This window comes from Gymnoscopelus microlampas, assembly GCF_963454915.1.
Source record: "Gymnoscopelus microlampas genome assembly, chromosome: 11".
In the NCBI taxonomy this organism is placed as follows: Eukaryota; Metazoa; Chordata; class Actinopteri; order Myctophiformes; family Myctophidae; genus Gymnoscopelus; species Gymnoscopelus microlampas.
Window position 1 is genome coordinate 42,603,349 of NC_139948.1, and position 72,089 is coordinate 42,675,437.

The window sequence follows — 72,089 nt, forward strand, 5'->3', positions numbered from 1 at the left end:
TCATCAGCACATCCCTATTAGAAAGCTGCGACCCGATAGCCAAGCGGTTAGGACACAGCATATTGAAAAGGCTAAAATGCACCCAAAAAAGTCTCTCCACTTAAGGCTAAAATGTCAGAAAAAAAACAACTTAAGAGGAAAAGCCAACATTCAAATGTCAAATTTATCGTTACCCCTTTTTGTCCCAATTTACTAATGTAATTAATCCACCCACACATTTATGTGTTTCCACTGTTGTACCGTACTGCCTCACCTGACAGTGATCAGTCCCCACTACGAAGATGTAGCGCCTCCGTCCTATTTGTTATGTTCCAGTTAGATGCATGTCCAAAGGTAAGTTTAGGATCAACTTCATATCATATCTACAAAACTGCACCAGGGGCAGTGGCAGAGCTACGTACAGAAACGATAGCTCTACCATCCAAATCTTAAATTGTTCTGTTAATGCTGCTGTACATAAAGTTTGGAGCATCTAAAGTGAGTTGCGAGCCCCCTTGTTTCACATTATACTTACAAATAACTACATTACTGTATATACCACATACATTCATGTATACTGCTTCAACCATGTCCACTTTTAAGAGGTGTTCATGAAACCTGTCATTTGTGATGAAGCAACAGTGAGTCAGTGGTGGGCATTAAGTACATTTATTCAAGTATGCACAATTTTGAAGTCCTTTTACTCAACATGAGTATACCCATTTGGCTGGGGCCAGGACACTTTGGTAGAGGTTTGGGTTGTGTAGTTACCTTGCCCTGATGTAACTCCAAAGGTGGGCAAGAAATAGAAAATGGTTGCTCATATTGATTAGACATTGATAATTCAAAATATGCTCCTCATTGGCTTGCATTGTATGTTGAAACAGCTCTCAAAGTCATTATTTTAGTGACAAGTTTTGTTCCTAATAAAAGTAAAGTAGGCCTATCATGTTTTTTGATGTATATTGTCTTTGTTTGAGTTCATTTACAGGCTAAAAGAGTGACTTTGAGACCCTTTTATTTTATGTATTGTTGTTATACTTTTCTAAAAAACTAAATCAATTATTATTAGAGTGGAAAATTAAGAGTGTGAAAACCGAAAAGGATAAAGATTGTAAAGCATTAAAAACACAAAACTAACCTCATGCTACCACAGAAGTAAATGAAACAGTTGTAAAACAATGGACATACTTTGCAGGTTTCCATTGTTTTCCCTGTCACTCCGTCGTCAACCACCATCATACATTATAGTAATAGATGACAAACCAAGATGTACACAGAAGAAAGGGTCAGCCAGTGAGGAGACATGACATTGCATTCAGAACCAGTGGTAGTAGCCTACAAGATGAAGAATTTAAACAGTCAGTCAGGACATGCTGAGTGGTTCTGCTGGGGAAAATGCAAAAGGAGGTGTGCATATATGTCTCTTAAGGACAGGAGTTCACTGAGGTGCTGAACACCACAGGACAGTAATATGTAGTATTGATAATTTGTTGTTAACAAGTATTTCATTTAATTTCTCAAAGTGTATGCCACGATTAAAAGACTATTCCAAGCATTATTCTGTGTTTGCTGTAATGTGTTTTGAAGCAGAGGCCTATGAGGTCTGGTTGTTACAATTTCAATGAAAATGGCAAGAAGAGAAACGTTTATTTCTATACTAAAGGCACAAACAGTTGTGGTACAGCGGGGTGCTGAGAAATATTATTTTCCTATAACCCGACACATTGAATCACTCCACATAAATGCACAAAATTATTGTTAAAGCGGCCCTATGTAACTTTTTGTTACTTTTTTGAGTATGTTAATACAATTTAAATTATGCAATTGGGGTGCAAGCAGGTAGGCTCTGTTAGCTCAATGGTAAAAATGTCAGCACTTGTGCAGGAAACCGGGTTCAAATCCGGGGTAGAGGGAAAGTTACAAAATGCTGCTTTATATTAATAATACAATATTTTTCATCTGGTCAAAAGATCAATAAATACAAATAAATCGCCACATTACTGTATGTACAACAACATCATGACAGCGAAGATGATGATGGTTACACTTAGCCCATACTATTCAAGCACCTTTCACAATATAGTTCAGAGCTACATGAAGAATTATGTGTTTGTGTATTGTTATGTGTTTCATCAGGCCAGACGCCAGACCAAGGCTTCCCAGCACATAATAGAGGTTGGCCATGCTGGGAGATGAGGTTGGAGGAGTCCATCATGCATGATGTAATCTCTGTCCATCATGGACAGAGTGCCTTGTGGAGGCACTTAGGCCTATACTCTTTAATTCCATGCCTTATTTGTAAAGTTATATTCTTCAAAAAGTGAAGAATAATCAGTCATTCACATCATCATAGGCCTAGAAGGGCTATACAAGGGGTCTTCTAGCTCTGATTCATACTTTGCTTGTTTACATGTTTTCTATTAATAGCCTATATGTTGTATAGTGATAATGTGTATTTTCAGACATTAATCACTTGAACCGTCGATACTTTTTTCACCTTTTGTCTGCACTACTGCCCCCCCACGAGCTTTTATATGTTGTTGTTATGTTATGTCTGGCAGCTATTAGGATAGGCTACTAAAGTCCCCAAACTTGGAGAAGCGCTATGCTAATGCTGGAATATCACGTGAATTAAAACGAGCGCTCCCTTGTTCCCTCCGCGCGTCCCACAGATGAGTGAGGCTGGGACCGAGGTTACGCGTCCCAGCGGTAGGGGGCGGGTTTGTTTTAGCCCCCCACTTCCAGTGTTGCCATGTCCGCTAATTATAAGACTTTTGGCTTGTTTTTTCTGTATCTTCCAAATATTCCACATTTTATTTCAATATTTGTTTGAAAATAACAGATCTACCAGCTTGTAAAAATCTGCTAGATCAGCTATTTTCAAATAGCCAATTAAAGGTTTGTGCTCTGTTGCTTCTTTTGGGCTTGTTTTCATACACCCCTGGTTGCTTATTTTTCTCACAGAATCTGGCAACACTGGCCCTACACTCACAATGGCAAAGGAGTGATGGACGATAAGCGTGAATCTTTTGTGCTTGCTCAAACGTTGAATCGTTTAATAGGAACATTGTAGGCCTGTTTATTGTGTAGCCTACTGCATCATTATGTGTTTGAACAGTTCGGATAGTGACTGAATTGCGTTTAAACTGAACAAATCCACCCAAACAGACGGACGACGGTGCCGTGTATTTCCTGAAGGGAATGGAATGGAAAACATCTTCTGAGGAGCAGAGTTGTAGCATCTTCAACGTGTCGTGCGCCACCATGTTGAACCCAGTGGTCAAGTTATACAGAATAGGTATGTCTAAGTTTAATTAACGTTACCGTTAGGTTTAGTAGATGTTAAAGTTTGTTTGTTAACACTTACTATGCATAAAGCATTAGGCTACAATCTTAGCCTACTGTACTTATAATGCATTTATAAAGCTGCTTATAACACAACAATGATAATTATTATAACTATAACATAAATACTCATATTAATGATTTATAGCAATAAACATAACACATTCTAAAGAATTTCATGACTTATAGGCCTATACATGATTGTAATCCACTTATAACACTGCAATTACAGTTAAAAGCATGATGCAATCATAATACTCATGATTAATGATTTATAACAATCATAACACATTCTAAAGCATTTCATGACTTTAAATCTGATTGTAATCTGCTTATGACACTGTAATTACAGTTAAAAGCACTCTAAACGTACTCATAATGCAATCATAACACATTAAAAAGCTGTTTATAATGACTTACAAGGTCAAGTATCATTTCACTTCACTGGTCACTGACTCTTTCTTTTGCCCAGGATCCTAGTGCTATATAATGCGAGTTGTGATACATTCTAATCATTTTATAATGTATTATAGTGTTATTATAAATCACTATAAGTGGTCTTTTGGGTGCTTTAAATAATGTAAAAAAAAAAGAAAAGACAATGATGCAGGCAGTGATGTTGAACACTACGTGTCCCAAGTGGTCTCTTTAAAACCACCGGTAACGGGCCAAATGCCAGGCAATAAACGGTTACAAAGAGAAGAAAGTTACCAGAAGAATTGAGGGAGAGTAACAAGTGGTAAACAACAAGAGGAAGAGGGAGAGAATGTTTCACCCACTCAGGTTTAACTGCTGGAGTTGTATATAATGCAGCCTATAGTCAGATGTGTAGATCAATTCCAACCTACAGTTTGCATACAATTAAGTGAAATGGGATAAATTATAAAGTATACTCTCTACAGTTATGTTACAGCAGTGTATAGTAAGCCTTGCCGAGCCATGTGGCCCACATATAGGGCAGGAGCCTATCTCTTGTTTCTGTATTGTGAGGCTGCTTGATGTACGAATACACCCCCTGGACATGATGCCAGTATGTAGGAATTCGAATCCCAACAGGTCACTGAGCTGGGCACAGTAGTGTAGGTCTGCTACAGTCACAATACGACGTGTTGTGATCTTGTAGATCAGCTACAGTATTTTCTATAGTGACCTGTATGCCAAAGTATAAATCAGATTGTAATCTGTTATGATGCACAAGTCTTGAATTCTGCTAAATCAGCCTGCAATATAACTGGTTTGCTGCAGCACAAATGTGCAGCCAATTTATCTCTCCTCCCCTCCTTTCTATTTTATGCTTTAATCATTTTACCTATCTTTTAACTGCAACGCTGATGAGCATGCACAAATAAGAATGTCACCCATCTTATTTCTAATGTGATGTGACGATGAAGATAGATTATGATTGATTTTGTTTCTGATTCTGATATGGTGGGTATGTGCCAGCATAACCCTAATGCTAAGAGTAGCCTAACATTATATTTCTACTGTACCTCCTGAGAATGAAAGGCAAGCAGAAAGTGCATCATAGAAATAATAATACTCATAGCCGATATTTTACCCTCCTGCGATCATAATGGGTGTTTTTTGTTGTTCTTTTTTACAATGACAATGATATTTTAACCTAATAATGAACATTTGCTTCATAGAAATACATAGTAGCTAGTACCTATGGTTGCTTCTTTACACATGATATGGAATAGGTAGAGATATTTTTGTTTTGTTTTTTTGTTTTTGTCTTTCTCTTTATTATTATTATTATCATATTTCGCTGGGCCTGGTACATTACATTACATTACATTACAGTCATTTAGCAGACGCTTTTATCCAAAGCGACTTACAATAAGTGCAATCAACAGAGGTAGGGAACGAAAACTACTAATCACCAAAGGTTATAAGAGCATTTTCTGCAAAAACAAGCAACCAAGAGTATACCTAGCGCTAAGGTAAAAGTGCAATATATCAGCTACCTATTTCCTTAAACAGATGAGACAAAATAGCTAAATCAAATGAGCAGGAGCTAAAACAAATACTTGAATTGACTAAACAAGGTCCAATAAACAATACAACAATAAAACAAGCATTCGTACAACTAGTTAACAACAAGTAGGCCAGGCAAAGAGGAAGGGTAGTGTTTCCTGAAGAGGTGGGTTTTCAGCCTGCGGCGAAAGATGGGCAGTGACTCTGCTGTCATGACATCAGTGGGAAGTTCATTCCACCACTGTGGGGCCAGAACAGAAAAAAGTCCGAAGTGGTCTACTGTACCTGGTAATCTTGAAAAGCCACTGGCCCTCCAAAAGGGCCAGAACAGGAGGGCCAGTAAATCAGAAAACAATCCTAATTGTTACAACCATATTACTCAGAAAATGAAGACTAAGGATCATTATAAAGATGATGGACATTCTTTTGGTGTTTTGTCATGCCCAGGTATCTACAACTCAAGGTTTTAACAACGTTCAATATCGCTTGAAGCTTGGGAATGTATTTTGGGTCACTGCCCTCTCTTTGAAAAACATTTTACACCTTCTGTTCTCTCTTTCTTTTTTGACAACTTTATCTACAACCCATGTAACATAAGTTATTCTATTCCTTCATTTCAGACCAGTCTCTACAGTCCAGCCTGCAGGTGAAGATGAGTCCTCCAGCACCAGCCAGGACTGTTTCTATTAAACAGGAACCTGAAGACTACAAGGACCTCAGTACGTTTCATGCTATAGCTTTCTTTTATAACTTCCTGTTAGGGATGTCACCCTGTCGTCTTTAAACTATAGGGTTATTATGGAAAAAGTATCACAATAATGATGATGTCATGATGATAGGGATGGGCATTTGCAACATTTGTAAACGTGTACACTTGGACAATGGCGGCTGGTCAGTGGAGGGCGCCCCACCTCTCCCAAACCTAGATCTTCATTGAATAAATATTACTTAAAAGAAAGAAAAATATAATCATATTATAATAATCTGTGGCACCTTCTGTTCCCTCTTGTTTGACAGCCTTCATCTATGACCCATGTAACATAACTTATTCTGTACCTTCATCATTTCAGACCAGTCTCTGCAGTCCAGCCTGCAGGTGAAGATGAGTCCTTCTATTAAACAGGAACCTGAAGACTACAAGGACCTCAGTAAGTTTCATGCTGTTTCATTCTGTCATTCTTACATTATTCCTTGCTTTCTGCCCCCCTTACCCTGCCTCTTTTGTGGTTGGTATTCACCAAGATCATAAGATCTCTGTTTAAAACCCGAACAGAATTGAGACAATGTAATTTTTGTCGTTGTTTTTTTTAGTTTTTACCCAAGGTGATATGCATTTCTCACTAGTAAGGGTATGTGTTTGGCTCCATCTGGGACACACGTGACACATATCATGTTTTTTTTTTCCTGTGTTCCAGCCATGGACAGAGAACTGCACCTGCAACAGATCCTCCAAATATTTAAAGAGGAAAGTGATGAGGAGGATTTCCTGGGATTCCCTGCCTCAGGTATGGACGAGGATAGTAGTATTCAAAATAGAACGGAAAGATGGAAAAAAGACCCTTCTTTATTTTAGGGTTGATATTTATTTTTAAAACTCCTTAAACACAAGCATCCGTATTCTTGGGGAAACGGCTGAAGGCTGCTTATCCATGCCCTTTTGTTTTAGTCTCTGGAACAGTCAAGAGACCAGTGCTAGAGAAAATGAGAGATCTGCCAAGCACATATTGCAGATAAATAAGTGGGTGCATTTAGTTATTTAAAAAACAATAAAAGGACCTTAAAATCAATTCTAAAACTAACAGCCAATAGAGGGACTTTAAAAATGGGGGCAATTTGTGCTCTCCGTCTGGTATTTATCATCACGTGTGCTTCTGCGATCATGACAAGTTGCAACCGACAGGAGAGCAATAAAATTGTAGTTGATTTACAGATGTTACAACCAGTGTTGATTTCTTTAACGAAAGCGAAACGAAATATGTTCGTCAACGCACATTTTTCAAAGGACGAAGACGAGACGAGACGAGACCACCACCGACATGAATAAACAATAACTGGGACTAAATCATTATGCAATTTCGTTGACTAATAAAGACGAGACGAAAATCTATGGTCATTTTAGTTCACGAACAAAGACGAGACGAAATATTATATTATATATTTATTAATGATTTTGTCACTCCCTGTCTCCTTTGATGCGCAGCGCCGCGCATGCTGTTCCTCACTCACACACACACCCCCTTTTAAAGTTGCAGCCGCGCACGCACGCGCGCACACACATACACACAGAGTCACACCACCGTCAAATGAATGGCAGGAGGATTCAGATTTCAGAGCGAAACTTTACAAAATAAAACGGTAAAATGGGGGACTTTTAAACCGGCCATGCCCAAAATAGGCTGCTTTACTCGGATACAATTCGCGGAACTGCCCGCCCCTCCTGGTTCTCTGAATTTTTATTTTTAAATAGGCTCTTTCATGATAAATTGACCACATATATGAAGTTAAACAACTAAATTATATCCACACGCTATCTTAAAAGTAAATTCTGTGCCTCAAAAAAGAAGTTTGAGATCGTTTTAAAACCGAAAGTAAAAAGTTACCACGGACGCGCACATGCGTGCGTTAATTTACGTCCCGACAGACATAACATAAACATAAACAGTAGGGAAAATACGGATTTCAGAAAGAGGACTGTGTTTCAATGCAAGAAAACACCCCAGCATCATTATATAGTGGCTGATAGAGGGGAGAAAATGCAAAATATATATATATAAATATTTTTTTTAATTTAGGCTTAATGTTGCCTACAATCCCTTTAACAAAAGGTTTGTTGGTGGTTGTTTACAACCTAACATTAAACGTGGTGTTGCGTGTCGGCTTAATGTTCCAACAAAAACACTAATCCGACCTCAAAGTGCCCAAACTAATGCTCACAAACTTACGTTAGCTTCTTAGCATGTAGCAATAAACTTACACCTGGTGTTTGCACTTCTCCATTTACAGCCCGTACATCTACATAAACGTTCAGATTTCAAATATAAAGTGCTTACCTCATGGCCAGGGATGTTACAATTGTGTTCGGGTAACCCATAAGTACCCATATTTTCCGTATTGTTCAATAAAAAACATTTTAATCCGATCGGTGGCCATTTCCTCCGTATTTTCTCCATGCTTTCAACTACGTGACCCTATCGGTTGGGAGGTGTAATTGCACTCTGATACACTATAACTCAATGAGAAAATGACCGCCAATCGGATTAAAATGCTTTTTATTGAACAATACGGAAGATACGGGTACTTATACCCACCCGAAGTAAATTGTAACATCCGTGGCCACGGAATAAGCACTTTATATTTGAAATCCGAACGTTTATGTAGATGTACGGGCTGTAAATGGAGAAAGTGCAAAAAACAGGTTGAAGTTTCGTCATGACTGTCATGATATGACTATAGTAACTTAAACAACCCAGTGTACTGTGCAGACTGTGCACAAAACACGTGGGCAGCTATACATGGATGCAAACAAGTAATCTTTAGATGACACATTCACAGTTTCCAAAATAACATTAGGACACAAACAAGCCATTTGTTTTTTTAGCTGACCTTGTATTGGAACTGTACTATCGTGTGCTTTGTTTCTGCAAACTTCTAAATACAGTATTCAATCAATCAATCAATCAATCAATCACACTACTAGTGAATGATTTGTGAGTAGTTTATATTTACCCTGGTCTGTCACCTTTTTCATTCTCAATGAGAACCACTTACTGGTAAACTTGACCTGAGTTGGCTCTCGCTGTTGGACTGCTTTTTCCTTCTACTCCAAATCTCTTTGCCAGAAATAGCCGATCTACAAGCTCTATGGCTTATGTTTTCCCCTTAGAATATAGATGGGTTCAACTTCAAGTGGTTAACTCCATGAGGCACTTTATTTTATTTTATTCATTTTTTCATCTGAGATGTATTTTATTTATTTTAATGCAAGCATTGGTGTGTCTGTGAATTGTTATAGTTTAAAATAAATATACAAGTTCAATCAGAACATGTTCCATGTCTGGATGTATTCCTTAAAATTGCGTTTTTCATCAAAAGGATGAGAGGAAATGCTATGTGAAATATTTTTAGATTAGATGGAAATGTTCTATATTATCTGCTGACAAAAAAAGTAAAAGGGAGAATATAATTGTCATGACTAATAAAGTTTTTGTCGAGTAAAACTAGACTAATAAAAATATGTTTTCTTGGACTAAGATAAAGACTAAAATGCTCAACTTTTAGTCGACTAAAACTAGACTAAATAAAAAAAGTTTGACTAAATGTGATAAAAACTAACAACCGTCATTGAAACTGGACTAGGACTAAAAAATTGCTGACGAAATCAACACTGATTACAACAGTAGTAGTTGTTACAACATGCTAGTGATAAAAGCATCCATGAGATTTTCTGTGTCCGTCTGAGAGAGAAAAGAGCGACCTCTGACAATTGTTTATAGAATTATAAGTTCAACCGTGGACTTGTCTCACGCAAAGAAATAGCCGTTGTAAGCTCGACAAATGGAGGATAGAGGACAAAAATGTCTCACTGGCGCCACACACCTGCCAAACTCTCGCGACCCCATTCATAAGATTTATGCATGCAAGGTAAGGGGCTGGGTATCTGAGACGCAGCCAACCAGAGCCTCATTACTGGCAGACAGAGACTTGAGTGTGTGCGGTGTACTGGTGGTGAGTTTAAGTGAGCTGTCAGTGGATGAAACGTCCATTAATTTGGCTGATCGCCACAAAATTGCACCCTCGCTTTTTATATACAAATATTTGGGTTAAATTTGGTCTTACCCGCCTGGGCAGTCCTCATTGGCAGATCCATCAGCTGACAGAAAAGGTTAGGCATGTAATACAATGAATCAATAGAGTACCGAAGTCCTGACGTCACTCGTTCATCCCCTGGGTCACGGAAGTATTTTCTCTTTAGAAAATAATTTTCTCTTTAGAAAATAACATTGGTCATCTTAGAATCGTCTCATATAAGAATTGTAGTCGAAAAATAAACAAACTGTCCCGGCGATATTGTCAGGGAGGTGGCTCTGTATCGTTTACGATAGTCACTCATATTTGATAGTCTGTTTCTGGCAAAAGGTTTATTAATTCGACGACGGTAACATAAGCGTTTTCTCGCCTACAGTTGATGCTTCATATTCGTTTGAGTAATTTCCTTATTTGTGGAACACAGTTCTTATATGCTGCAATATTAGATACATCTATGGGAATTCAGACTGGGGGAAAAAAAGGTAGGATGTGTAAATTATGTCAGACCTTGATGCAAGGAAAAAAGAGCTTAATTTGTTACAAATGACAATATAACTATATGCTATTTTATGTACATTATGTATTAATAATCTGTTGTTTTCTATCTCAGATACCTGTTTTACCCTGCCCCGAGTGAAACCAAAACATCTACGTTTTGACCAGTGCGGAGAAAGCTTCACCACAAAGTCTCTCCTAGAAACACACCAAAGAGTCCACACTACAGAAAAACTCTATTGTTGTGGCCAGTGCGGAAAAGGCTTCACCCAAAAGTCTTACATTAAGATACATCAGAGACTTCACACAGGAGAAAAGCCTTACAGCTGTGACCATTGTGGAAGACGCTTCACCCAAGGGCAGCATCTTAAGTCACACCAGAAAGTGCATTCTAAAGAGAAGCCCTCCTGCTGTAGCCGATGTGGGAAAATCTTCACCACAAAGTTTCATCTTAAAGCACACCAGAGAATTCACACTCGAAAAAAGCCTTACTGCTGTGACCATTGTGGGAAATGCTTCAAACAAGTGTCTCACCTTAAGACACACCAGAAAACCCATTCTGAAGAGAAGCCTAACTGTTGTGGCCAGTGTGGGAAAAGCTTCACCACAAAGTTTCATCTTAAAATTCACCAGAGAATTCACACTGGAGAAAAGCCTTACTGCTGTGACCAATGTGAAAAAAGCTTCAAACAAGTGTCTCAACTTAGGTCACACCAGAAAATACATTCTGAAGAGAAGCCTTTCTGCTGTGAAGAATGTGGGAAGAGTTTTCGTCATAAACCAAGTTTAAAGGGTCATCAGCGCATCCATACTGGAGAGAAACCTTTTAACTGTGACCAATGTGGGAAAGGTTATCGCACTTCAGGTGATTTAAAGTGTCATCTACGCATGCATACTGGAGAGAAGCCTTTCTCCTGTGGCGAATGTGGGAAGAGTTTTCGTCATAAAGCAAGTTTAAAGATTCATCAGCGCCTCCATACAGGAGAGAAACCGTTTTTCTGTGACCAATGTGGTATGAGTTTTCGTCAACGATCAAATTTAAAGACTCATCAGCGCATCCATACTGGAGAGAAGTCATACCATTGTGGCCAGTGTGGAAACAGTTTTGCTCACAAAGAAACATTAAAAAATCATCTGCTCCTCCACGCTGGAGAGAAGCCTTACTGCTGTGAACAGTGTGGGAAGAGTTTTCGTTCTTCAAGTAAATTACATTTTCATAAGCGCATCCATACTGGAGAGAAGCCTTATTGCTGTGGCCAGTGTGGAAAACGCTTCATCCAAAGTAGTAAACTTAAGGAGCACCAGAAAGTACACACTTCAGCAAAGCCTTACTTTTGTCAAGAATGTGGGAAGAGTTTTCGTCATTTATGTGGATTGAAGTATCATAAACGCATCCATACTGGAGAGAAACCTTACTCCTGTGAACAATGTGGGAAGAGTTATCGTAATTCAAGTCAATTAAAGAGTCATCAGCGCATCCATACTGAAGAGAAGTCTTACTACTGTGATCAGTGTAAGAAAAGCTTTAGACACTTGAGTAGTCTTAAGGTACACCATAAATTAAAGCATACTCTTACAGAAGAGTATGCTCTAGAGAAGCCTTACTGGTGTGACCAGTGTGGGAAAAGCTTCAAAACAACTCAAAGTCTCAAAATACACAAGAGAATTCACACTGGAGAGAAGCCTTACTGGTGTAACCACTGTGGAAAAAGCTTCAAAACAACTCAATGTCTCAAAATACACAAGAGAATTCACACTGGAGAGAAGCCTTACTGCTGTGAACAATGTGGGAAGAGTTTTACTCAGTCAGGACATTTAAAACATCATAAGTGCATCCATATTGAAGAGCTTCATTAGGCGATCCAAGCCAAGAGGTTAGGAAGCATCCCACAGCAGGGCCGTGCAGTGACCACTGGAGGGGCAGGTGCTCAAATATATCCAAAAGGACACATCTAACAGTATTTTAAAACACTATACACCAGGATCTGAGGTAGTTCCTGGCAATGCTATTCTAGTGGGATAGTGAACCAAAAAAAACAACCTTTCACTACTGGTGAAAAGCGAAAATGAAACTGACAGATTGAGGCCAGCTCTCATTTTTTCATAATTTGAAATATTAATATAATAGCAAAGTTATTATTTGTCAAAATGTTCTTGACAAGGGCCACAGGTGTTGGGCAAGCCCCCCAGAAAATAAACTTTAAGCATTAGGCTCAACCATAGATAGGCAAAATCTCTGCGTATGTGCATGCAGCTTCATTCAGAATAGGTTATTATTTTTACTCCTTTGTTTTATATCAATTTAGTTGTCGTTGTAAATGAATCCACCCCACACATTTCTGTGTTGCCAATGCTGTTGATTTATCCTACTGCCTCACTTGACACTGGGCAGTCCCCATCAGTCTCTGGCCTCTCCCAGAGTCAGTGTCAAAGTGTGATGATATAAATGCACCATTTATCATTTATTAAATGCATGATGAGTTTAGGATGAACTTGGAAAAACAACTCACCTAAAATGTACCAGGGGCAGTGGTGGAGCTGGCCGTTCCAACAAAATACAGAAATGATAGCCCTACCAAACATGATAGAATTTTCATTCTTACTTTTGCTTGAGATATTCCGTTGATAAAGGCATTGAGACTATTTAACATTTCCCACTGACAGGCTCCGACCCCAGCCCATAGGAGTATGGTGAGCAACACCCTCCCCTTCAGGCTGACAGTGCCGTGGCATTAGTCAGACAGTCTATTGTTCCAAAGTACCATTGTAACTAAGCCTAACCCTAACATTAACCTCAGTTTTAACACCTTTTCATACTTTGTCTATTCAGATATAGCCGATCTGCAAGTTCAATGTGAACTTGCTGATCTACTATTTTTTGTAATTGTGAAAATGTGTTTATTGTGTACATCGTTATGTATTTTAACAGTTAGACGGTGTACTTGATGACGTGATGGTGATGTTGACTGAAGTTTGTGACAATACCAATATTTTATTTTGGTCTCCATCCACTCCCATCATTGTCAAGTAGTCAGCAGCCAGTGTCATCATGGGCAGCTTTCACTATGACCTAAGAGTGGGGAGGCCACTCAAGGGCAGGAGTTCACTGGTGCAGGTGCTGAACACCACAGGACAGTAATATGTAGTATTGATAATGTGTAGTGTTAACAAGTATTTCATTTAATTTCTCAAAGTGTATGCCACGATTAAAATACTATTCCAAGCATTATTCTGTGTTTGCTGTAATGTATTTTGAAGCAGTTTAGTTCTGGTTGTTACAATTTAAAAGAAAAGGCCAAGTAAGAAGAGAAATGTTTATCTCTATACTAAAGGCACAAACAGTTGTGGTACAGCGGGGTACTGCGAAATCTTATTTTCCTATAACCTGACACATTGAATCACTCCACATAAATGCACACAAGTATTGTTAAAGCGGCCCTATGTAACTTTTATTAATGATTAAAATGTAATTTTGTCCAATCTGTATGGTAGAGTATGTTAATACAATATAACTTATACAATGGGTGGTTGTATTTTGTCTCCCTGCTCTTCTATTGAGACATTTCGATCGTGTCAAAGGCCATGTCTCACCTAGACGCAGGATCTGACACGAATTTGACCTGATGGTTAAGTTTCCATTTCTCCCCTGAGCGAGCAGGTAGGCTCAGTTAGCTCAATGGTAAAAATGTCAGCACTTGCGCAGGAATCCGGGGTAGAAGAGGTCAGTTATATAATGCTGCTTTATATTAATAATAAAATATCAGCTGAGTCTGTTTTTTCATCTGGTCAAAAGATCAATAAATAAAAATAAATCACTACATTACTGTATGTACAACATCATCAACATCATGACAGTGAAGATGATGATGGTTACACTTAGCCCATTCTATTCAAGCACCTTTAGGCTGTTGCTGGTTAGAGCTATAGGCTAAAGCCCACACACTTGGAGAAGCACTGGAATAATATAATGCTGGAATATCACGTGAATTAAAACGAGCGCTCCCTCGTTCCCTCCGCGCGTCCTAGCGGTAGGGGAAGGGTTTGTTTTAGCCCCCCACTTCCAGTGTTGCCATGTCCGCTTATTATAAGCGACCTTAGGCTGTATCTTCCAAATATTCCATATTTGATTTCAAGATTTGTTTGAAAATAACAGATCTACCAGCTCGCAAAAAGCTTGTAGATCGGCTATTTTCAAATAGCCAATGTAAAGGTTTGTGCTCTGTTGCTTCCTTTGGGCTTGTTTTCATAGACCCCTGGTTGCTTATTTTTCACACAGAATCTGGCAACACTTGCCCTACACTCACAATGGCAAAGGAGTGATGGACGATAAGCGTGAATCTTTTGTGCTTGCTCAAACGTTGAATCGTTTAATAGGAACATTGTAGGCCTGTTTATTGTGTAGCCCAGTGGTTCTCAACCTGGGGGTCGCGACCCCCAGGGGGGTCGCCAAATAATTTGGGGGGGTCGCCAGATATTTTGGTGAATTTAAAAAAAAAAAAAAGTTTTTTTTTTTTTTTTTTTACAATTTTTTTTTTTATGTTATCATTAATTCATGTTTTATCAGTTAATTTACTCAATTTACCCACTTTTTGCGAAAATGTTTTGATAATAAACAATTATCAAATAGCCTATTATAATTAAATAACCTTCGTGCGCGCGAACGGGACCGCGCGCGTGCACGCGGGGGGTCGCGGGAAATAATATCATTATTTTGGGGGTCGCGGCCTGAAAAGGTTGAGAACCCCTGGTGTAGCCTACTGCATCATTATGTGTTTGAACAGTTCGGATGGTGACTGAATTGCATTTAAACTGAACAAGTCCACCCAAACAGACGGACGACGGTGCCGTGTATTTCCTGAAGGGAATGGAATGGAAAACATCTTCTGAGGAGCAGAGTTGTAGCATCTTCAACGTGTCGTGCGCCACCATGTTGAACCCAGTGGTATACAGAATAGGTATGTCTAAGTTTAATTAACGTTACCGTTAGGTTTAGTAGATGTTAAAGTTTGTCAACACTTAGGCCTACTATGCATAAAGCATCAGGCTACAATCTTAGCCTACTGCACGTATAATGCATTCATAAAGCTGCTTATAACACATCAATAATAATTATTTATAACTCATAAATACTCATATTAATGACTTATAGCAACATAACACATTCTAAAGCATTTCATGACTTAAGTAGGCCTATGCATGATTGTAATCCGCTTATAACACTGTAATTACAGTTAAAAGCACGATGCAATCATAAATATAACTCATACTCATGAATAATGATTTATAACAATCATAAAACATTCCAAAACATTCCATGACTTTAAATCAAGTACAAATGATTGTAATCTGCTTATAACACTGTAATTACAGTTAAAAGCACTCATAACGTACTCATAATGCACTCATAACACATTATAAAGCTGTTTATAATGACTTATAAGGTCAAGTATCATTTCACTACACTGGTCAGTCATCACTCACTGACTTTTTTTGTTGTTGCCCAGGATCCTATAGTGCTATTATATAATGCTCATATGTGATACATTCTAATCATTTTATAATGCATTATAGTGTTCACTATAAGTGGTCATTGAGTGCTTTAAATAATGTTTTTTTTTAAAAGTGATGTTGAACACTACGTGTTCCAAGTGCTCTCTTTAAAACCACCAGTAACGGGTTAAATGCCAGGCAATAAACGGTTACAAAGAGAAGAAAATTACCAGAAGAATTGAGAGAGAGTAACAGGTGGTAAACAACGAGAGGAAGAGGGAGAGAATGTTTCACCCACTCGGGTGTAACTGCTGGAGTATAATGCAGCCTTTTGTCAGATGTGTAGATCAATTCCAACCTACAGCGTGCATACAATTAAGTGAAATGGGAGAAATTATAAAGTATACTCTCTACAGTTATGTTACAGCAGTGTATAGTAAGCCTTGCCGAGCCATGTGGCCCACATATAAGGCAGGAGCCTATCTCTTGTTTCTGTATCGTGAGGCAGCTTGATGTACGACTACACCCCCTGGACATGATGCCAGTATGTCACAGGGATTTACCCCCCAATCCAACCCTTGATACTGAGTGCCAAGCAGGGAGGCACCGGGTCCCATTTTTAGCATCTTTGGTGTATGACCCAGCAAGGGGATCGAATCCCGACAGGCCACTGAGCTAGGCACAGTAGTGTAGGTCTGCTACAGTCACAACAGTTCACAACAGTCACAATGAGACGTGTTGTGATCTTGTAGATCAGCTACAGTATTTTCTATAGTGACCTGTAGGCCAAAGTATAAATCAGATTTTAATCTGTTATGAATGATGCAAAAGTCATGAATTCTGCTAAATCAGCCTGCAATATAACTGGTTAGCTGCAGCACAAATGTGTAGCCTATTTATCTCTCCTCCTTTCTAGTTGATGCTTTAATTATTTTACCTATATTTTAACTGCAGTGCTGATGAGCATGTACAATTTAGAATGTCACCCACCTTATTTGTAAGATTATGATTGATTTTGTTTCTGATTCTGATATGCTGGGTATGTGCCAGCATAACCCTAATGCTAAGAGTAGCCTAACATTATATTTCTACTGTACCTCCTGAGAATGAAAGGCAAGCAGAAAGTGCATCATAAAAATAATAATACTCATAGCCGATATTTTACCCTCCTGCAATCATAATGGGTGTTTTTTTTGTTCTTTTTTACATGATATATGATATTTTAACCTAATAATGAACAATTGCTTCATAGAAATACATAGTAGCTAGTACCTATGGTTCCTTCTTTACACATGATATGGAATAGGTAGGGATATTTTTGTTTTGTTTTTTTGTTTTTGTCTTTCTCTTTATTATTATTATCATATTTCGCTGGGCCCGGTAATCTTGAAAAGCCACTGGCCCTCCAAAAGGGCCTGAACAGGAGGGCCAGTGAATCAGAAAACAAGCCTAATTGTTACAACCATGTTACTCAAAAAATTAAGACTAAGGATCATTATAAATATGATGGACATTCTTTGGTGTTTTATCATGCCCAGGTATCTACAACTCAAGGTTCTACCAACGTTTGATATCGCTTGAAGCTTGGGAATGTATTTTGGGTCACTACCCTCTCTTTGAAAAACGTTTTACACCTTCTGTTCTCTCTTTCTTTTTTGCAACTTTATCTACAACCCATGTAACATAAGTTATTCTATTCCTTCATTTCAGACCAGTCTCTACAGTCCAGCCTGCAGGTGAAGATGAGTCCTCCAGCACCAGCCAGGACTGTTTCTATTAAACAGGAACCTGAAGACTACAAGGACCTCAGTACGTTTCATGCTATAGCTTTCTTTTATAACTTCCTGTTAGGGATGTCACCCTGTCGTCTTTAAACTATAGGGTTATTATGGAAAAAGTATCACAATAATAATAATGATGTCATGATAATAGAGATGGGCATTTGCAACATTTGTAAACGTGTACACTTGGACAATGGCGGCTGGTCAGTGGAGGGCGCTAGGGTGCCGCCCCACCTCTCCCAAACCTAGATCTTCATTGAATAAATATTACTTAAAAGAAAGAAAATAATAATCATTATTATAATCATCTGTGGCACCTTCTGTTCCCTCTTGTTTGACAGTCTTCATCTACGACCCATGTAACATAACTTATTCTGTTCCTTCATTTCAGACCAGTCTCTACAGTCCAGCCTGCAGGTGAAGATGAGTCCTCCAGCACCAGCCTGGACCGTTTCTATTAAACAGGAACCTGAAGACTACAAGGACCTCAGTAAGTTTCATGCTGTTTCATTCTTTCATTCTCACTGTGAGAATGAGCCCTTTTGCGGCTGGAAACAGAACAGAGGCGCTTGTAAAGTGCAACCAAGAGGTGTGTTTATTCACCGACATCAAATTTAGGAGACAAAGGAGCTCCAACACAGGTGGCATGGTGGTGCCTGGCTCTCCTACTACCACTAACTGAATAGGCTTGTTACTGGCAGCATTTTATACTTGCTGAGGCAATTAGGACTCCACCATGTCAAATATACAAATACAGAAATACATATAACATTAACTCTCATAAAATATCTTAAAACCCCATGAACTACATCACTAATGATGCTCATACTACAACATTACACAATATCCCTCACAAGTCCAAATACAAATGTACAACCCCCCCTCTGCCCTTCTGACTTGGTCCAGCCCAATTACACTGGCAAACAGAACAGCCCAACTTGGTACATGTTAAGCTTTCAATCATTACTTAGCATTACCCATATTGCACCTCTCACACATTCCACTTAGTCTCTATTGCACTTTGCCAGATTATCACCAAACATGTTGTCTCCACAGGTGGACTAGTTAGCTGAGTGGCCAGCTCAGCTGGACAGGACACAACTCAAATGTTCAGTTAAATGTAATCAACAATAAAATGACTGCATTCCTTCTGTGCAAACTACGATGTTCAAATTACGCCGTGCAAATACTAAAGTGACCATATGGTATGCAATTAATCAATCCATAAATAAATGTTGCTATGTACATGTGCAAAGTATAAGTAACAGAGGACCTCTCTGTTACACTCACATTATTTCTTGCTTTCTGCCCCCCTTACCCTGCCTCTTTTGTGGTCGGCAGCCACCAAGATCATAAGATCTCCGTTTAAAACCCAAACAGAATTGAGACACTGTAATTATTTTATTTAGTTTTTTAGTTTTTACCCAAGGTGGTATGCATTTCTCACTAATAAGGGTATGTGTTTGGCTCCATCTGGGACACACATGACACATAACATGCTTTGTTTTTCCTGTGTTCCAGGTGAAGCCATAGACAGAGAACTGCACCTGCAACAGATCCTCCAAATATTTAAAGAGGAAAGTGATGAGGAGGATTTCCTGGGATTCCCTGCCTCAGGTATGGACGAGGACAGTAGTATTAAAAATAGAAGGGAAAGATGGAGCCTTCCTTATTTTAGGGTTGATATTTATTTTTAAAAGTCCTTAAACACAAGCATTCGTATTCGGGGGGAAATGGCTGAAGGCTGCTTATCCATGCCCTGTTGTTCTAGTGTCTGGAACAGTCAAGAGACCAGTGCCTGAAGAAATGAGAGATCTGCCAAACACATACCTAAGAAGCATTGCAGATAAATAAGCTTGTGCATTTAGTGATTTTAAAAACCAATAAAAGGACCTTAAAACCAATTCTAAAACTAACAGCCAATAGAGGGACTTTAAAATGGGGGTAATGTGTGCTCTCCGTCTGGTCTTTATGTGTGCTCTCCGTCTGGTCTTTATCATCACGCGTGTTGCTGCGTTCAGGACAAGTTGTAACCGACAGGAGAGAAATACAATTGTAGTTGATGTTACAACAGTTGTAGTTTTTACAAACTGCTAGTAATTAAAGCATCCATGAGCTTTTCTGTGTCCGTCTGAGAGAGAAAAGAGCGAACTACGATTGTTTATAGAATGATAATGATTATAGTTCAACCGTGGACTTGTCTCACGCTAAAAAAAATAGCCGTAGTAAGCTCGACAAATGGTGGATAGAAGACAAGAACGTCTCACTCACCAGGCGCCACACACCTGCCAAACTCCCACGACTCCATTCATAAGATTCATGCATCCAAGGTAAGGGGCTGGGTTATCTGAGACGCCAACCAGAGCCTCATTACTGGCAGACAGAGACTGAGGGTGTGTACGGTGTACTGGTGGTGAGCTAAAGTGAGCGGTCAGTGGAAATGTCCGTTAATTTGGCTGATCGCCAACAACTTGCACCCTCGTTTTCGTGGCAGTATGAAGCTCTGCTTAGGCAGAGATATTCAGAATAGGCAGATAGTGGCGGCTTGCAACTGATAGGAGAAATGAAGAACGAAAAACAAAACAAAATATTTGGGTTAAATTTGGGCTTACCCGCCCGAGACAGATTTTACTTGTCCGTTGGTTTGTCTAACCTGCCCCGGGCAGTCCTTATTGTCAGATCCATCAGCTGACAGAAAAGGTTATGCATGTATGAATGTCACTCGTTCATCCACTGGGTGTGTTTTCTCTTCGGAAAATAACATTGGTCATCATAAGAATTGTAGTCCAAAAATAAACAAACTGTCCCGGCGATATTGTCAGGGAGGTGGCTCTGTATCTTTTACAATAGTCAGTCATATTTGATAGTCTGTTTCAGGTGAAATGTTTATGACGTCAAAGACGTCACGTGGCCTGACGCCCCGTGCGCCACAGGACGTCAAAGACGTCATGAAAAAAAAAAAAAAAAAAAATGTGTTTTTTTTTTCATTTTTGGGGGGGGGGGAAACATGTTCAGAACCCAAGATATGATGATTTGAAGATTTGCTGCTCCATTCACTCTTTGTTTAACTTCTAACTTAAAAAGGCTGTATCTCGGCTCCTGAGCACAGTACAGTGAATTTTGACTGTGGCACTCGGAGCCAAAATTCCATAAATAAGCTTGGCATTGAATGAGTTAATTCGGCGACGGTAACATAAGCGTTTTCTCGCCTACAGTTGATGCTTCATATGCATATGAGTCATTTGCTTATTTTTGGAACACAGTTCTTATATGCTGCGATATTAAACGCATCGATGGGAATTCAGACTGGGGGGAAAAAAACATGACCCAGGTAGGATGTGTTACCTTATGTGTTAAATTATGTCAGACCTCGATGCTATATTGCATAATAGATAAAAGACGGAGAAAAGAGCTTAATTTGTTACAAATTACAATATAATAACTATATGCTATTTTATGTACAGTATGTATGAATAATCTGTTGTTTTCTATCTCAGATACCTGTTCTACCCTGCCCCGAGTGAAACCAAAACATCTCCGTTTTGACCAGTGCGGAGAAAGCTTCACCACAAAGTCTCTCCTAGAAACACACCAAAGAGTTCACACTACAGAAAAACCCTACTGTTGTGACCAGTGCGGCAAAAGCTTCACCCAAAAGTATTATATTAAGATACACCAGAGACTTCACACTGGAGAAAAGCCTTACTGCTGTGACCAATGTGGAAAACGCTTCACCCAAGGGCAGCATCTTAAGAAGCACCAGAAAATGCATTCTAAAGAGAAGCCTTACTGCTGTGGCCGATGTGGGAAAAGCTTCTCCGCAAAGTATCTCCTAGAAACACCAAAGATGCGCATAATCTCTGCCTATGTGCATGCAGCTTCATTCAGAATAGCTTATTATTTTTACTCTTTTGTTTTATATCAATTTAGTTGTCGTTGTAAATGAATCCACCCCACACATTTCTGTGTTGCCAATGCTGTTGATTACCTCACTGCCTCACTTGACACTGGGCAGTCCCCACCAGTCTCTGGACTCTCCCAGAGTTAGTGTCGAAGTGTGATGATATAAATGCACCATTTACCATCATTAAAATGTCATTCTTACTTTTGCTGGAGATATTCCGTTGATAAAGACATTCAGTTTGTCAGACATTCAGAGTCCTGGACATTCCTCTCTCTCTCTCTCTCTCTCTCTCTCTCTCTCTCTCTCTCTCTCTCTCTCTCTCTCTCTCTCTCTCTCTCTCTCTCTCTCTCTCTCTCTCTCTCTCTCTCTCTCTCTCTCTCTCTCTCTCTCTCTCTCTCTCTCTCTCTCTCTGTCTCTCACTGCATGCTGGGAGGCGGGTGTGTGTGAGTGAGTGTGCGTGGGAGACGCGGTTTGAATGAGGCCTTTTGTTGGATTATTAACCCCTGTTTCTTCTCAAACTGTACTGTCCTGCACAATAAGGTAAGAAGAGTAAAGTTTTAAAAGCTGGCGACGGCGGAGATGCCCCCCCCCCGATGCAGGGGGGGGAATGCCGTCCATGTCCATAAAACATGGGGCGAGAATAGCTACAGATGTCCGTTTTTCTGTTGAGGAAGTATTGTTGGCTGTGGGTGAACAAGTGGGACATGAAAGCATATCATATGGATCGCGCATGAATAAAGCTGTCGTTGTTTTTCTAAAAGAAGAACGGCTTGTCCACGCGCTAGTTGAAGCGGGGATAATGCTACATGATAGCCTTGTTTGCGTGACTCCGTTGGCTGTACCGTCTACACGGGTTACAGTGTCAGGGGTCCCCCCTTTTATTCCAAATGAAGCACTGGAAAGTGAGTTGATGAGATTTGGAAAGTTTGCTACGAGCTTTAGGCACATTCGCCTCGGGTGCAGTGATCCTCGATTGCAACACGTTCAGTCTCTGCGGAGGCAGGCGCTTATGCTTTTGAATTGCCCAACGCAAACACTTGATGTGTCTTTTAAAGTGAAATATGAAAGTGGCTACTATACAGTGTATGCAAGCACTGGGAGCATGAAGTGTTTTGAGTGTGGCGATGTGGGCCACAAACGAGCGGGGTGTCCCCACAAAGACAGACCCGACGGCGGAGCTGCGGGAAGCGCTCCGCGCGCCCCGAGTGGCGATGCGGAACGCTCCGCCAGGGAGGGAGGCGAGGCCAGCGCACCGCGCACCAGGGGGGGTGGGGGGGGACCTGGGGATAACATGCCACGCTCCCCTGGGAGCATACTGAGATATGCGAGCGGTGCTTCGCGCACAGTAGAAGACACAATGCATGTTGAAAATGAGAATGTGCAAGAAAGTGTGTCAACTGTCCCTAATGTCTCTGACATGGGGGCGGGGGAGACACAAGCTGAGACTGAGCAGTCTGCAGATCATAATGTGGAGGCCAGTGGGTCAGGAACAAATGATGCACAGGAAGATGGTGAGGTGAGGACAGGGAATGAGAATGGGGAAAGAAGGGAGGGGATGGAAACCACAAGCTCAGAAATGGCCCGTGGTAGGCACACAGAGGAGGGTGAGGATGGTGATGATGAGGAGGATGAGGAAGACGAGGAGGAGGAGGAAGAGATGCCAGAGGAGGAGGAGGAGAACAGTTCACAGTTATATGATTTTGTAAAGCAGAAAGATCCATCTTATTACTCAGTAAAGGAAATAAATCAGTTTTTGGATAGAACGTATGGGAAACATACGGTTGATGTGAGTGAGTATTTCCCGGACATTGAGAAGTTTGTTAGGTCTGTAGCGGCAGCAAGGCAGGAAGCTAGCTTGGACCAACTAAGCAAACAAAAAAGGTACAGGTTAAATAAAGTAATGACCAAAATAAGGAAGGAAAAAGCAAGGAAAGGAAAGGCTGCTCGTCATCTACGAAAATGAAAATAAAAATGGGTGAATCACAAAAGGGTGTCTCTTCTGGGTTTTCTGCCTGTACTGTTATTTCACTACTTTTTCTATTTATTATGGAAAGCCTGAAAATAGGAACATTAAACATAAATGGGGGCAGGGAAAGGAATAGGAGAGGATTAATAAATGAAATGAGTAATGTAAAGCATATAGATGTTTTCTTCTTGCAGGAGACACATAGTACTCATGAAAATGTGGTAGATTGGGGAATGAGTTGGGGAGGGCAGCATTTTCATAGCCATGGTACGAACGTCAGTGCAGGAGTAGCAATATTGGTCTCACCAAGAATAAACATGACAGATATTCACTTCTCCCAGTTGGAGCAGGGAAGGGTCATTATACTTCAGGCCACAATTAGAAATTTGAAATTCACCTTTATAAATGTTTACGCACACAGCTCAGGTACAGAGCGTGTAAGGCTTTTTAATGTATTAAATAATATTATTGGACAGTACATAGGTAACTCTATGGTGGTGATTGGAGGAGATTGGAACTGTACATGTTTTTTTAAAGAGGACAGGATAGGTGAAGAGCCTCATCCCCGGTCAGCATCGTTTCTATCCAGTGCTGTCACACAACATGGACTGAGAGATGCATGGAGAGAACTGCATCCAGTCACAAGACAGTATACGTGGACTAGGATCTCAGAGGGAAGGATCAGTGCTGCCAGGCTTGATAGAATATATGTTAACATAAATTACATTAACAGGGTTAGGAAGGTGATTATAACCCCTGTGGGGTTTTCTGATCACCATTTGGTGATGATAGAAATAGCGCTGAATGTACCAAAAATATGCAGCCCATTCTGGCATTTTAACACAAGGTTAACACAAGACAAACAGTTCTGTGTATTTTTTTCTCGTTTTTGGAATGAATGGAGGGGGAGAAGAAATGATTTTGAAAATGTAGTATCATGGTGGGAGGTTGGAAAGGTACAAATTAAGACTTTTTGTCAGCAATACACTGCACACACTGCAGCGACACAAAAGAACACTATGGACATACTGGAAGAGGAAATAAGGCTAATAGAGAAGGACATGATAAATAGGGGAGACCCCAGCTATGCTACACAGTTGGGAAGGAAAAAGCAATGTCTAGCACTCTACCTACAGCAAAAGGCAAAGGGAGCGTTGATAAGGGCAAGGATTTCCACCCTGAAGGATATGGATGCGCCAACATCTTTCTTCTTCAAGTTGGAAAGGAAGATTAAAAAACAGAACCTAATGCTCCACCTTAAACGTCCTAATGGGGAAATTACAACGGACACAAGAGAGATGAGAAAAATGGCAATGGATTTCTACAAAGAACTTTATAGCGCTGGGGATTGTGACCAGTTTTCAGTGGGTGAGATCCACAAAGACTTACCAAAACTAATGCCTGAGCAAGCAGCACGGCTGGACTCTGACATTAAAGAAGAGGAAGTTTCAGCAGCAGTGCAGGAACTAAACTCTGGGCGCTCACCTGGCATAGACGGTCTACCTGCAGAGTTTTATAAGTGCTTTTGGGAACTGTTTAAAGAGGATTTGTGTGCCGTGTTTAAATGTTGTTTTGAGTCTGGGAAGCTTCCTGTGAGCTGCACGAGAGCAGTCCTTTCTTTGTTACCAAAGAAGGGAGATCTTGGTCAGTTGAAAAATTGGAGGCCGGTCTCATTACTATGTACAGATTACAAAATATTGTCAAAATGTCTTTCTAATAGACTAAAAAAGCACATGGACACAGTTATACATGCAAATCAAACATACTGTGTGCCCGGTCGTACAATAATGGACAATTTGTTCTTAATCCGGGATGTGATTGATCTATCAACGACTCAAGACTTAGACCTGGGACTCCTTTCAATTGACCAAGAAAAAGCTTTCGACAGAGTACATCATGAGTATTTATTCAAAACCCTGGAAGCTTTTGGAATAGGCAGATCTTTTGTATCGTGGGTTAAACTTTTGTATTCAGGAGCGTCTGTTGTGTTAAAGGTGGGAGGTGGACTTAGTTGTCCAGTGAGAGCGTACAGGGGGATACGGCAGGGTTGTCCGCTATCAGGCCAGCTCTACTCGTTAGCTATTGAACCATTTTTACACACACTTAGGAATGGTTTGGGGGGGTTTATGTGTCAAGGTGTAAGGGAACAGAGGGCTGTAGTCCTATCTGCCTACGCAGATGACATAACAGTTTTTGTCCGAAGGCAGGAGGATGTTGAGTGTCTTAGCAGGAGCATGGCATTATATGAACAAGCATCATCAGCAAAGGTGAATTGGGGTAAATGTGAGGGCTATGCTATGGGCCAGTGGCAAGGCAACAGACTACCAATACTGCCGGCAGCTTTACAGTGGAGTACAGAGGGGATGAAATGTCTAGGAGTCTTTCTGGGAAATTCAAATTTTCAGCAGAAAAATTGGGAGGGGATGATAGAGAAGGTGAGTGCCCGATTGTCTCAATGGACGTGGGTCTTGCCACAGTTGTCCTACAGGGGAAGAGTGCTGGTTGCAAACAACCTGATCGCCTCAATGTTCTGGCACCGTTTCACTGTATTGGAGCCACCAGACACACTGTTGAAGGAGATTCAGAAGAGACTGGTGAACTTTTTCTGGGGGGGACAACACTGGATCAGAGCGTCTGTGTTGTTTCTACCGGTGGCCGAGGGAGGTCAGGGTCTAATTGACTTACGTAGCCGTGTTACAGCCTTCAGACTACAAACAGCACAGCGTCTCCTCTACAGGAAAGATGTAGTATGGACAGACACAGCATGCGTGCTTCTAAGGAAAATACAGGGTCTAGGCTATGATAGGCACCTGTTTATGTTGGAGTTGGACAAGATGGACTTAACAGGCACCACTGTGTTTTACCAAACAGTTCTGCGAGCATGGAACAAAGTTCTGAAAGCTCGGAGGGATGGAACACAGACTTATGATCGAGCAGGGCAGGAACCACTGTTTTACAACCCACTTATCCAGAGCAGGATGTTGAATTCTGCATCTGTGGAGAGAATGCTAACAAGAGCAGGAATTGTGAAGCTAACTGATCTGAGATCAGAAAGAGGTTGGAAAACAGCAGAAAACCTCAGTGAGCAGACTGGCTTGAAGTCTGTTCGGTTCCTGCAGCGTCTGTTGAGAGAGGTGGTATGTTCACTGCCTGGGGCAACCAGATAGACTTTGGGAAGAGAGCCTGATGGCGAACAGGATGGAAGGGTCTTGGACTTCCCAGTTCTAGAGGTCTCTGCCGCAGTGGAGGAAGGGGAGGAAGAAGAGGGTCAAATCCTCTCCTTTAAAACGCCACAACTGGGAGACGTACGTGGACTGTCGAGTAAGACCTTATACGCAGTGAGTGTCAAGGTCATCAACAAAGACACACTGAGGGGAGTACAAGAGTCAAGGTGGTCGGGAGTACTTGCACCAGGCTCTTCTCCAAGGGGCAGCTGGAGGTCCCTGTACAAAACTCCAGTGGAGAAACGCACTGCAGATCTCCAGTGGAGGATAGTGCATGGGGCCGTGGCTACAAACAGACATGTGGCTCACATCAACTCTGGGGCTAGTAAAAGTTGTCCTTTCTGCCTGGAGGAGGAGACACTTGAACATCTATGGTTAAGGTGCCCAAGGCTTGGTAGTCTGATTGCGCTGCTACAGGGATGGTTTAATAGGTTTAATGAAGAGCTAAGTGATGAAATGTTTATTTTTGGGCCACGGTACAAAGCGTCACAAAAGAGACGGTTGGGACTGCTTAATTTTCTGGCCGGGCAGGTAAAAATGAGTATCTGGCTTTCGAGAAGGAACAAGATCCAGGGAGCGGGTTCAGTTGAAGCTGAACCCATGGCAAAAGGACTGGTAGCAGCTCGTATCAGAATAGAGTTTGCCTATTATAAAATGATTTCTTGTCTGGAGGACTTTGTTGAGATGTGGGGGCAAGGGGACGTCTTGTGTAGCATTGAGCAGGAATCACTGGTTTTGTTTATTTAAGAGAGAAAAAAAAAGAAAGAAAAAAAAAAGAAAAAAAAGTAAATTACACAAATGTAATTTTTAAATGAAATGGAGGGTGTCAAAAGAACGTGTACTTTTTAGAGTGTCCTCTCTTGAAGGAGTAGGAATGTTCTGATGTATGTTTTTGAGTGTAAAAGAAGGTTAATAAAGGCTTGGTTAAAGGTCTCTCTCTCTCTCTCTCTCTCTCTCTCTCTCTCTCTCTCTCTCTCTCTCTCTCTCTCTCTCTCTCTCTCTCTCTCTCTCTCTCTCTCTCTCTCTCTCTCTCTCTCTCTCTCTCTCTCTCTCTCTCTCTCTCTCTCTCTCTCTCTCTCTCTCTGCCATTTACTCTAACCATGCACCCTATGTATGTGTGTCATATACCATTTCTGACTCACTCTACTCATATCAGGAAGATCTGACCTGCTTGTATATGTATATATTTCACTCAACTCTGGAATAGTTGAATAGCTGACCTGTTTTCCTTGTTCTGTCTTTCTATAATCTTCCCTTTACTGAAAACTAAAATGATGGGAGCTTGTATGAAAAATAATTTCACTCACTTTTTAAAAACCTGTAAACCTGTCATATGACAATAAAACTACTTAAGATCTGTGCTTGACTTGTTTTTAGAAGCTTATGGCTTAGAGCTTGAAGCTAACTACACTACATTACACAAATATTGAACTTTTGACAATCTTGCAAGAATACATTATGAATACATCACTTACACCACTTGAAAATAATTAATCTACAACCTCACTGTTGCATCGCAACATGTTTTGATCTTGTAAATCAGCTATTTTCACCTTTTCCCCCAGATTAATTTTATTTATTTCATTATTGTAATGCATTGATATTAAAAAGAAAATATTTTGTAATGTGTACTTTTGAATACATTGTTTTTAAACTCTTGCACTTTTTAATAAGAATTTGGAAAAGGAAGCAGTCCAGTAATTTCAAGTAATAGTTAAAAAGGAGTATGTATACTTTGACTCAACTACTGGGGTTGACTTTGTCTACCACTGAGTGCAGGTACAGTTTGGTACAGTAGGGATCTGAAACGTATTTCAGTCACATTGAATCACTCCACAGAAATGCACACAATTATTCATGATAATGAAATATCAGTTATGGACATTTTTAATGACTTCAGGTGGCCAAAAGATTAATTGTAAATTACATTCTTGCACATGTCCATCATTCTTCGATCATGTCATCTTGTATGAGGCGTTGATGAAGCATGTCATTTGTGATGAAGCAGTTAACAGTTGAGTCAGGGTGCAAAGATATCAACCAAAAAAAGGTTGTAAAAAAAAAAGGGGGGGGGGGGGGTTCATGAATGAGCCATTTTGCTTTTAGCCTACTGTACCCAGTAGCTTACCCACTTTAAGTGGGTAGGCTGCTGAAACCTTAAACGTTTAAGAAGCACTCTGGAATTAGCCTGATTATCAGCCTGAAGCAGGCAGTCCACTCAGAGAGTGGGCGGGGTCTTTGGTTTGGAACCAGGCTACTCTGGAATTAGGTGGAAACTGGAAAGACTGGTGACGCGAGGTTACTCTGGATGGAATACCAGTGCTGGTGGAATTAGGGTCAGTTCATCATGATTTGTGTGCATGGGGATCTCATCTTAAACAAGCTAAGTCCTTAATGAGCTATCCAGTTTAGTAGACCTTGTATTGTGAATTTGTACTTCCATGTACTGTTATGTACTGTCATGTACTGTTCTCATGTCTTACTAAATAAAGTACATCAATCAATCAATCAAGTTGCCAAAACGAGCGCTCCCTCCGCGCGTCCCAGTGTGGGAGGGGGTGGAGTTATCTAGCCTGGTAAACCCCCCCTCATTTCTATTTGAAATGCAAATGAGATTTCCGAAGGGAGGGGGGTTTACCAGGCTAGGAGTTATCAGCTCCACTCCACTGGCAAAGGAGTCAGTCAAGGATGATAAGCGGGAATAGTTTAAATGCTTGTTAAAATCAATGTAATCGTTTAGAAGGAATGTTGTAGGCATATATTGCCTTTTGTTTAAAGACTTGTTGTGTGGACTCGTTCCATCTTGGTTGTGTGCAGAGCAGCAGTGAGGTACACGGTAGACCTTAAGTTACTCTGGTGTTTACTTATGAGGTTCGTGTTTCAACGTGCAACGGTATGTTTATGTTTCTACCGTCGGTGCGTGATATATGAACGCGTGCTCTTCTTACTGTGTGTAGGCGTAGGCCACATCATTATATATTTGAACAATTCGGCGGTGGATTTGATGACGTGACGGTGATGTTGACTGATGTGCATTTAAACTGAATAAATCCACCAAACAGACGAACGACGGTGCCGTGTAATTCCTGGAGGGAGTGGAAAACATCACAACAAAGACTGAACCAACTGCTCACAGTTCATCTAAACATCTCCTGAGGAGCAGAGAGTTGTAGCATCAACACTTGATACCATGTTGAACCCAGTGATCAAATTGTACAGAATAGGTAAGTAAGTCTCTTGAATTAACGTTAAAGTTACGTTAGTAAAGTTAGTTTGATAATGCTTGCCAAGCATATGTTGCATTATAAACATGACCCACTTATAATCTCTTTATAACATTGTATAATTATAGTTATAATAGCTAATGCTTTATAACAATCATAACACATAGATGCATTTATAATGACTTATAAGGTCAATGCATTTTAATCAGCTTATAACGTTGTAATTACAGTTATAATAAGTAGGCTACTCATTATGCAATCATAACACATTATGAAGCCTTATTATAACAGGTGTGGGCAGCTTTACTGATACACAAATAATTGCGATTAACTATTTAATTGTGTTTATGGCATTGGACACTGGAACATATGAATACTACTTTTATTTCTGTTTGCCTTTTTAGGCTTCTTAATCAAAAAATACACCGGGCAGATATGACAAATAACTCAAGTATACACAGACATTACCGACATATTTTATACTTTTATACTTTCAAAAAAAGATTTAATTGCGGAAATAGTTGATCTACAAGCTTACAACGTGTCTGGATGTGACGCGTTGTAAGCTTGTAGATCTGCTAGGCCTATTTCTGCTGTTTTTGGAAAATGTTTGAAAAATTATGAACATTTTTCAACATGGAAATGATTATGCAAAAATGATTGCGATTATCTAAAAGAATTGGGATTACGTAGTAAATGCCAGCCCACGGCAAAAGTTTCCAAGTGTCTAGTCTTCTAGAGACATCATCAAACTCTAAACACTTTTTAGCCCAAGTGCCAAAGTTTATTATCTCTGCGTAGAGAATTAAAAAAAACAATGTTTCGGCAGATGCAACTGCCTTCTTCAGGTTATTGGATTGAGATGCACTCAGATCTGAAATCAGATTAATCTGCAAAAAAAAGAATTCAGAGTTGAGGAAATTTGATAGGCATAACAGAACTGAGTTTGAGGTTAAATATGAACACTAGAGGGTGACAATTGCCATCCCCTGAGACCCCAAAATGATGCTCCTGTCTGCAACCCAGGTCACATCAAAGCAGTGGTGGAAAATGTACTCACATTTTTTACAAGTAGAAGTATTGCAATGTAGAAGTACTCTGTTAGAAGTATGGAATTAAAAAAATACTTGAGTAAAAGTACAAAAGTATTGGTATCAAAATGTACTAAAAGTACCAAAAGTAGAAAGTACTCATCATGTAGAAGGTCCGGTTTTACAAGGTTTCAAATGTATACAATTTAGCAGACCTATAAGCTTGTAGATCGGCTATTTTCAAATGGCCGAAATATATAGGGCTGTGGTTACTGTATAATAAGAAACCACTGTTAACTATAATAATCAAAATCAACGTAACTAGTGACTTAAGTTTTCAAATAATTGTAGTGGAGTAAAAGTACAATATTTGCCTCTGACATGTAGTGGAGTAGAAGTAAAAGTATTGAGAATTGGAAATACTCCAGTAAAGTACAACTTGAGTAAATGTACTTAGTTACTTTACACCACTGCATCAAAGTCCTTGTTCTATTCCTTCATTTCAGACCAGTCTCTACAGTCCAGCCTGCAGGTAAAGATGAGTCCTGCAGCACCAGCCAGGACTGTTTCCATTAAACAGGAACCTGAAGACTACAAGGACCTCAGTAAGTAGTTAGTTCCATGCTCTCTCTTTCTTTTATCATGTTGTAGGGCTGTCTCACCTTTAAACTTTTCACTATAGTATCATTATAGAAATATGTCACAATAATGATAATATGATAATAGGGATGTGTTTTAGCAGTTAGACACGGTTAACCGTAGTGTGACGTCATATTTATACAAATCAACATTGCAGTGCATATCACAAGCCTTATTCCCAGTGGTGTAAAGTAACTAAGTACATTTACTTAAGCACTGTACTTAAGTACCCTTTTGAGGATTTTTTTATTTCCCATTTTCAATACTCCTCTACACCTCAGAGGCAAATATTGTACTTTTACTCCACAACAATTATTTGACAGCTTCAGTTACTAGTTACTTTGCAGATTTAGATTGTTCAGCCCTATATATATTTTGGCCATTTGAAAATAGCCGATCTACAAGCTCACAATGCAACCTGAGATCTGGTATTTTCAAAATATTTTAATACATTTTGAACTTGTGAAATGGGACATTCTGCACAATGACTACTTTTACTTTTGGCACTTTAAGTACATTTTGATACCAATACTTTTGTACTTTTACGCAAGTAAATTTTGAATACCTTATACTTCTACTTGTAACAGAGTATTTCTACACTGATACTATTGATACCTTTACTTAAGTAAAAAATGTGAGTACTTTTCCCACCACTGCTTGTTCCTAGCAACTGTATCATATGTAGCAAGACTGATGTCAGTACTTGAATGCAGTGAACAAAGCCATTACAGACAGAGCCTACATCATGACTTCAAATCATATGTGATTATTTCAAACTTTTGCCTCGATTACGATTAATGGAAGATTTAAAAAAAAGTTAAAATAGCAGATCTACAAGCTCACAACGCGTTGCAGAGCTTGCAGATCTGTTGTATTTGCTATTTTTGCATGCCAGTTGTGCACCGAAGTATAAATGATATGCAGGCCTTTGTTAATCAGACTAGTTGATTTAGTCGATTATAAAACATCTTGTTGATAGAAAAGAAAAAAACGTTGCTTCTCGATTATTTAAGATGATTTTGATATATATTTCCGTTTAATTGCCCAGTGCTACTACAGGGTTAAAAGCACCCAGTCTTTCTGGAAATGTTTTCCACTGCCTTGTAGTTAGGGTTGGGTTTGCCCAGTCTTTGGAAAAAAAATGAAAAAATACTTCTTTAGACCGTATATTACTTCTGTTTTACATTTAAACGTCAGTCCTTATTCTATTCCTTCATTCCAGACCAGTCTTTGGTGTCCAGCCTGCAGGTGAAGATGAGTCCTCCAGCACCAGAGCACCCAGGACGGGGGAAGAGAGAGAGACGGTTACCCCAGCACTTCCAGGACTTTGAGTGGGGTCACTGGGGTGAGTGGGTTACAAGGGACAGTGTGGGTCGCCTCCTGGTCGGGCGGTGTAGTGTTCTAGGCCAGGGGTCTTCAACCTTTTCAGGCCAAGGACCCCCTAGCTGAGAGAGAGATGAAACAGGGACCCCCTCTATATTGTATAAAAGTGTGTTTCAGATAAACTTTGCTGCTCTTTTTTCCCCTGTACTCCTATAACTCTTTGACAAAAATAGCCGATCTACAATTATTTTTGGCTAAAGTTCTCCTCAGAAAAGGGATGCTAGGGTTCAAGTGGTATTATGTAAAAAAGATCATATCATAAAGATTTGGCGGACCCCTGTTGTAACTCTGAGGACCCCCTAGGGGTCCCGGACCCCCTGTTGAAGACCCCTGTTCTAGGCCCAGCGTGTCTCTGAACATGTTCTGTTTTGTATATTGTTTTTTACTGTCGTTTAATTAAGTTTCCGTTTGTTATGGGAATGCGTTGGGGCCTGGGGATAGATTAAAATGTCAAAATGTTTTTAGGCACGTAGGAGTAGAATGAATGTGATTAGATTGGCCAAAGGGGGGTGTCGGAGGGTGCAATTATGATCAAAACTAAACAACACAACAACAAAAAACAACAAAAAAAATCTCATTGGACACCCAGAGGAAAGCACAACTCTAATACCCATAAGTCTGCATATTTAACATGGTTTAAAGTGGATTGATTCTGATTCACTCACTAAAAATGTAAATCATGAATGCAGATCATTTTTTTCTTTATTCGGTTTCCCAGAGCTCATTTTATGTGTATCACGTGATCCCAGTGTAATAAGCACAGTTGCACGCACGTTTAAAGTTGTTTTATTGGTCCCTGACTTTATTGTGTTTTTTTATCCTCGATTGTCTTTTAACCTTCAATGTATGAAGGATAATAATAATAATAATAACTTAATTTGTATAGCACCTTTCATACAAAATTGCAACCCAAAGTGCTTCACATCAAGACAATAAACAGTAGAATGCCAGAAAAATAATTGGCAAACAGAAACATAACTAAACAATGTAATTAAACTAAAAATCAAGTAAAAATAGGGCAGATTTATACACAATCAAAAATAGAAATAGCAATATAAAATAGAAGTAATACAAAATAATAAAAACTAAACGTGAATACAAGATGAATTTGAATAAATGCCATGTTAAAAAGATAGGTTTTTAGTTTACTCTTAAAAACACTGAGAGAACTTGGCTTTTTAAGCTCTAGTGGTAATGTATTCCACAACTTAGGGCCATAGACCCAGAAAGCAGCCTCACCAGTGTTTTTATGAGAAGCATCGGGAACCTCTAGTAGGAGAGCGGAGGAGGATCTGGTTGAAACATAAAATTCTGTAGACTCCTTGATGTATAAAGGTGCTAAGTTATTTAGTGCTTTGTAAACAAATAAAAGCGCTTTAAAATCAATTCTAAAAGATACAGGTAGCCAGTGTAGTGTTGATAAGACTGGACTAATGTGATCTCTTCTTCTAGTGTTGGTTAAAATTCTAGCTGCCGTATTTTGAATTACTTGTAGTTTTCTAAGGATGTTTCCAATTAAATGAATCAAATCAAATAATGTTAACATTACTGGTTGCAAATCAAGGCATTAGTTTTGCCATTAAAGGGCTGGCAAAGAACTGTGCTGTCTCTGCCATAATTGGTAGGCGCCACATATGGCAGAGACGCTGTTACTTGTACCCATAGACTACTGAGTGATACGCTTATTGTATCATGAAGACTATGCCATGATTTTGTGAATGTAACCTTAACTGTACCTTTAATATTTGTGGCCTTGTGTGCTCTCCTTTTTGTGGACATGAATAAATTGTGTGTGTGTGTGTGTGTGTGTGTGTGTGTGTGTGTGTGTGTGTGTGTGTGTGTGTGTGTGTGTGTGTGTGTGTGTGTGTGTGTGTGTGTGTGTGTGTGTGTGTGTTTTCTGTTAAAGATGATGTGCCCTTGATAAAGAACATTAAGAGCCCTTCACCAGCTCACCAGCCCCTGACTGCAGGTGAGGATTTTAAATGCATTATTTATTTGTACTCTCTCACACACACACACCCTCCCTTTCTCCTCTTTTTTTCTTCTTTAAATTACTTAAGTGTAAATTTGGAACGTACTCATATAAAGGTTAAAGGACCACTTCTCCTATTTTCAACCTACTATATCTTCATATAATTGGTCCTCTAATGCTCATTACAAGATGGCACCATTTCTGCCTACTCACTCTGTGTCTCAGAATAGGGCTGTGGACAGTTCAGAAACCTGACTACTAGTGACATCATCGGTAGGCTGGTTTGGTCATATCAAATGAGATTTCAAACTTAATTATTATTATTTTTGGCAGAATCTGCTTTGTTTGTGTTTGAGGCCTGTCTCACCATGTAATGTAATGAGGAAACTATTTTGGATTATCAATTTCTAATGGAGCAATGGAGCAAAATATCTCGACAGTATTTGGAGTTACATCACGACAAGGTAACTACACAACAGGTAACACAACCAAAACCTCTGCCAAATTGTCATTACACTTTAATGTAGGCGCTAATGAAAAGGGGAATAGAGACATTCACAAATGTGGGATGAATGAAGTTCAAGTGATGAATCTAGCGTATTATTACCATTTTTACAATGCGTTTTCTTTATTTCAAGTATACCGACACAGTATACAGACACATATGATGGACAATGTTCGGAATTTGGGGATGGATTTTGGGTCACTGCTCAAAATCCAAAACGGCCTTCTGTTCCCTCTGTTTGACATTCAACCTTCATCTACAACCCATGTCACATAAAAGTCCTTACTCTATTCTTTCATTTCAGACCAGTCTCTACAGTCCAGCCTGCAGGTGAAGATGAGTCCTCCAGCACCAGCCAGGACTGTTTCTATTCTACAAACACACCAGAGAATTCACACTACAGAAAATCCTTATTGCTGTGATCAGTGTGGGAAAAGCTTCAGATACTTGCCTACTCTTGAGACACACCAGAAAACACACTCTGGAGAGAAGCCTTTCTACTGTGAAGAATGTGGGAAGAGTTTTCAAGGATCGAGAACATTTGAGATCCATCAACGCATTCATACTGGAGAGAGGTACTGCTGTGGCCAGTGTGGCAAAAGCTTTGTCAATAAGGCAAATCTTGAAACACACCACTTGATACACACTGGAGAGAAACCTTTTCACTGTGACCAATGTGGTAAGAGTTTTCATCAACGATCAAATTTAAAGACTCATCAGCGCATCCACACTGGAGAGAAGCCATACCGCTGTGGTCAGTGTGGAAACAGTTTTGCTCACAGTGAAACATTAAAAAATCTTCTGCTCCTCCACGCTGGAGAGAAGCCTTACTGCTGTGATCAGTGTGGGAAGAGGTTTCGTTCTTCAAGTAAATTATTGTTTCATAAACGCATCCACACTGGGGAAAAGCCTTATTGCTGTGGCCAGTGTGGAAAAAGCTTCACCAAAATGGCTGATCTTGAGGAGCACCAGAAAACACACACTGGAGTGAAGCCATGTTTCTGTGAACAATGTGGGAAGAGCATCAATTTAAAGCATCAACGAGAGTATCCATGCTGAAGAGAGACCTTACTGCTGTGAACAATGTGGGAAGAGTTTCGCTGGTTCAGCAAAATTTAAGCGTCATCAACGCACCCATACTAGAAAGAAGCTTCGCCCCAACTGTCTTAAAAGTCTTTAAAAAAATCACACCCTGTGTGAAGGAAGCGGCGCCTTTGATGAGCCCTGTGCTCAAACTTACATATTTGTTTATAGCCCAGCCAATAAGAATACAGAGGGGAATACATACGGACGGACATACATACGGACGGACATACATACGGACATACATACACACGGACAAAGTCAGATATAGAGCGGCTGGCGCCGCTTAAAAAACACTGCAAAATACACACAGGAGAGAAACCTTTTTACTGTGACCAATGTGCCCTGATAAGCAAATCCCCAGTTATATAATTCTTATTCCCAAAGTAGTACATACACGAAGTACATACACCTATGTTTATTTCAGTGGTGGAAGTACATTTAATCAAGTACTCAAGTACAATGTTGAGGTATCTTTACTTACTGGAGTATTTTCAATTCAGTACGTTTACTTATACTCCACTACATCTCAGAGGCAAATATTATACTCCACTACAAGTATTTGAAAACTTTATAGTTACTTGTGACTTTGTAGATTTGGATTATTATTACAAGACATACATTTCTCTTCAGCCCTATATACATTTTCGACCTTTTGAAAGTAGACGATCTACAAGCTCACAATACGTTGCGACGCGCAGGCAACACAAAAGGTTCTTGTTTGGTTGGACTCTGGGAACTCTATGCCTTTACTGTTGTATTTCTGCGCCTCATGTATATATCTGCTACCATATCTGCAGATATTTTAACCATTTAATGTTTAATGTGTATTATGTATATATATTTTACTCTACTCATATATCTGTAATGTCTCACCTGTTTTCCTTTTTCTCTATTCTTCTTTTCTTTCCTGAAAGTTTGTACGAGAAAAGAAATTTCATCCACTTTTGTTTTTACACATGTGAACCTGTGTTGTGACAATAAAGTACATCATTTTTGGTATCTACACTTTCTTTGGTTTTGGTTTTGTTACTTTTAGCGTAAAGGAATAGTTTAACCCGAAAAAGACTTTCTCTATTGATTACCCACCCCCTGGAGCCTTGAATTCATGGAGATTATTTAGTTTTTGTTGCATTCTGTCTGCCTGTCTGTCTGTCGTCCAGTGCTCTAATCCGGTCTAAAGCTCATTTGCACGCACACATATATGCACGTACACAGGCCGTTTCCTGTGTACCTGTATGTATGTCTGTAATCCACGTATCTCGAGAACCATTCGACCCACCTACTTCAAATTTGGTCAGTCGGATAGGCGGTTGTCCAAAACCACCAGAAAAGACTCTGGCCATGGTTCAACTGAGCCAATTGATTGCCATGACAACCCCAGCCGTAGCTTGATTTGGCCCATGGGCATGCCCATATATGGGACAAGGACAGACAGATATAGACATCTCCATATTAGGACATTAAAGGGCAGACGGACAGATAGAGACATTTCCATATACGGACAAATTATGAAAATCTGCAAATCACTGTATATGGAGATACCAACTGGGCTTCCTCCAAATATTGAGATAGACTCTATCTTCCCTGACTCTATCTGATAGAGTCCACTAATAAATAACGTGCCAATTTCAGGACAGTGCATGAACTGAATCAGCGCCTGTGGAAAGCGGTAAGTTGTAACCGTTGTTAAGCATGTATGGTTAGTGCGTGATGTCAGACTAGAGCTGATAAGCCTATATAAGATGTGAAAATGGCTTGAGACTCTTATTCAATTAAGTGCAATTTGAATGAGGGTTGTCTTGAGTGAGTTACTTTTGTGAGAGAGGTAAGAGAGAAGGCAGAGAGACAGAGACAAGACGTACATACAGGACAGGACAGACAGCGAGAGAGACAGAGAAAAAAGACAGTAACGTCCCAACAGACCTACACTCTTTCCCTGATGTCTTGCGCAGGAAGGAAAGTCCACATCTGTAAAGAGTGTGGCAAGAGTTTCAGTCAGTTATGTGACCTAAAGCGTCACCAGCGTGTCCACACTGGAGAAAAACCTTTCCACTGTCAACGGTGTGACAAGAGTTTCAATCAGTTGGGTAACCTAAGAATACATCAGCGTCTCCACACTGGAGAAAAACCTTTCCACTGTCAACAGTGTCACAAGTGTTTCAGTGAGCAATGTAATCTAACCAGACACCAGCGTATCCACACTGGAGAAAAACCCTTCCGCTGTCAGCAGTGTCACAAGAGTTTCAATCAGTTAGATCACCTAAAGATACACCAGCGTATCCACACCGGAGAAAAGCCTTTCCACTGTAAACGGTGTGACAAGAGTTTCAGAGATATAAGTACTCTGAAAAAACACATTCGTGTCCACACCGGAGAAACACCTTTCCATTGCAAACAATGTGACAGGAGTTTCAATTTGAGAAGTAATCTGATGGCACACCAGCGTTGCCACACCGAAGAAAAACCCTTCAGTTGTAAACAATGTGACAAGTGTTTCAGTGCGTTAAAGAATCTGAAGAAACACCAGCATACCCACACTGGAGAATAAACCAATGGTCAACAATAGAAGGCCTACAAGCTTGCAACGCGCCGTGAGCTTGTAGGATGGCTATTGTCGGGCACGCGTAATGAATCGGGCCTCATACCCCACAACTCTGATCACCAGAGGATTCTGAAAACTTACTTACTTACTTATGCCTATCGCTCCTTTTCATGGAGCATAGGCCGTTGACTACAGTCCGCCAGAGTCCTCTATCCTGGGCCTTCTTTTCCAGCTCTTTCCATGTCAGTCCACACTGCTTGATGTCAGTCTCAAGGTCCCTGCGCCAGGTGTTCTTTGGCCTTCCCCTCTTTCTTTTGCCTTGCGGGTTCCATCTAAGGGCTTGTCTCATGATGCTGGTAATGGGCTTCCGGAGTGTGTGGCCAATCCATCCCCACCTTCTTCTCTTAATCTCCTCTTCCACTGGTGGTAGACCCGCTCTCTGCCAGAGATCGATATTGCTGATGGTGTCTGGCCAGCGAATGCTCAGGATCCTCCTCAGGCAGCTGTTTATGAATGTTTGTACCTTCATAGTTGTGGTCTTTGTTGTCCTCCACGTCTCTGATCCGTACAGTAGTACTGGCTTGACGTTTGAGCTGAAGAGTCTGAGCTTTGTCCGCTGGCTGATTTCTTTAGAGCTCCAGATGTTCTTTAGTTGGATGAATGCGGCTCTTGCCTTGCCGATTCTGGCTCTGACGTCTGCATCCGTGCCGCCCTGACTGTCTATGACACTGCCTAAGTATGTAAAGGCTTTTACTTCCTCAAGTGCTGTTCCCTCCAGCATCACTGGGTCTCTGTTTGTTATATTGACCTTGAGGATTCTTGTTTTCCCTTTATGGATGGTGAGGCCAACTTGTGATGAGGTGTCTGCCAGCACTCTTGTCTTCTCTTGCATCTGCTTTTGACTATGCGAGAGCAGAGCGATGTCATCCGCAAAGTCTAGGTCATCCAGCTGTGATGTCATTGTCCACTGGATCCCGTGTCTCCTCTGTGTTGTTGTGACCTTCATTATCCAATCGATGGCTAAGAGGAAGAGGAAAGGGGACAGTAGACAGCCCTGCCTGACTCCAGTCTTCACGTGGAAGCTTCGAGTGAGCTGACCACCATGGATGACTCTGCATGTCATCCCTTCATAGGAGTTCCTTATCAAGTTGACCAGTTTTTCTGGGATGCCATAGTGTCTGAGCAGTTTCCAGAGGGTGTCTCTGTCAACACTATCAAACGCCTTCTCGTAATCTATGAAATTGATGTAGAGTGGAGAGTTCCATTCCACTGATTGCTCAACTGTGATACGGAGAGTTGTAATTTGGTCGACACAGGATCTATTCTGCCGGAACCCTGCTTGTTGGTCTCTTAGCAGTGGGTCCACAGCTTTCTTTATTCGTTCCAGGAGAATCCTGTTGAATATTTTTCCTGGCACTGAGAGCAGCATGATTCCCCTGTAGTTATGGCACTGACTGAGGTCTCCTTTCTTGGGGAGTTTGACCAGGTATCCTTCCTTCCAGTCTGTTGGAATTTCCCCTTTCTCCCAGGTCTCCTTTAACAGTGGATGTAACATCTCTACCGAAGCATCTATGTCTGCCCTCAGTGCCTCTGCTGGGATGTTATCTGGTCCTGTCGACTTTCCGTTTTTCTGAAAACATCAAAACAATAATGGTGTGCACTGTAAAAAAGAAGTAAAAAAACTGCGGGAAAAAGTCTGGCAGCAATCTTAACTTCCATTTACTTGCCAGGGTACAGACCATAGACTCTGGCCACAAGTGCTGCTTCTCTGGTCTGGCATTATGTTTTGAACTTGCTGTTTTCCCGGTTGAAAAAAAAAATCATCTTCCCCATTACTGACCCACAAAAATCCAGATGCAGCCTCATCCAAGGTATAGGTTTGGCCACTCCCCTGGATGTAATGGTGCTGCTGCTGGGGTGGTTTGGTTCATAGGTTGGACTGACATGCATGACATTTTTGCAGTCCAACTCTGCTTTTTGGCCACCAGCTGCGAGCCAATGTTTTTCCTTCTCGAGGCCCCAGATGAGGCCTTATGAAGTAAATCATGAAATATATAAACTTCATACTTTTTTTTTACTTAGGATTTTTAACTTCTTATAACTTCCATTGATGTAATGTATTTTATATGTTCATCGTGCTACTTTTTATTGACAATCTGTATGAATGTAATATTGCACTGTCTGGAGCTGTTGAACAGAACAAATTTCCTTCCGTATTAATAAAGTATAATATCTAAGCTAATAATTTAATGACCGGCGGAGTCTCCGGTAGGAGTCTCAAAGAGTCTTCTACTCCGCCAGGTCATCAAATTATTAGTTCAGGAATAAGACAAAAACAAGAACATCTCCATGAATTCAAGGCTTCATGGGGTGTGTAATTGATAGAAAAAAAGACTATCCCTTTAATACTTTAACTTAAAGCTGCACTATGTAACTTTCATCTTCTACCCCGGATTTTAACCTGGGCTCCTGCGCATTTTTTTTTACCATTGAGCTAATAGAGCATGCCTGCTTGCTCAGGGGATGAATTTAATCTTGACCTTCAGGTCAAACGTTTTGCAAACCAGAAACAAGATCGTGTCAAAGGTCATGTCTCACCTAGACACAGGATCTAAATGTCTTAATAGAATAGCAGGGAGACAAAATATTATATATAGTCGTATTTGTCGTAAATTGTGAGTTAAGCACTTATATGCCCTATCCTATATATATAATACATTTCTAAAACCAAAACCCCCCAAAAAAAACTGCCACTGTGTGGGACTAAACACAAAAACAACATATCAATGTCACTAACAAGACACGCCACAACGTGCAGAATTACTACGCGCAGTCTGTAGGCCACTTCATACTGCTCAGCACACATCTGCCCCCTCGCAGCATAATTAATTGCGGCCAACACAAACTCACAACATTACAGTCGGCCATGTTGTTCCTTAGCGTCATCGCCGACCACCGCCCAACAAGACCCAAGTGAGGTCAGACAACACACTCCATATTTGGGCATAGCTCCATTGGGAACATCTCCTATTATGGCTTTATATATTATAGAGACCAACAAACACAAAGCACCGCGCAGCGGATAGGGGGGAGGGGCGCGCAGCGCCCCGACCCTCTAGTTTAAAACATAGTGAAAATAGTTTATCTACAAGCTGTATCATGATATTTTGAGCTTGTAAATCCGCTTTTTATTTCTGATTGTTTTTATTTTATTTGTAAATGTCAATGTACAATGCATTGATATGATGTAGTTTTAAAAGTGTGTATAGCCTACTTTTGGGTACTCCAGTTACAAATATGACATGACAAATATGATTAACTTTCACATGTAGTTGATCATATTTTACCAGGAGTATCAATACATTGACTAGTACAAGGGTTTGTGTACTATGTCCACTACTGCATACAGGTACACTTACATGTATGGTACAGTGGGGAACTGAGACATCTTTGCAAACGTGACACATTGAATCACTCCACAGAAATGCACAAAAGTATTTGCATCAGCTCCACAAAGTGTTAACCACTTGAACCCCAGCCTCCCTATTCTGGGGGAACCGTTCAACAAGCAAGTTCACACACGTTGTGAGCTTGTAGATCAGCGATTTTGGCCAAGAGATTTGGTGTAGAATGAAGAACAGCATCAAGCACAGTTGCAACTCAGGTCTGTTTGACTGAGAACAGAGGTTTTAAGTGGTTATCCATTCCCATCCAACTCTTAAAGAGTGCACCGATTAAAACTAATTCAAACGTATTGTTTTGAAGCAATGGAAATGAAGGTATTAATCATATTGTAGTTATACGGTTGTTACAATTTCAATGAAAATGTCAAGTAAGAAGAGACATATGCATTTCTATTCCAAAATGTAAAAGGCAAAATACAGGTACAGTATGGTACTGGGGAAATCTTGAATTTTCCTATACATTGCTAACCTGGCACTACAGAAATGCACAAAGTATTCTGAATGAAATATCAGCTGAGTTGAGTTATGGGGTGCCATGTTTTATGGATTGAAGGTAAGAAATAATATAGATTGAATTGAGGTGCCCACTAGATGGCAGTACTAAATCACAAATGGCAACCTGTTGAATTATGATCGGGATGGAATATAAGATAACTAACTGCAAGGCAAGCCAATGATTTGGCTAATACATTAGTTTTTGTTTTTCATACTTTTTTTTATAGATTTGTTCATATTTGTCATTGTTTTAATAATTATAAAAGCCACAGACAGACTTAACCACTCATCATTGTGAGCTTGCCTTGTAGATTAGCTATTTTCTGTACTTTTGTGTAAAAGAAGAAGAAAATATCTTAAATTAGGCAATGCGCATAGGTAATGCCCCCTAAACACCATATAAGGGCAGTTTTTTAAGTTTCGGATCCAGATCTGTGTATCCAGTCCAGGTCTTTTTCCTAATTCAAATAGTAATTTGTCAACTTCATGTTGATATATATATATGTATATGTATTTATTTTTCAAAAGCCCTACTGAGTTTTGTGAAGTTATATAATTGTCAGAATCTTCTTGGTTTGCATGTGCTATAGAGACATGAAAGCTGCTAATAATGTCATCTACTCTACCTGTTGTATGTGATGATGTTGAATTTTAAATGTTATTCTTCATAGTATTGGCACTAATGGAAACCCAGTAATGTCAAAAAAACATTTGTGATGCTGTAAATGCTTTGTTAAGCCTAAATTATGCACCATTCGTTGTGTGGCGAAAATTGCCGATCTACAAGCCCAGCACTTTACATCTGCAACTGAGCTTGTGGATTGGCAATTTTCACTGCTAAATAAATCAGACTTTAGTCGAGGACATGTAACTGAAATTAAAAGGGGGCTGAATGCATGCAATATCTTCCAGGGTCATATTAGTTATAATTGGGATCAATTGACCAATACAATGTCTTTGCTATTACTATTTAATAATCCAATCAAATTACTCTATATACACATCTTATTAAATGTGTTCTCTATTTTTCTCAAATTTAAAATGTATGTTTTCTAGCATTGGACAAACAAAATGTGTGGACTGCGTTTTCTATTTTCCCAGTAAGAGTGCTGGTTCTTACATGAGAGAAAATCAAAAATAAGAAAACGTTGCTGAATCCCACATAAGAAAAATTGCTAGTTGTCAATGAACTTGACAAAGTATGAAATACAATGGGGTTTCTGTTTTACCAGTAAAGACCATACAACATGAACCACCAGAAGTCACTGTCTGTCTGTGTGTGTGTGTGTGTGTGTGTGTGTGTGTGTGTGTGTGTGTGTGTGTGTGTGTGTGTGTGTGTGTGTGTGTGTGTGTGTGTGTGTGTGTGTGTGTGTGTATTGTGTTGTGAAGCAGATGGACAGCATGGCCGGGGCGTTCCTTCATACATAATTCAGCCAGTCGGTCACTGGATCTGTTAGCTTTGTGTTTTGTACTTCTGACTCCAGAGAAGAAGTCACCCGGCAGCACACCCCATAATAATGCATCCAATCGTTGAACTTTGAACTTTTTCCATCATCTCAACCTCTGTAGGGAAGGTTGTCTACAACCAGGTGAGTTTTATGTCTTTGACATTTATCGCCGGACAGGACAGAAAGTCTCAACACCTGACTGACACCTGTGTTTTGGTAACTATAGTGTGTCTTTATTGTCATTGTGTAAACTAGTGTTGTCCCAGAGATAAACATCAACACCTGAGTAGTAGTGAAACATGATGTTTATCTGCTGCCACAATAAAAGTACTACACAGGTTGCACCAGCTCAAGCCTATAGCTTTAACTTAACCTGTTTGAACCTAGTTTGAACTTAGCCTATAGTTTATTTGGACTAGCCTAGTTTGAATTGAATTTCTCATTCAGGTTGGACTACTGCTGAAACAATTCCAACATAACTAACCTGCGCGTGATACATTATTGTTGTTGTTTATTTCAGCTACAGACCTGATATATCATACACTCACATTGGACCTGTGTGATATGAATTATACTGTTGATTTCAGTGTGTGATATATTACTATGTTTATTTCAGGTATCCACTGACATATATAACACTCACCTGTGTGATATATTCTGTTTAAGTATTTATTTTATGTTCATAGATTAACAAATGGTACACTCACCATGGACCTCTATGATAGCCTATATTATATTGATGTCAGTGTGTGATATATGTCTATTTCAGGTACCCACTCACCATGGATCTGGATAGCATTGGTAAGTCTTTCGATTCTATTCTATCCGAATCCATCTATCCTGTTTACTGTATCTTGTTCATCATTATAATTGTTGTTGTTGCATTAAATGAACAAGTTGTTTCCATCCAGAGGGGTTGAACGAGGTGCGACCAGCTGTCTACAGAGCTGCTCTGAAGCTGCTGTCTCTACAGAAGATGTGTTATAGTAAGAATACTGCTTTATACTGGTTTATACAAGGTTCATACTGGTTTATAAAGGTTCATACTGGTTCATAATGGTTTATACGGGTTCAACCTAAACATGATTTGCCTCGCTCGTTGCACTGTACGATGCCAACCCACCGCGAATGCATCACACACTGTGCAACAGGGCAGAGCCGACAAGGCAGTGCCGTTGCATTTGGATATCAGTCCGAGGGGACCGGATCAAGGTCCCAGACCCTGTTTTACTAGGAAATGATATGGTCGCAGAAATCCATTTCATATGGTATTTTTAACCCCTTAGACAACTGGTAAACTGGATGTGAGTAGGCTCTATACGTCTACACCAAATCTCTTCGCCAAAAATAGCCGATCTACAAGCTCACAGCGTGTGATTGCAACGCGCTGTGAACTTGTAGATCGGTTATTTTTGGCTAATGCTCTCCCCAAAATATGGAGGCTGGGGTTCAAGTGCTTAATGCTGGTTATGTATGTGTCTTTGTCATTGTGTGCGTGTGCGTGTGTGTGTGTGTGTGTGCGTGCGTGTGCGTGTGCGTGTGCGTGCGTGTGTGCACATGCAGTGCACGTCGTCTCTCTCAAACCTGTCCGAGCGTCGCTTCGCTCAGTGGGCGGAGTCTGGGACCAGGAAGCAGGCCTCGGTGAGGAGGAAGTGATGCAACTCCTCAACAGGATGTTCCACAGTGTGTCACAGGAAGCCGTGGGTCAGGTGACCCTACAGGCTCCAGAACACACCTGCAGACTGATCTACCAGCTGTATGACAGGTGAGGTGACACATGCACGCACACACGCACACAGTTCCTAGCCTGTTAAATTATGCATTTTACAATGTGCTAAATTGCATGTTATAGTGTGTGTGTGTGTGTGTGTGTGTGTGTGTGTGTGTGTGTGTGTGTGTGTGTGTGTGTGTGTGTGTGTGTGTGTGTGTGTGTGTGTGTGTGTGTGTCCAAACAGTTAGCAAGGCACTGCACAGTATCAGCTACAATAGGAAGCCGCTCAATTTGAGAAGGAGACATTGTTTCCTTTATCCATGATTGATGTCTGCTGTGTCTGACAAGCATGTCAACTGTATCGTATGTAACAATGTTCTGCCTTAAATAGGCACTTTGTAACTGTGTTCATGTCCTTTGTACAAGGCATTCTTGTACTTCTGTTTATGTGGACATAAATAAATATTTGTGCGCGTGCGTGTCCATTTGTGTGTGTGTGTGTTACAGGAGTCATAGTGGGTTTGTGAGTGGCAGGTCAGTGGAGGTCTGCCTCATCGCCCTGTCAGCTGACACACTGTCTGCTAAATACAGAGGTATGTATCACCTCATCACAGCCACAGAGCAGTTACACAGTACAGAACTACAGGGGCGTCACAGGGGGGGGTGTAAGTGGGACTGAGTTACTAGGGCCCAAAACAAAAAAAAATTGGTCTTTTTTAAAGAAAAAAAATCTTAGGGGGGCCCACAGTGAATCTTTTTCCCCAGGGCCCAGAATTTGGTGCTACGCCCCTGCAGAACTATGACAGCATTGATACAGAGCTATGACATCGTAACAGTAAAGTGACAATTCAAGGACTTAAGACCTTTTTAATACCTATAAGAAAAATGAAATGAAAAAAGACCATTACTGCATCACTATAAAAACTGGTCAAAATCATCAAATAATATAAGAAAGGGGCAACAATTGCCTCTTTATAGCCGATCTACAAGCTAGCCGATCTACATGCTCGATCGTCTATTTTCACAATATGTATCTATGGGACTAATGAGTCAAACTAAACGTAATGCCTCAACTCCTACAATTCCAAGTGCTTGTCAGGGTGTTCAAATATGATTATGTTTGGGGGGGTCGCGGCCTGAAAAGGTTGAGAACCACTGATCTATATAACATATACTGTGTGTTGCAGCTCTGGTGTGTTTAGCAGAGAGGAACAGCAGGAGAGGAAGAGGAGTCGTCAGCAGGAGCAGTTTGAGAGGAGTGCTACAGGACCTGAGCCAGGTCTCGCGCGCGCGCGCACACACACACACACACACACACACACACACACACACACACGGTTTCTGTTAGCTGGTATATACCAGCCATTTGCCATTTGTAATTGGCCATCAACCCATTAACCCATTGAGACCTGAAGACGATTCTACATGTCTCCTAAATCCCAACAGTTTTCTGAAAAACGTATGTTTCTATATCAGTGGTGCTCAATCTTTTTCATGTCAAGGACCCCCAAAATGATATGTATTTGGCCGCGGACCCCCATCAAAATATTTTGTTCCAGGGACCCCCAGAAGCAAAGATTTGAGTTAAAAATGTTTGCTTTAAAAATATATATATTCAAAGATTTGCACTCATTTTCACACATTTTCAAAAATAGCAGATCTACAAGCTCATAGCGCGGCACTTGGCTATTTTTGAATAGCCCAAAGTGTAAAATAATGCTTTTTATCTCAAATCTAAAAATGACACAGTTCCAGGTCTTAATGGGACCTGAGGCCGATTCTACAAATACCTTCTAAATCAGTAGTTCTCAAACTTTTTTGTGCCAAGGACCCCTACAATTGCATGCATTAGAAAATATTTTGTGCCAGGGACCCCCAGAAGAGAAGATTTGTGTCAAAATGTTTCAACCGTTTTTTTCGAACAGATCTGCTACTTTTGATGCTTTTGTGTGACGCTGTGGTATGATCAAGTAGGGCATTCATTTATGAAAAATCACACCCAGTGTGAAGAGAGTGGTGCCTTTGAAAGTGTAACTGGTTGCATCCTTGTGTTGCAATCAGCAACAATATGTTGTCACGTGTCACGTGAAGCTTGACCAATCAGCCGTGCTCAAACATACGGACGGACATACGGACACACGGACAAAGTCAAATGTAGGAGTGGTTGGCACCACTCAAAAAGAAAACACAAAAAGTTAGAATAAGAGGTTACTGCCCGACAGCAACGATATATTACATCTATTGAATTACCCTTTGCGTGTATGTGTATGTGTTTGTGTGCGTGCGTGTGTGTGTGTGCGTATATGTGTGTGCGTATATGTGTGCGCGTGTGTGTATGTATGTGTGTGTGTAGATTCCAGCAGCAGTAGAGGAACACAGTGTGTTTGGGTGTGTGGAGACGGCAATGAGAACATGCTTCAGTGGGGTAAAATTAATTAATTGATTATTATTACAATTATCATTGTCTCTCATATCCTGTCATCATTAAATTAAACTCTTATTTACTTCCATTATTGCAGTAAATAACACAAAAGTGAAAATGCATTGTGCGTACGTTGTGCGTGCGTGCATGTGTGTGCGTGCGTGTGTGTAGGTGCTGACGCCCTCTGTGTGTGAGGACCACGTGTTGTCATGGTTACAGAGTGAGCCTCGCCTGTTGCTATGGCTACCCACGCTGTACCGGCTGAGCGTCAGTCAAAATGTCACCCACGCTGTCCGCTGTCACGCCTGTAAGACCTACCCCATCACCGGACTACGGTAGGAGTGTGTGTGTGTGTGCGTGTGTGTGTTTAATACTGCTAGTGTTGAGTTTGTCTTGACTTCTTCCATAATGCTGCTTTGACACCTGAATGCCTTTCTGTCCGCTCGCCTGTGTGTGTGTGTGTGTGTGTGTGTGTGTGTGTGTGTGTGTGTGTGTGTGTGTGTGTGTGTGTGTGTATCAGGTATCGATGCATGAAGTGTGTCAACGTCCATCTGTGTCAGAGTTGCTTCCTGACGGACAGACAGACCAGGAAACACAAAACTACACATCCTGTGCTGGAACACTGCACACAGGTACGCACGCGCACGCACGCGCACGCGCACGCACGCACGCACGCACGCACGCACGCACGCACGCACGCACGCACGCACGCACGCACGCACACACACACACACACACACACACACACACACACACACACACACACACACACACACACACACACACACACACACACACACACACACACACACACACACACACACACACACACACACACACACACGCCTGATCAATGGAGCAAGTGAAGCAATGGCTACCCCACTTTTTATATTAAGGCCTTTCAATGGTCAATCTCCATAGATAATGTGGAAAATGGAAGAGAATGAAAGACTTCCTTCAGCTGGTCTTGCTGTGATTTTTTAAAACGTGATCATAAGCAGCAGCTCGGGAAAGAAAGAAAGAAAGAAAGAAAGAAAGAAAGAAAAAAAAAAGAAAGAAAGAAAGAAAGAAAGAAAGAAAGAAAGAAAGAAAGAAAGAAAGAAAATGGATGCATGAACGAATGAATGAATGAACGAATAATGGCTATGACTATGAGGGATATGCCTACATAGACATAGGGTTTGCCACCAAGCCAGTCACGAAATGAAATGATGGGCTGTTATGTCAAAGCCCAAAACCTCTAGTTTGAACCTAAAAGGAAATAGCAAACTCACCTACAGGATAATTGAAGTGACCAATAAGAGCCACATACTGTACACATACTGTTCCCTGTAACAACTCACTACCTTCAACGGCAGACACGTCACACAACACAACAGGCAACAGGCTCTCTGGATTCACATCAGCCTTCAAATCCAGAGCCAGAAACAGTCAGTGAACATGTTTCATCGCCACCCATTCATTTGGGTCTCAAAATGACAGCAATAGTACAACAGCTTGAATCGTATTAGTATTATACGTATTATACACACAGCACACAACACAAGCAGCAGCAGGCAGCAAAGAAAAAAGGAGAAAAAAAGGTTCCTACTTCCTACCTTGAGCCGTCTTCTACTTGAGCTCTTCAGTTATGTAAGTGATGGGTAGGGTCAAACTTTGGAAGCCATGCATAGATAGATAGAGCCCCCCTCTCTGTAGTTCATCCTCGGATGAGCGCCCTCCAGTGGCGTCTCCAGTCATCTCCATCCTCCATACATCTGGCTATAGCTCTCCAGTACCTTCCTCCCCTGCTGGGGGCTCCCGGTATCAAAGGCAGTGAGGGACCACCCAGCCCCATTCTCCCAGCTGCCATCTTCTCACTCAGCCCTGGCAGTACCCTCATACAGATGTTTGTTGGTAACATGTTCCTCCTGGTTGATATTTAGTACTGCACATAGTGTTCTTCTGGGGGCCAGTTGCACCACCTCACACTAAGTTCAAACTTAGCGTAGTTATAGCTTAAATTACTTTTTAAAAAGACATTTAACCCATTTAGCCAGGAAAGTATCTGTGTCATTTTTAGATTTCTTAGGCTATTCAAAAATAGCAGATATACAAGCTCATAGCGCGGCACCGAGTGCCGCACTATGAGCTTGTAGATCTGCTATTGTTTGTTTTTTATGTGAAAATTTGTGAAAATCTTTAAATATATATATATATTTTAAATATATTTATATATACCGGGACATTTTCACGATTTTTCAAAAAATAGCAGATCTACAAGCTCTTATGAGCTTGTATATCTGCTATTTTTGAATAGCCAAAGAAATCTAAAATGACACAGATACTTTACCGGATTGAATGTGTTTAAGCTATAACTAGGCTAAGTTTGAACTTAGTGTGAGGTGGTGCAACTGGCCCCTGGTGTAGCACAGTGGCCAGGTTTCGGGCTGTATAGGAGAACAGACTCTACAGGACTCAGAAAAGGCTGAGTTTGATATTGTGGGGGGTTTAACTTCCATACAGTGGCCATGGCATTTAGAGTCTGGGGTCATCACCTTGGCTCTTGTTCTTGTGCACATGGCTCAGGGGTTTGGAGTAGTTTGGGAGGTACCGCCATAAGCCTTGAGTGAAAGAAAGAAAGAAAGAAAGAAAGTGACATTTTCAAACAGGCACACATTATAAAAGAGCTCCACCTAGAAATCTGTCAAGGGCAGTGGTTCTCAACCTGTGGGCCGGTCCCCACATGTTTTTTGTTTGTTTTTTGTTGGGGGGTGGTCCTCAGATGACAGTGAAGTGACAATTTAAGGACTTATTAGCCTTTTTTTATACAAAAAGACATTAAAAGACCATTATTGCATCAAAAGTTATCAACAAACTACACTATAAAAACTGGTCAAACTTTGTGAGCAAATTGTGAGCTTGTAGATCGGCTATTTTCACAATATTGATCCGTGGAACCGAAAATGGAATGCTAGGACTAGGTCTAGGATGTGCCTAAATAAATTAAGATTAAATAGAAATCTAGGTGTGCAAATCAGGTTGTAACACTCCAATATCACTTTCAATTACACCATCACTGATAAACACTATAGTGATGGTTTAATTTACTGAAACACTAACACCAAGCAGTGTGAAATATTTGTATCTTATATTCAATCGCGTCCCTTTAACCACATGAACCTTAGCGTCTCTATTCTGGGATGGTAAATATTCAGTGACAACTTTGTTGATCTTTGCTTGTTGAGACCTGATGCTCTTATCCAGAGAAACATACAGGTGAGGGTTTAATAAGTATGAGGTTTCATACAAGGACATTTGGTACCATTACATCCCAACATTGAACTCAATGGACGCGCCCGCCCTGTTCTATTTGTTTTTTAATGGTGTTCTCGGGCTCGATAGGACCCATGCACACAGCACCTTCAAGCACCTTATTTAATGGTCTGTTCATTTAAAAAAATATAGTACAGATCTAGCCTTTATACACTGGTGGAAAAAGTGCTTAACTTCAGTAAAAGTATCAATACCACAATGTAGATTTACTCTGTTACAAGTAAAAGTCCTGTATTAATAATACACTTGAGTAAAAGTACAAAAGTATCAAAGTATTGGCATCAAAATATACGTAAAGTAACAAAGTAAAAGTACTCATTATACAGAATGTCCCATTTCACAAGTTTTCAAATGTATAAAAATCTTTTGAAAATAGCATCAAGCTTGTAGATGTATAGGGGTATATATATATATATATATATATATATATATATATATATATATATATATATATATATATATATATATATATATATATAAGGCTGTTAGTGGTTAATGTATGTTTTGTAATAATAATCAAAATCAACAAAGTAACTAGTAGCTAAAGTTTTCAAATAATTGTAGTGGAGAGTAAAAAGTAGCCTACAATATTTTCCTCTGAGATGTGGAGTAGAAGTATGAGTATTGAAAAATGGATGTACTCTAGTAAAGTCAAAGTCCCTCAAAATTGTACTCAAGTACAGTAGGCCTACTTGAGTAAATGTACTGAGTAAATGAGTTACTTTACACCACTGCCCTTTTACAACACATATAGCCTACCTGTACAGATTTAAAGGTAGGGTAAGTGATATTTTTTGGTTAAAACAAAAAGTATTTTGTTAAAAGGTTAAAATACTATATTCTGATAGTAATCACTGCTATAGAGTGTTTTTTCAGTAACAGATGTCTCCCTGTCTCTCCAGCTCTTTAATAAACACTGTCATCACTTTTTTAATCTGTATCCTGATTGAGTTCTCTGTCCTGGTTGGATAAAATTGGAAATTAAACTGAAACGAAAATGCATGTTCTGTTTAATAAAGAGGTGGAGAGACAAGGAGACTCCTTTTACTGAATAAACACTCTATAGCAATGAGTAATATCAGAATATGGAGCTATTTAACACTTATTTTTAACCAAAGCAAATCACTTACCCTACCTTTAACCACTACTGAAATACACACATATGCCTCTTTAATAGGCCTGCATATTGGCATCACAATTAAACACAGCTCAATACAATAGAAAGAGAACGTGACGTTGCACCATTGAAAGTAACCAAACAATGTCGGCCAAAAGTCCATTGAGTTCAATGGAGAGGTGGCGACATCTTGTGTTTAGTACTTCATATCGCATGTACATGTTAATTCTAAGCAGCTAACAGTGGGTTGCTAACTTACCTGGATAATTCACTGCATTGAAAAGAAAACGCCCAACAGTTTGTCATGGAGATAATTTGACTTCTCGTTCAGCTGTCAAACATGTCTTTTGGCAGTTTACACTGGCCTGACAACACCACTCAACTTCCATGTTTACATTAAAAGTTGTTTATGTCATTCTTTTACTTCCAAATTATAATGGAGCTTTCTCTGTCAAACAGGTGTGTGTATGTGAGGTTGTGGGGTTGTGGGGGGGAGGGGGGGGGGGGGGGGGTCAAAGGAGGAAGATTTAAAGAGCTCGCGCATGAAGCCTGCTTGGGGAGTGTGTTTGGTTGTTGCCATGTCTGCCTTTTTATAAGCGAATTTTGGCTTGTTTTTCTGTAAAGTCGCTTGTAAATATTAGTTGGTATTGCGGTTGCGGTTTATTGAGCTTGTTTTTAAAATGTATAGTTGCTTATTTGGGCTTGCCCTGCTGTCTACTGTTGTTTAAACCAGCTAGCTTTCATATTAAGAGAGAGTGCCATGCAGCGTTGCCACATTTAGCGAGAGAAACAAGCGGTTAGTCTACGAAAACATGCCCAAAACAAGCGGCCTATAATGAACACACGCACACACACACGTACGCACGCATGCACGCAAGCACGCACGCACACACGATCTCTATTCATCTCTTTCTCCGTCAGCCATCTTGGAGAGAGTCTCTGGCTTCGTTCGCCCACAGCACTCGTCACGCCCTGTTGCCACGGCGATACACTCGTCGAGAGGCGGAGAGAAGGCGGGGCCTGATGAGGGGGGCGGAGTCACAAGAGCCTCAGGCCAGGTAGGAAAATGTCAAGAAATGTAATAATTCTAAAAACCTACTTTTATTTTTTATTTATTATATTCTCTCTCTTTTATTCAGTGCAAGGATTCAGACATTTTCATCATGTCTGGATGTTTTAGAATAGAATGTGAAAATAAATGGATTCAATTATATTAAAGGGGGTTTGTTTGTTAAAATAAGTATTAAATAGTTCTTTATTCTGATAGTAATCATTGCTATAGAGTGATTCTTGAGGCTTCCTGTCACTCCACCTCTTTAGTAAACACAAAAAAAAAATCAGATCAGTTAACCAGTTTTAACCTTATCCTGCATGAGTTCTCTCATCTGATTGGATATTTGGTTTGACAGTGTTTCAGTCACCATGGTTACACTGCTTCAGTCGTCATGGCATTGTTTACAGTGTTTCAGTCTTCATGATTCCAGGGCACTGTCACCTGACTCTTCACAACCATTGGTTGCCTCGCCTGTCCGTCACTCCTCTTCAATCAGTCCCCGCCTCCACAGAACTCCTCCTCCTGATACCCCACCCTCCTCCTCCTCCTCTCCTCCACCTCCTCCCCCCAGTGGAGCGTCTCCTCCTCCTCGTGGAGCGTCTCCTCTCTGCTCCTCTCCTCCCAGACTCCAGTGTAAATCTCAGCAGACTGAGAATGTCAAAGAGGTGAGAAACAATTTATAATTTAACCATTTTGCACAGAACTTTTTAATAGTACTGTATCTATATTGCACTTTGAATGCATCAGCACTTTCCCACCAGGGAAAAAGTTTGAGAACCACTGCTCTAGTCAACAAACAGCATGGTAAATAGTCACATAAGTAGAGTGCAGAGAGAACCAAAACTATAAGATACCAGGTAAACAATAAACCTATCATCTGTCCAAACAACATGCTACCTAAATAACATTCTGTACATTTACACTATAAGATATCAGGTAAATAATTAACCTATAGCGTCTGTCTCTACACCATGCCATCTATTTAACAGTCTGTAGATTTGTGGACAAGAAAGGAAAAAAAAGTAACAAAAACATAAGAACAATTGAGCAACATATAGCCTACTGTGTAATATATCGTATACTTGTATGTATCCATGGAAACAAGTACAAACGCAGTATTCTAGTGTTGTACTGGGTGGAGGCGTAGCTGACCAGTACAACCACAGTCTTGACTGCAGGTCACTGGGAGCTGACCAGTACAACCACAGTCTTTACTGCAGGTCACTGGGAGCTGACCAGTACAACCACAGTCTTTACTGCAGGTCACTGGGAGCTGACCAGTACAACCACAGTCTTTACTGCAGGTCACTGGGAGCTGACCAGTACAACCACAGTCTTTACTGCAGGTCACTGGGAGCTGACCAGTACAACCACAATATTCTACTGGTGGTCACTGAGAGCTGACCAGTACAACCACCGTTTTCTACTGTTGTACTGGGAGCAGACCAGTACAATATGATTGTGATTCCATGGTAACTATGTTTGTGTTTCCAGAAGAGAGACTCAGCTTTACTGAAGGATGTCAGACACCTACAGAGAGATAGATGGTGAGTGTGTGTGTGTGTGTGTGTGTGTGTGTGTGTGTGTGTGTGTGTGTGTGTGTGTGTGTGTGTGTGTGTGTGTGTGTGTGTGTGTGTGTGTGTGTGTGTGTGTGTGTGTGTGTGTGTGTGCGTGTGCGTGTGTGTGTGTGTGCGTACGTGCGTGCATACATAGAATGCATCATTAAACAGAATGTATATTTAAAGTACTAACAAATTAAAAAGTACAAATAACAAAAACTAACGGCCCTAACCCCTACTCACATTGTTGTGTTGTTGCGTGCGTGCGTGCGTGTGTGTGCGCACGCGTGCATGCGTGTGCGTGTGTGTGTGTGTGTGTGTGTGTGTGTGTGTGTGTGTGTGTGCGCGTGTGTGTGCGCGCGCCCAGGCTGTTAGAGGAGGAGTTGAAGGTGTGGCGAGTGACCGTCCAATCAGAACAGGGGATTCTGGAGGATAGGTGTTCTGAGATGGAGGTCACCATGGAAACGCTGAGACGACACAACCTCCAACTGCAGACCATGATCACACGGGTACACACACACACACACACACACACACACACACACACACACACACACACACACACACACACACACACACATGCACGCACACACGCTTCCTCGAGGAAGGTCACTGTTTGACTGACCTCACCTCATGACCTTTCCTCTAGTACCAGCTGGGAGTATTGCTGGGTGTAATGAGCAGTACTGCCTTTAGGGGGCAGTGAATCTCAACCTTTTTAATTTCAACAGACCCCCATTTAATATGAATTTTACCTCTGTCTGGGACCCCAGTTGACACTGTAACACCTCCATGCTCTCTTTTACATGTATTAAACCATGTTACTTTAACCATGCACATAAAGCTGGGACTTCATATACCTCCTGTGCGATAGAAATCAATACGTATTTGCACATTGCACATTATTTGAACATTACATAATCACATATCATCACAGAAATACACCGATATTGTTGCAGAGTCAACAGTATAAACATACAGTACACCAACACAGTGTCACAGCTGAATAGAATACACCGGTGATACTACACTACAGACTCAGTGTCCGTATACGGTATTGTGCTGGAGTTACTCCAGGGCTGTCAAAAATGTGTTTGTTTGTTTGTTTATTGATTGACTGCTGGGAACCCACCAAAAAAAGCGTTGCACCTTCTTCATTGTGCACAGAGGTTTGCGCGCGTCTGTTGTCGACAAACCTGGCCACAGCGGGATGTCTGCTCATTGCATTTTAATGAGAAAAAAACGTTTGTTTTGTTTTGCTCAGAGCGGAAAATAGATCTTGACGTGCGCAAGTGGAGCGTCCGTGAGCGGCCAGTGAGAACGACTACATTATACATTCATTAACATTGAGTGGGGGAAAAATCTGTGTCCGTTCGCTTATGCTTGCGCACCTGGTGGGTTTAAAGTGTGAATTAGACAATAGGCTCTATGCACAGCAGCCATATTGGGAATGAATTGGGCCTTACTTCCTTCACAGGTGTTACCATTGATACTAATTAAGGCTCTGTTCCATTTAGTGTGGCATAGTGGTTGTCTTATTTTCAAGGACCCTCATAACTCTGAGAGTGTGCAAATTTAACCAAATGGACCCTTACGGGTCCATTTGGTTCCATTTGTACACTCTCAGAGTTACACACCCACCAAAAGGGGCCATTTGGGAACCAAAATGGAGTGTTTCTAGTGAGCCAACATGCATGATATCAGCACCCTGACCAGAATGGAAGAGCCTTCATTAGTATCATTGGTAACACCTGTGAAGGAAGTAAGTAGAGGCCCGATTTCTTTCCAATATGGCTGCTGTGCATAGAGCCTATTGGCCATCTTGTGTAAATCTGAAGGTCACGTGAAGGCCACGTCTCTCAGACTCTCAGCAGGACAGAAACAGATGAAAACACACACCACCACCACCCTGGAGAGGAGGAGAACACCACCACACATCCCTCTGGAGAGGAGCAGGAGGAGGAGGAGATGAGCAGGGGGATAGGGGAGGAGAACACCACCACCACACACCCCTCTGGAGAGGGGCAGGGGGAGGAGGAGGAGGAGGAGGAGATGAAGAGGAGAGAGCAGGAGTACAGAGAGCGACTGAGGGAGGAGGAGGAGGAGGAAGACAGTGAACTGGCCTTCCTGAAGGACGAAGCAGAAGCAGAGGAGGAGCAGGACAAGGTTATTATAGTTTTACATTTCGTTTTTTTTTTTTTTTTTTTTTTCGTTTTACTTTTCTTTTTCGATTTCAGTTTAGTTTTGATTATAGTTTTTTAAAGTGGGTTAGTCAGTTTAGTTTTTATTTCATGAAAAGGCAAAGTTTTAGATTTGTTTTTTTTTATTAGTTAGTTTTATTGTTAGTTTTTCGTTTTTCATTGTAATACTATAGTTTATTCGGGCAAGATTCAACAAGGTCAGGAAAATAACAAAAAATATAGCAGATCTACAAGCTCACAACACATCGCAATGTGACACGCTGTGAGCTTGTAGATCCGCTACTTTTGCCTACTTTTGCCAGTGTCCATTACTTCTAAGGGCACTAATTACACAGCCACTGACAACATGAAGTGTTGAACTGAATTTTCCAGTGTACAAAGAGTCAAAAGTACACTCAGAAGTACAATCTCTTGCCTGAATAGTCTGTCACCTGTGTGTCCCCCCTCACCTGCCTTAACTAAATGTAATTCCTGGGGACGCTACTGAATTGTAGTTTGTGTTATTTTGTTAGTTTAAATTAAGTACAGCATAATGACCCTGGAGCAGGAAGAAGACACAAAGCCAGAGGAGCAGGAGGAAGAGGAAGAGGAAGGACAAAGCGGGAGTGAGTTTGGATCAGACACAGAAACTCATTCTCCCGCAATCCCACGGGAGAGGACGTCTTTACAGCCCTGCCAGTCTGAAGCGGAGAGGCCTGTTGGTGACGGACATCTCGGCCCTCCAATGGCAGCACACCGTTTATCCGTAGAGGAGGGGCTGAGGACTAAGAAGCGGCTCATCAGTCCAATGGGGGAGGAGTATTTCCGCAAAGAAGAGGATTGTGGGACTTGTAGTCCAGTAGAGGCAGACCAACAGCTGTGGGAGCTGGTAGCGTCTCTGAAAGCTGCTCTGCCTCTGCAGAAAGACACACAGACAGGTGAATATGGAGATACGAGGTTTCTGCCCGACAGCAACGATCTGATGATGATGAAAAAATAATTAAACTTTATTCATAGAGCAGCATTATTAACAGTGTTACAAAGTGCTTTACAAAATTAAAAACAGAGAAACAATTTTACAACACATTTTAGTGAGATTTAACAAGACCAGCAACAACCAAATTAAGCAATCACCGACCAGGTTTGATGCACCAAATAATTGACATTAGCGGGTTAAAAAGGCTTTTCTGTAAAATACTTACAATTGTTATTGAGCTAGCAAGCCTGAGGTCCAACGACGGCAGGCTTTTCCAGAGTCTAGGGGCCTTGGGGGCAAAACCCCGGTCACCCTTGGTCACCAGAATGGAATAACCATAAGAGCTGAATCAGAAGACCTCGGGGTGCAGACCAGACACAACTCAGCTAGGTAGCTAGGTGCCAGACCATGAAGAGCTTATGTTACAGTAACAATTACATATTCTAAAATCAATTAAGTCTAATAGTTACTGGCAGCCAGTGTAGAGCTGATGATGATGATGATGATGATGATGATGAAGAAGAAGAAGATGGAGGTCTTACGTGTGTTGTGTCTCCACTCCAGGCTCCAGGTCACAGACTGACCTCCTGATGGCTGCAGAACAAATAGGAGACTCCATACACCACCTAGTGGCAGTACTGAGCTCTCACACACACTATGCACAAACACATTGACACCCCCCCCCCCCCCACCCCCCCCCCACACACACACACACACACACACACACACACACACACACACACACACACACACACACACAAGCTTCTTATTTCGTGTATCATCCTCAAATGTCAAACCCAGTGTCATGCAGCCACGCCCTCGCCGATTCTGGTTCGTAGGCGGTTCAGCAGTAGAATCCATTGCCGGCGTGGTAGATCTTCTCCTTCGACGCCATCTACCGGGTCCTGGATGTAGCGACGGTGGATACGTGAGGGACCGGCAAGCTCCCACTCCTGCTCCCAGGATGTCGCCAGCCAGGCGCTTGTCCTCCTGGGTAGAACGGAGCATCTCTTGTGCCGCTTTATTTATAAGGGTGGCGAGACCTGAGTCTGTTCGGGAGGTGCTGATGTCGATGTAGTGTTGTACAGCAGTGGTTCTCAACCTTTTCAAGCCCTGACCCCCCAAAATAATCATATTGCATTGCAAGGCGGTGTGAGCTTGTAGACTATTTTCACAATTCTTGCCTCTTTCTTATATTATTTGACAATTTAGCCAATGTTTGATCAGTTTTTAAAGTATAGTTTGTTGATTACTTTTGATGCAGTAATGGTCTTTTTTCTTTTTTTTCTTTTTTAGGTATTAAAAAAGTCCTTAAATTGTCACTTCACTGTCATCTTGGGACCCCCCATAAATCATACCCATAGGTTGAGAACCACTGTTGTACAGGATTAGCCTGGTAAACCCCCCCCCCCCCCCCCCCCCCCCTTCCGAAATTAAATACAAATGAGATTTCCAGAGGGAGGGTTTACCGGTCTAGTACAGGATATCCCAGTCATCTGGACTTCCTTGCTAGGTTGCTGGTAGCAGCCTCTCATCGAAGGCACAACACATGCATAAACAAACTAACACGCACACAGGCAGGCACACACACACACACGCACGCACGCACGCACGCACGCACGCACGCACGCACGCACGCACGCACGCACGCACGCACGCACGCACGCACGCACGCACGCACGCACACACACACGCACACACACACACACACACACACACACACACACACACACACACACACACACACAGACAACAGACCAAATGCCATGTTTTCTAGTCAAACTACATTTTAAAGCAAAAAGAGCAGTAGTGGCAGAAAACCTATATAGAAGAGACACTTATGCAGGGGGAGATCCTATGTAACAAGGGCCTCTAGCTGCTTCTACTCTCAGTCAGCAAATACTCAGTGTGACTAGGGTAAGGGTCTGAAGTCCATTGGCAGGGGAGAAAGTCCGGGAAGGGAGCCATGGAAGGTCCCCTAAGAGGGTGAAAGTAAAGCATGCACACAAATCATGTGTTGTCTGGATATCAGACCTTTATATGACGTATCATGTCAGAGTGAACTCTTAGATTCTCGGAAATGAGGAAACTCAGATGTTGTTGTGGGACTGATAGGGTGAGAAGTGACTAGACGTGATCAGGAAGGAGGGGGCCCAACCAAAGGGAATAAACGCACAATGAGGGTATAAATGAGGACGAGATATTATATTTAAACAGTATTGAATGGAGATGAGCTCATGAGCATTGTCTGCTATTGCTATGCTGTTGTAGCCTGACCGCTCGCAAATAAACTAAGACTGATGGAAGATCTGCCTGGACTCGTGTCTTCCCATCGACGCACCTGGTGCAAAGAGTATCTTATGTGTACACACACAGCCCTTTTCATTAGAAAACATAATCTAAAAGTATGTGTCCATAAACAGCGAACAACTAAAATACACTGATATGATAAACAACAAGAAGAGTGGAGGTCTGGGGTTTGGGTTTGTATCTACGACGGACTCGGCTGCATCACTTCCCAACTAATCTCTCAAGAACAGATTCAGAGCTGCGCTCAAATGCAAAAGTGAAAAACACTGCGGGCGCTGTTTTTCCTTTTTATTTGACCTGGGATCCTAGATTGCTTCCCACCTGGTGAAGATAATCCTGAGTCAGCAGATCACCTATAGGTAGGCCTACAAATTTTGATGCCAATACTTTTGTACTTTTACTCAAGTAAATTTTGAATACTGGACTTGTAACAGAGTATTTCTACAATAGGTATTACTTAATTAATTTACCAAACAACCATTCAAAATTAAAATATGGAGATAAGAGGTTTCTGCCCAGCAGCAACAACATGACAGTGTGACATGTGATTAGGGCTGCAAGTTGCAACTATCCATTATTCTGTCAATATGTTTTTTATTTATAGAATAATAGAGAAGCAAAATTTTAAAATGTTATTTTTCATATTCAACAAATTAAACCTATCTTCATATAATAGGTCTTCACTAATACTCATGATAAAATGGTACCATTTTTTTCTACTTGGTCTGTGTCTCATAGGAGGGCTGTGGACAGTCCAGAAACCCGTCTACCAGTGACATCATCGTTAGGCATGATTTTTTTTTTCCAACAAGATTTCACATTTTTTATTTAGATTTTTATTAACACGAGAACAATGGCTTCTTTTATTGCATTGCAACTTTCCAGGAATAGAAAGCCTGCAGTTTCTATTAGCTTGGATTCCCCATTGATGATGTCACTGGTAGACGGGACTCTGAACTGTCCACAGCCCTCCTCTGAGACACAGACCGAGTAGATTTTTTTTTTACCATTTTATCATGAGTATTAGTGAGGACCAATTATATGAAGATAGGTTGAAAAGCGGTGAAGTCGTCCTTTAACTACTCAAGCCCTATTTATTGTAAGCTTGTAGATCTACTATTTTAACTTTTTTATATTTCTTCGAATGACATGACCAAAATTATGTAATCATTTATTATTAATCAATTATTTTAATAATCATTTTTTTTAAACTATAATCAATTCGTTTTATTTACTGCTGCACCCCTACATGTGACAGGCACTTATAACATGTGACTGTCTGACAGTCAGTTATTAGGCTACATTTAAAACACCCTTCAAAAAAAGTAACTATATTTGGACTACAACATGTCTTCATGTGATTGTTTATTCAAACCATAACCTTAATGGGGTTTTCCCTGAAAAAAAAATGTTTAAATGGCAATTTATTCTTCAGAATAATTACATCAATTTGATGTTGGAATATTTAAATCCATGGTTATGGTTAACCACCTTTATGTTGCCATGTCGTGATGCTCATTTTATAAAACTTGAAACTATGAAAATCTGATTCTGGTGACATTGGGCCCCATTCACCAAACTTACATTTCTTCTGCATTTATTTGGTGTAGAGCAGGGGTCTTCAACAGGGGTCCGGGACCCCTATAGGGAATAGGGGGTCCTCAGAGTTACTACAGGGGGGCCACCAAATATGTGTGGATAGGGAAAAGGCAGAAGTTATAATACTTAAGAAAAGAGTGCCAGACCATTTGGCAATATTATTGACCCTGAAGTGGATAGATAGAGAACAGGTGATGTAAATAAATAACTGTTATATTACACATATGGCTTTTCATCACGAACAACAAGCATATGATTTCAAAGACCATCATAATTCAGAACAGATTGAAGAAAAAGGAGGAGGGGTAAAAGAAAAAAGACGCTGTAGTAGCAGACGTGGCAGTGTTGCCATGTCTGCTTATTATAAGCGACTTTGAAAATAGCCGACTGATAAAACCGTCTATTTCCTCCGAGGTGGAAAGATTGGTGACGCAAGGTTATTGTTCAGAGTGTGAGATAACGGTTCTGCGCGACTACGCCTAGTGTTGCCAGATTTTGCGAAAGAAATAAGCAACCGGGTCCATGAAAACAAGCCCAAAAGAAGTAGCTTATTTTTCCGTTATCTTACATTCTGAACAGTAGTAAATTGGCCTACGGACTGTCTTATTATAAGTCTATGAGTGAACAGTGCCGAGATCTTGCTAATATTAATGAATTCAACAAGTACTGTATAGCTGGAAAACATCATAACAAAGAGAGAAGAAGCCTGTTAACTTCATCTCTTTTTTTTCTTTCTGAGGAGCTTTTATAGCATCAACGCTGACGCCCTGTTGATATCAGCAAGTTGAAACCAGTGTAGGACTATGAACGCGTGCTTATTGTGAAGTTACATGGTTATGTATGTATTTAGTTAGACGTCTAACGGTGGATGTGATGACATGACGGTGATGTAGACTGAGCGAGCTATGTTTATAAGTACACGCGAAGTGCATTTAAAGCTGAATAAATCCACCAAACAGACAAAGGACGGTGCCGTGCATTTCCCTGGAGGGACTCATTGGAAAACATCACAACAAAGACAGAACCAACTGCTCACTGTTCATCTAAACATCTTCTGGAGCAGAGTACTCTGCTCCAGGCCGTGACCCCCCAAAATAATCATATTTGAACTGGGGACCCCCACCCTGATAAGCACTTTAGGGTCATTCCAGAATTGGAGGACATTTTACGTCCCACCCAAGAAATGTCAAATAATCCATTTACAAAATACTAAATAATGCATTTGTCGTGTAACTTTTACTTGTCCTGAGACCAAATCTAAATCAACTTGGAGATTTAAAAAAAAAAACATATTTAAAAAAATACCAAATAAGTCTGTAGTACCCCTAAAATGCAAGTTTTCTCTTGTCCCACCCCCTTGGTTGCCAAATTGAATCTCAGATAAAACTGTTAAAATGACATTTAAATCTACTTTCTTTTGCATTATTTTGTTCATAGATGTCTCTTGTAGATGTGGAAACATATGTTTTAATTAACCTAATATTGTAAATAAGTATTATTATGCAAGGAACCTGTGTCCCACAACTTGCATGCAACCCTGTTACCTTAAACCTTTTAGCATGGTAAAAGAAGAAGAAAAGTGTGAGTCACATGACACACTAGAAGTGACATCATCAAACACTTTCCTAACATCATGGGTAGAGCAAAGGCATCTCCTCTCTTCTATTATTCATATTTGTATAACATTGTCAGCCTTACTTGAATGTCTCAACCTCACGCAACCCTGTTATGCATATTTCCAGAATAAGATAAATACTTGACAAAAAAAGATTTACTTATTTATTTATGTGAGTTTGTCTTCTTGGTAAATGCTAACATCTAGCTAAACAGCTAGCTTCTATTCCTGAGAAAAAGCTAACATTAGCATAGATTTGCAATCCTGTTACTTGCAGCCCTGTTACTATAACCCATATAAAACATGTAATAAAAATACCTTTGATGCCTGAGCTGAGCTAATCAAGCTTTTGATAGTATATTACCTATTATTGATGAATATGTAACAGAAAATTGTCAAATAGAAGGTTATTTTTTCAAAAATTCGGAAGCCCAAATGTCCTCCAATTCTGGCTCAGTACCACAGATAAATACTGTGAAAATACCCGATCTACAAGCTCACAACGCCTTGCAAGGCGCAGGTGTTGTGAGCTTTTAGATCAGCTATTTTCAAAATGTTTGCCTCTGTCTTATATTATTTGACAATTTGGCCAATTTTTGACCATTTTTTATATTATAGTTTGTTGATTAATGTTGATGCAGAATGGTCTTTTTTCATTTATTTTATTTTCTTTTCCTTAAATTGTCACTTCACTGACCCACTGATCTAAGCAGTAGCAGTGATGTTAGGCTTTCAATGTAGTTAGTGGCTGGCTGCCAGGACCCAGGAGTGGTCATTTGAATGGGTCCCAGCCCAGTGCACTTTGTGATTCTATGAGTCCCAATAAAATAAAAACGTTTCCCCATTCAAGGTGCATGCATTGTTCTCAAGGCGAAAAACTAAAAAACATGTCACTCTTTGCCTTTCAAGAATATTCAATTTGGGAGAGACAAGCGGATCGATCCGAGATGCAGAAAAACAGGCGGTGGGGTTCAGAATGAATGGGAGACTGTGTGTGAGGACAGAGGATGACATTCCTGACGGGGCATTATGAGGAGAGCATGGATTTAAGCAGATGGTAGCAGAGTTTTTTAGCAACCAGGTCTATGAAAACAAGCCAATTTTCCCCCGTTATCTAATCTTACACTCTGAACAATAGTAAATAGGTATACGGACGGTCTTATTATAAGGATATGAGTGAACAGTGCCGAGATCTTGCTAAAGGAATTCAACAATAGCTATAGCTGGAAAACATCATAGCAAAGAGAGAACTGTTATCCTCAAACTTCATCTATTTTTTTTTTCTTTCTGAGGAGCTTTTATAGCATCAACGCTGACGCCCTGTTGTTATCAGCAAGTTGAAACCAGTGTAGGACTATATGAACGCGTGCTTATTGTGTAGTTACATGGTTATGTATATATTTGCATAGTTAGTAGGCCTATAGACGGTGGAAGTGATGACGTGACGGCGATGTAGACTGAGCGAGCTATTTTTAGTGCATACATGAAGTGCATTTAAAGCTGAATAAATCCAAACAGACAAAGGACGGTGCCGTGTATTTCCTGGAGGGACTCAGTGGAAAAATCACAACAAAGACAGAACCAACTGCTCACAGTTCATCTAAACATCTTCTGGAGCAGAGTACAACTCTGCATCAACACTTGATATGTTGAACCCAGTGATCAAGTTGTACAGAATAGGTAAGTTATAGTTTCATACTGGTTATTCTCAGTTGTGGAAGAAGTACTAAAATGTTTTACTTGAATAAAAGTATCAATATACCACAATAGGCTAAAAGTCTGGTAATCAGAATTGACTTGAGTAAAAGTAGGCTACCTATACAAACCTATTGGCATCAAAATATAATTAAAGCCAAAAGTAAAATAGGCTACTCATTATGCAGTCCCTTTCAAGTTTTCAAAATGTATACAAATCTTTTGAAAATAGCAGATCTATTTTCAAATAGCCCAAATATATATAGATAAGTGGTTGATATATGTTTAGTAATAACAATCTAAATCTAAAAAGTAACAAGTAGTTTTCAAATAATTGTAGTGGAATAAAAGCACAATATTTTCCTCAGAGATAAGTGGAGTAGGCCTATAAGTAAAAAGTATTGAAAATTGGAAATACTCCACTAAAGTAAAAACACCTCAGAATTGTACTTAAGTACAGTACTTGAGTAAATGTACTTAGATACTTAACACCACTGGGTATTGTAAAGATATAGCAGAATGCAGCAGCAGCAGCTCTCAATTACCATATATTAATAGGAATTTATTTTCAATAGCTTCTAAACTTCAAATCTATTGACACAAAAATCAACTCTACAGGAGGATTTCTTGCACTCTTTATTTCTCATAACATATTTTATAACATATATTTCATTATCTTACACATTTTGTATTTAGGGGTTAACAGTTAATAGACTATTAATTGGTTGCTAATAAGAATTAATCATCTATTTAATTAAAAGAAATGGACTGACTTTATGTAACCAGGGTAAATCACTCCTTTTCAAGTGCATGGGCCTTGCTTCATGTTATATAGTGCCCAGTACACAACCTGAACCATAGCTTTATATTGTAGGCCACTGAGTAGTAGTCCATTGTCCACTGGAACAGTATTGTTGTCCCTTGTGGGTGTGGCGGGAGTGGTGAGTGTTGTTCATTCACACTGTATTATCAAACCGTGTTAATCCATCTATTAATGCACAACATTTCTGTGTCTGTCCCCCCCGCATATGTCGAGAACCATCTGAACGATCGATTTAAAACTTTGCCTGTGTATCGCATATATAATGTAATAATATATAATATTTGCCTTTGAGATGTAGTGGAGTAGAAGTAAAAGTACTGAACATTGGAAATACTCCAGTAAAGTAAAAATGCCTCAAGATTGTACAGTACTTGAGTAAATGTACTTGTTTACTTTACACCACTGCTGGCTACCAGGGCCGTACTTAGGGATCAGGAGGCCCTAGGCAAACCCCAGTATGAGGCCCCTGGGTCGGGACCCATATGTGGGTGGTGGACCAATTTTTAAGGGTCGCGAGTAAATAACCCTTTATTTTTTAGATATTATAATATATACTAAATATTTTAGGGATATTTTAGATTTTAAACGTTGTGCAGTGCACCGGGAGCAATTAGGGGTTAAAAGTCTTCTTGCTCAGGGACACACTGCTGACCTGGCCTGGAATCGTACTTGGGACATCCAGGGCCACTGGCTCCTCAGGTGGGCTCACTAACCACTCGGCTATGGCCACCCCAGAATTATATAGAGAAAGGGAGGCTCCATATTTGATATTCTTTTAATCAGACACACCGACCCCCTCCTAAACTCAAATGACATGAAGGCCAAGCATCCAACATCCTCCAAGCTCAAACTTCAGTAATGAACATTTTGTCTCTAAACAGGAAACTCTTGGAATGATTACGGGAAACCCGATAAGGGCTGCTTCCTCTGTTTTACTGGGAATTGGAACTGTAGTCTAAACAATACCAGGAAAGCAGAGACTCAGGCCAAATTACGTGGTTGTTTAAGGACAGTTATAATGTTTTCACTATTACACAATAAGATACGATGAAGCTAAGTTTTCAAAGCTAAATTGAGGGTATAGTGTGTAGAGAGAATCGCTCTAGATATCGACTGCTATAAAACCCACATTTGTATTTTGATAACACTCAAACATGTCATAATTATGTCTAATTCTGATGGCATGTCATAATAATAATTAGACCTATTTCATCCCACATAGGGCTAATTTAGTTTTCAGCGATACCCAGCTGAGTGCTTCTCAAGTGAGTGTGTGTGCCCAGGGCCCAGAATTGAACCTATATGTTCAGCTTGCAGGCAGGTTCACTACACACAGGAAGAAAAATCATCTTTGTGTGCTCCTTTCTCACTGACCATCCACAAAGTTAACATTTATTTGTACATTCATTGTTTTGTTTTGATTGTTTGTTCCACTTTAAACATATGTTTTCTCATGCCAATAAAGCTCCTTTGAATTGAGTAGTAGGCAGTGCCTACTTTGTCCACCAGTGGGTGCAAGACAGCATCACGTTCTGTTTAACATTATAATTCTGTTTTTAATATCACAATCCAAATCCTATCCATATGTTAACTACTTCTATGGAGTGCAGAGCACTGTTTTGGTTGGCAGGCATACAGAGAACGGTGATGTTGAACACTACGCCTCCCACGTTCCATCTTTGTGGTCAAAGATTAATTCACTGATAACCAGCCAAACGCCAGACTTATGGGTTAGAAGAAACTGGCATGACTGCTGGAGTTGACATTGATCTGTAGCTCAATGCTGACATACAGTATGCATGCAGATAAAGTGAAGTACAGAAAAGATACATTATACTCACTAGGGTCATGTCACAGCAGTGAAGGATAAAAGCTCACAACAGTCACAATGTGACCCATTATGAGCTTGTAGATCGGCTATTTGTCGAGCGACACGTTTTACAACAAAGTATAAATCATCTGTCTTTGATGTGTACACAAGTCATGGTTTCTGCTATATTGCCAGCCTACAATATAACTGATTAGGTGCAGCACATACAACATTTAATGTAACATGCCCAGGTATCTACAACTCAAGGTTCTATCAAAGTTCAACATTGTTTGATGCTTGGGAATATGTTTTGGGTCACTGCCCTGTCTTTTAAAAAGACTTGTTTACTTTACACCTTATGTTACTCTTGTTCTACATTCAACTTTCATCTACAACCCATTTCAAATTAAAGTCCTTATTCTATTCCTTCATTTCAGACCAGTCTCTTCAGTCAAGCCTGCAGCTGAAGATGAGGCCTCCAGTACGAGCCAGGACCGTGTCCATTGAAATGGAACCTAAAGATCACATGGACTTCAGTAAGATTGTCCTCTCTCTCTTACTTTCCGTTATTCCTTCCTGTTGCAGGGCTATCAACTTTTCACTATAGGATTATAATGGCACAAGTATCACAATAATGATGATATCATGATAATAGGGACAGGAGTTTGGGATTTCTTCACATTTCTTAAAAAAAAACGTGTACACTTGAAGCGGTTAATGTAGCGTGACGATACACATTCCCATTGCAGTTCATATTGACCTATTGAATACTGGCATCCCTGTTGTAATGTGGCCTGTTGGATTGGCTGTTTATTGGCTGTTTGTTTAGATTATCTACCAGTAGTAGTAGGGTTGGTTTTATTTTATTGTCTCCGCCAGGCCGAAAGGTATGGCGAGAGAGTATGTTTTGCACCCTGTCCGTCCGTCCGTCCGTCCGTCCGTCCGTCCGTCCGTCCGTCCGTCCGTCCGTCCTTCCTTCCTGTCCGTCCGTTAGCAGCTAATCTCCGACACCGTTGGCCCAGTCGCTGCCAATGTTTTCACATGGCCTGTTATAGCGCCACCAGGAGGCTGATTTGTGCAAAACCCATTTTTTGATATTACTCCTACAGATTTGATCCAAACGTCATGCAAATTGGTACACAGTATCTCTATAGTCATGTGATAAACACGGATCTGTCCGATTCCCCATATTCCATCCTCATTGGCTAAGGTTGGCTTCCAAAGTTTGCACGATTGGTCCGTTTTTAACAAAATACCTCAAATCATGAACGCAGCTTGTGATTTCTGTGAAATTTCACACGCACATTCCCTCTAGGCCGAGGAAGAAATGCCACCCTTTTCACATTGGCCTGTTATAGCGCCACCAGCAGGTCTAATTTAGCAAAACACATTTTCGGAACAAAATGCCTCAAATCATGAATTCAGTGTCCGATTGCCGTGAAAGGCCTAAGAATTAATGGCCCTTTTCACATTGGCCTATTATAGCGCCACCAGGAGGCCACAATAACGTACCTGACCTGGCAGACACCTGTGCTCCGAGGAACACTTTATCTAGTTTTATCTCTGTTATTACTGCAGTTATTTGTATTGTTATTATATGTTTATATATGTTTATGTTTTCTTTTTAACATGCAGTGGAGCTGTTTAGGTTGTGAATACATTTCGAAAAATTGTTAAAGTTAATTTAAAATGTTTAACTTTTGTCCTTTCACAAACAGACCGTTTCAACAAGTGTTCATCAAAACATCTGAGGAGCAGCAGAGTTGCCATGTTGAACCCAGTGATCAAGTTATACAGGATAGGTATGTCTAAAATTAATCTTATTCCATGTATTGTGCAGCATTTGGGCCACATGCTGTATTAAAGGCATAGTTTTTATTTGTATTTTTCAGCCAAGGTGGTATGAATTTCTCACTAGTAGGGGTATGTGTTTGGCTCCATCTGGGACACATGTGAAACATTCCATGATGTTTTTGAAGAGCCTTCCTAATTCTAGGGTTGATATTAACATTTCCTAGAAGGTGGATGGACGTCACAAAGTAACATGCAAACTTGCGAGGCGCACCGTTCCTCCGAGCCGCACTATACTTATCACACACCCTGTCAGGGGTCTGCCTTCAGAATAGCCACACCAGGTGTGGCCCCCAGGGCAGGGGCCCTGGTGCCGCATGCACCAGGGCTCCAATACGCACCAAACATGGCACAAACACTGTTCAGGGGTCTGCCATGACTATAGTCAGGGCAGGGGCCCTGACTATAACCCACAGGCACCATGTCACGGTTTGAGTCAGGGCAGATTGTAGGACCCAAGTGCAGGAGAGACGGAGGCAGAAGAGATTAGATTAAAGGGTTTAATAACTCAAAAGACAGGGATACAAAGTAAGTGCTGAACTCAAGACAGGATCACACATAACAGTTTAACAATGAACTAGCAACCAAACACTGGGAACAGGGAGATATAAATACACAAGGACTAATTAGACACAGGTGAACACAACCGACAATCAACACTGGGATAGGCTGAGGGACTAAGAGGACACAGGAGGAGAACATGACTAATCAACACGGAGGTGAGACAAGACAGGTAACAGTAACTAGGCACAACAGGAAACAATACTACAAAATAAGGTATAGAACATCAGCAGGGCAACAACAACAGAGTAACAGAATAACAAGACTACATACAGAAAAGAACAAAGGCCTAATAAGTCCAAGACCTTATAAGGGCAGGAAGGTCTAAATAATAAAGTCAGAGTGCGCGGCCCGAGGAGCGGACCGTAACAGGCCTACAGAACAGGCCTAAAGTGTCCACGACCATATAAGGGCAATGGCGGTCTAAATAATAACATCAAAGTCCACGGCCCGAGGAGCGGACCGTGACACACCAGGGCTCCAATCCGGACCAAACTTGGCACAAACACTGTTCAGGGGTCTGCCATGACAATAATTGAGGCGATGCTTGACAGGCAAAATCCCTCAACAGCGACATCCGCAGGCAAAGATTTCTTTTTTCATTGCAGTTCTAAAAGGCTTTAGAAATGTGACAGAACAACACCTGCCATGGAACACTGGAGTGGATTGTTATGTTAAAACTTTTTATACATGTTTGAAGGACCATGACAAAGACTTTTAATGTGTGGTAAA

General features: G+C 40.6%; 3 protein-coding genes across 3 annotated transcripts in view; all 3 read left to right on the forward strand.

The window, feature by feature from the left end:
• Positions 1-3,036: 3,036 nt before the first annotated feature.
• Positions 3,037-38,822, forward strand: LOC311054769 (uncharacterized protein; the record flags this gene model as incomplete). Its single annotated transcript, XM_084070774.1, has 11 exons — positions 3,037-3,280; positions 5,925-6,023; positions 17,806-17,904; positions 18,268-18,366; positions 19,398-19,493; positions 21,374-21,744; positions 26,224-26,410; positions 31,732-31,830; positions 33,087-33,209; positions 36,029-36,054; positions 38,763-38,822. Exons 1-11 carry the CDS (start codon positions 3,184-3,186, stop codon positions 38,820-38,822), a joined length of 1,356 nt encoding a protein of 451 aa, XP_083926900.1. The 5' UTR covers positions 3,037-3,183.
• A 6,719-nt stretch (positions 38,823-45,541) lies between these two features.
• dytn (dystrotelin) lies at positions 45,542-60,171 on the forward strand (the record flags this gene model as incomplete). Its single annotated transcript, XM_084070775.1, has 16 exons — positions 45,542-45,560; positions 45,671-45,745; positions 46,323-46,524; positions 46,978-47,063; positions 47,658-47,749; positions 48,824-48,895; positions 49,064-49,227; positions 49,413-49,524; positions 54,246-54,382; positions 55,004-55,043; positions 55,873-55,925; positions 56,305-56,446; positions 57,801-58,103; positions 58,686-59,055; positions 59,658-59,728; positions 59,905-60,171. The coding sequence occupies 16 exons, from the start codon at positions 45,542-45,544 to the stop codon at positions 60,169-60,171; spliced, it is 2,205 nt and encodes a 734-aa protein (XP_083926901.1).
• Positions 60,172-63,863: 3,692 nt separating this feature from the next.
• Positions 63,864-72,089, forward strand: part of LOC311054772 (uncharacterized protein) — a gene marked incomplete at its 3' end in the record, with an annotated part of 12,593 nt that continues 4,367 nt past the window's right edge. The window contains exons 1-4 of the mRNA XM_084070777.1: positions 63,864-63,971; positions 66,142-66,297; positions 69,383-69,481; positions 70,664-70,747. Of these exons, the coding sequence (XP_083926903.1) occupies positions 66,264-66,297; positions 69,383-69,481; positions 70,664-70,747 (217 nt within the window). The 5' untranslated portion in view covers positions 63,864-63,971; positions 66,142-66,263. The remainder of the gene's footprint in view (positions 63,972-66,141; positions 66,298-69,382; positions 69,482-70,663; positions 70,748-72,089) is intronic.